This window comes from Aplidium turbinatum, chromosome 1, assembly GCF_918807975.1.
Source record: "Aplidium turbinatum chromosome 1, kaAplTurb1.1, whole genome shotgun sequence".
Taxonomy (NCBI): Eukaryota; Metazoa; Chordata; class Ascidiacea; order Aplousobranchia; family Polyclinidae; genus Aplidium; species Aplidium turbinatum.
The window spans coordinates 19,110,741-19,182,829 of NC_137472.1; the positions used below are offsets into that span (position 1 = coordinate 19,110,741).

Here is a 72,089-nt window from a genome sequence, read left to right on the forward strand (position 1 = left end):
ACCTGACCACTTCTTTAAAAAAGTGTTCTAAAAAGAAACAGAAATCCGTTGCTTACAGAAATCAATAGCCTACTGCCCTACTGGAACAAAACTGATTGTAGAAAAATGGACTTGAGAAGCGCACACATGATAGTATGCTTACGACGCATCCTGTTGTAATACGCTTCTCGTGATATTTTTGTTACCGGGTGGTAGAATCAGGTCATTAGACCAAGATAATTTGCACTTCTATTTGCCAAAAGGAAAATGGCCTGTAATTAATATTCGACTTATTTACTATTTTTTTTTATGAGACAGTGATCAACTGCCGATCTTTAAAAACCACCTGGATAGGTTATCTCAATGCAGTTGGATGAGGTGGTTGAAATAATTAACTTTTTTCACAAGGTTTGAATGGGACCTTTGAGAGTTCCTCGTTCTTCATCCGTTTACAAGTTTATTCCTAAACAATGCACCGTTGCAAGATTTGTGTTGCTGTTTTCGCAAATAAATATGGTGATAAACACTCAAACTTCCAATCGTACTGCAAAACATAAGTTTTTTACATTTGATTTTGTATGTTATTCGTTCTGAGGATGCGCATTGTCATGATGCGTAAAACGTCATTAAAACAATAAAACAACTTCTATAAAACAATAAAACTTTACGTTTTTGCTTTTACTTTCGCATTTATCATTATGAACGTTGCTAGAAACAATAACATTGCAGATAAACACCGAAATTTTTCAGTATCTATTTTATAACTTAAGTGGTCAAATCGTGAAAACGCCAATGTGCGTGCTTCAGTGCTTAGTGTAAAAATAGAAAATATTGCAAGAAACATTGACTTGACGTCGTTAAACGTGCGAGAAGTGAACAGACATGTTCATATAAATTCTAAAAGTACTATTTTGAACAGTGTTTTTCGGTGGAAAGACGTTTCATCATTGTTTCAATAGTCTGCTGCTGTAGCCTTTAGCCAGCGTTGCATCCGAGGTCACTTAAAATAGGTCATCCCTAACAAAACAACACTTTAAATTCAGACAAACTGAAAACAATGCTGTTACATCAATACAATCTTGAATGGCATCATAAAAACAGGAAAAGGACTTGTTATTTCTTCATATCTCATTGCTTGGTATAACTGTGATGTAATCGGACGTAGAAACATTGCAGAAATTGTAAAATTTACTTCTAATGTCTTTTTAAGTGGTATTGACATAACTGCAACTGTGCAAAGCTATCCTAAGTAACCGTTAAGAAATCTCACCAACCAGGAAACTCAGAAAAATGAGTGTTTGTTTTTAAACAAAACTTAGCCTAACGTTTGCCAATGCAAAATTGATACGATATTTGAGGAATTATTTTGTGCATGATACCGCTTCACAACGAGCAATTTCAAGCTTAGTGTAAGTAGCTGGTATTTGTTGCTTTCTTTGCATTGCTCAGTTGAACAAGTACAATCATGAGCTAGTATGGAGAGTTGAGATCAGAGGATTGAAATCAAAAATCAACTTTTAGAAGGTATTATGAATTCTCACTGATTTGTGTAGCTTAGAGTTTGCTGATTTGAAAGCTTCTGCTACAAGAAAAGAAGTTATCAAATGACTTTTACTACTCTTTTAGTAAATTTGGAAAATTTTAGTTAAATGTAAAGACACAGTACTACAGCATATACTCTAGGCTTAAATAAAAAAAAGAAACAATATTCCATGAACAGCCAGTTATATTTTAAGTGAAAAAGTGATTATTTAGAGCATGCAACGTTGCCATTATGTCTTTATATTGCTAGAGCCTACAAAGTAAATGAGGGGTGGATTTTAGAGGTTCCAACCTCCTTTGACACTTACGCACATTACGATAATTACAACTAGCCAACAAAACTGTCTGTATAATTTTTTGTCTCAGCATGTTTTGTATCAGTATAATGCAAGTATTTGTGAGCATTTCCTTCAACAATTTGAAGTGTATCATCACAGGTGTAGCAGACTTGGAGTTGCGGTGGCTTTTACATTGTGCAAGCATTTCTCGACGCAGAACGAGTTAAACATGGACGTTTAAACTTGAAATTTAAAGTTGTCAAGTATTGAGATAAAAAGTAGGCTTCTAGACTGAGTCCAAAAACTAACAACCGTGTCGAAAGGGAAGAATTACGACACCTAATCTATTGATCAACTGATTCGACAAACTTTCACAGCAATAACGCCTAACACAAAAACTCAACAGTCAGCAACCAAGACAGCAGCCTCAAGCAAAAAAACAAAACAAATAACGACACAAACAACGACACACTGACAGCAACACCACTCGTCATACATAACATAACTCGGAAACTGTGTTTCGAAAGGTATTGCAAACCGTTACGATCACAGCGAACTCGCAGCATCAGGTTAAAACAGGTCATTAGTATCTACATTGTGAAGAAAGTAAGATATCTTAATCTAGCCATATCCTGTGAGTTAGAAAAAACAAACAAAACGAATCATCGTATGAATTGGATAAAATATTTTACGTTTACTTTATTCCTTACCGTGCTGAGCAGCAGAACAATTACATCTTGACACTAAAGCTTGAAAAAAATGAAGAAAGGCTATTCAGTTTTATCAGTCGTGTTTTTTCAGCTCAGATGTTGATCAATTAAATAATAAATCTTCTTTATGGTGACAATTTTTAGTCTTTTTTTTATCTTGAGCTATTAACATGAAAATACAGAGAACTCAGACTTTGAAAAAATTGTTTGAAATTGCTAAGGGAGCTAAGCATTCAATAGGTCCAACTTTTTAGTTCCAACATCTGCAAATACTTTTGTCAGTAGTTGGAATTTTCCTTTGAGACATCAATGCAATACGTACTATCACAGGAATCGGTGAGATGATTGGAAATACAGTGTAAGATTTCTGTGATAAAAAGTAAGAAAACAGAGTTTTATAATTGAGAAACGAAACGATGGATGTGTAGAAGGAACCTATTTAACCACAGAAGTCTCTCATTGAAAGATTATTGCTACTCCAACTGACGTCACAACCATCAGCAACATGATAAAGCCAACCGCCAAATTTGAGGTATTTAGTTGCTTAATTATGCATTTAATTGGATTGATATTATAGCTACTTGACTGCTTTAAATCATACTCCTTCAAGGATGAAAAATAAGCATATAGAATTTCATTGAGCACATAGACCTATCTATTCGTATGGGTAATTCAACAAAACCTTTTAAATCTCTACATTGATAGGAACTTTATGTGTTGTTAAAATCCATACAGTACATTTACTATAAAAAATATATTCACAAAAAAGTAACCAATAAAATAGTTTTTCAAGTTTGGCATAAAAGTCAAGATGATGTTCCTACCTAATGGCCACATCAAGTGTGCTGCCAAACCGCTAGGTGGTGGTTCAGAGACAATTAACTTCGGTCTTTGTTTGTACCAAAAACTGCAAGAAGCTACTGAATTAATTTACGAGCCATACATAATTAATTTGTATCGACATGGAATGGATTTTTAGGATTCTTTCCAAATTTAACGCGTTTTCAGCCAATCTTGCTTTGACGGGGTCCCACATGCTTTTCATGAATTATCACTGTTAATTTTGTATAGTTCATGACATTGAATACTTTTTTTTTAATACACTGCTGTTTCCAAAATGAAATTCAGTAGGTAAAAGTTTGGTTTGACGGCTGCACGAGAATGAGATTATAAATGTTGTAGTGCAAAAATATCATTGAATCAGACTTAACGTTATTCAGGTAAATGAAGATAAATGCAATTATTATCTTCAAATTAGAAGAAAAATTTTTATTAACAATTTAAAATCGTATTTTGCGATTGTATGAATTTAATGACCATTTTTCCAATCTGATTTTGTTTTTACAAATATTAAAACATTTCAATTCATTCGTGACAATTAAGTTAAAGATACGATGCGGTAGATAATAATTTGTTTAATGGCTTTTCACTTTCGCAAGTTAACTTAGGAAACTGTTTCAACTGGAGTTGGCGACATTCAAGGGAGTGCAAGGTTATAGATAATTAAACTTCACGCGCAATTAACCATAGGCTACTCTGCAGAAACTTTAACGATTGGTTAAGTATTTTCCTTGACAATGGATCAATTTTCAAATAATTGCTCATTTTGTTGTAAATTAGATATCAAACATCGTATCCTCAAGCACATGACAAAAGCGATACTATAGATGGACCATTAACATTGTACATGGTAACATATCATCGATTTATTGATTGTCTCTGAAGGGTTGTTACAGAAAACGAAAAAAAAAAGATTTACAGTTTATAAAAGGACTTTATCACTGTAAAAAACGTGGTGTCAAGACATTTGGTAGCACTGGTAGCTCCTGTCTTATAGCCAAGTGCTAAAACAATTTGTGGATATCATCCATGTTTTCAGCGTGCAAGCTTTATTTATTTAATTCTCTTTAAAAAAAAAACTTATAATTGCAGAAAAAATATCTGCACAAGAACAATTTAACACTAGCCTACTACAGTATTTCTTTTTTTATGTCATTCTATAATGGCAGTTTTATGACAGTATTTTACAGTCTCGTAGACAAATGTACGAACGCCAAATATCATTTGCTATCTCAACCAAAATTGGATGTATGAGCACTCGAACAGCGATTTGCACCAGGGATTCATTTCACTTTACAAGTCACGGTCAAAACTAATCTTAATGAGAACAATTACTCTCATAATAATTAACAGTGTTAAGTCTATAAATAAACGGTAAGTCTACCAACACCTCAGATTTAAATTTACACACAAAGGCTGTATGCACCCCAAGAATTTTGTAGACTTAGTTTTGTGTTATCGAAATTTGGATTTTACTCCAACTGAGATTTTGACTGCACTGTAATCAGATGCTTAACAATAGGAAAAACATCAACCCAAAAAGCTGTATACTTTTCGTTTATTGAAACATTTTTTCATGTTATTTTAGAAAAAAGTACAGGCTACCATAGGCGTAGCCAGGGGGGGGGCGAAAGGGGCCATGGCCCCCCCCAAATTTTCCACCTTTGGATTCCGAAGTTGAGCTCTTTGTTGAAAATGTAATAAAATTTGTCGAAATTTATAACGTTTTCCAAGACATCTGGTTATTAACACCCCCCAGGACTTGTTTTAGACACACAGATAGACACCAATAAATTTTGCAAATCGTAAATTGCGCAAAATTTACGCGATTTACGTTTCTTTGAACTAATTTGTGAAAGCAATTTTAGAATGGTTTACTCTGTTGGGTTTTTATGTACTGTAGTTATTGTGTTTTTGTGTAGCTGAGTTTTTGGTGTTCTCTAATTTTAGCCGCAGTTTTTGCCCGTTCGTGTGTAAGAGCTACCTTTAATAAGTTAATAGCTGTTTATCTGCTAATAAACTTCATACAAATATTACCTTAAGTGTTTCCAGAAAGCGCTACAATCCATTATTTGAGTGTAAATTTTCAAAAATTTTCCGGGGGGGCATGCCCCCGGACCCCCCTAGAAAACGCGTGCTTTCGGCACGCTCTAACCCCCCACCACTTTCATTGTTTTCCTTGCTCAACCCACCAGGATACGCCACTGCACATCAACTGGCGATGGCTTAAATCAAACACTTTGTTACTCTCTTCAATTCATCAAATATTTGGCCCCCCCCAAATTTTTTTTCTGGCTACGCCACTGCAGGCTACATAGGTGAAGGTTGTGATTTCAAACTTTAGTTATCAGTTAACTTTTTCCTGTATTCGTACCAGACTTTGGTGTAACAGTTGTAGTTACATTGCTTAGTAAACTTATGAAAAATCGTTTTATCAAAGTTAATTGCAATCTTTCAATCTTTTCCATGTCATTGACATTACAAACGGACATGGGTTTAAAAAATTGTTTTTTTCTGATTATTTTGTTTGTTGTGCCTTGTGCAATAAATACAAATGAAAAATTATTCAACACTTTTTTGGAAATGCTTCGACTTAAAATGCCCCAAGTACCGTACTAAACTTTATGATGTGTTTTCGTGACAAATACATTATACTGCATGTTTAGATGAACTTAAATGTGACGATTTCACAGTTGTAGTTTTAGTGGTTGAAGAAAATAAAGGTCTAAGCTAAAAAACTAATAATTGTTTTTAAGTTTGATTGCACTGATCTACGATTTTTTTTGCATGAGATTTTTGATCTGATACACAATGTTGTAATGCTGATTTCGAATTTGCAATTTGTGTTTTCAAATTTGCTTTAGATTTATGCAACCGACACTTTGAATTTATGCTTGTGATTTTTGCATATTTATTATAGCCTATAAATTACATCAAACCTGTAGCCAATATTTTTCATACGTATCCAGGTAGTTATACGTTTTTTTATAAACCATATAATTAGTCTATTGTGACCCCACACTAGTTATAGCCGGCTGACTTGCATTGGTGGCAGTGGCGTAGCTAGGGGAGCAAGGGGAAACATATATTTCCGTGCGTGCTATTAAGGGTTGTCAAATTGACATTGCTCTAACATTATAAGAGCTCCGGCAAAGCTTCATGTTTATGACGTACATTTGTCATCAGAAAGTAACAAAAAGTGGCATTTCCCACTGGGACCGACAACCACAGCTTTGCAACTGCGTTGTGAAAAAGTACTTTGCTGGTCTATTGCGCAACAGTATGGTTTTTGGTTTTCAAAGTTGTGCGACTTGAGTCAGTGTGCTGTCGGTTATATGAAATCAGTATTTGTGGCGAAAGTTTTCTACTTGTTTTAAACTACTGTTTGAGGCATTTGAAGAAATTAGGCGATCTTATTAATGTGAAGTATTGCAGAGAAATGTGGTAAGACAAAATGCTCTGTTATACACTCGTCTGCACTTAGCAATGGATGTCCACCTAATGTGCTGGGTAGCTGTAAAGACAAGCTCCGAGACTACATCCAAGGAAAGCGGAAGAGTCTGCCTTTGGGCATTGAAATGTCGAGTGAATTTCAAAACTACACGACTGACTTGTTACCATTGCATGATAAATAGAAAAGGTGTTGGAAAGAAGGTTTGATAAACGCTTCTTATGCAAGTTCAGTAGGCTACTGTACTTTAGGTCATGAGTTGCTGTTCAACCTCTTCAGGGTTACCAATGAACTCATGATCAAGTCTTATTGTTTTGGCTTTCTAAGGAGAAAACTGATTATAAAATAAATAAAATTGTGGAAGGGTAAAGAACATAAAGCCAACAGAATCAGTGTTGAAGACCTTTCTTCTGAAATTAGAAAGGTTGTCCAGAAGATCAAGAACTTTTAATTTAGTCAGCCAACGTGATTTATAGCTTTGCTCGCTGATTTCACAAACAAGCTGTTGATTTCACAGACTTTAGGCTCATACAGTAGAAAAATAGTTGCTGGATCAGGATCATAGTTCATAGTTATTGAACGTTGGAGGATTATTGCTGGGGCATCAAACGTCATTGTCTTTGAAAAAAGTACAAACGTAAAAGTTGTAACTGAAAGTTTATCCGAGATGGTGAAGTAATTAGGTTTTTTTGCATCTTAATGTACAAATTTTACTTTCATATTACCAAAGGCGAAAATTTAATACAATAGATAGGCTACTAGACAGGTATCCATCATTCCATTGGACGAGATTTTGCACAAAAAGTTTTTTTACACCATTTTTACAAATAAAGGTATGTTTTGATGTATGGATTTAAAATGTGGTGCTACAAGCGTGGTTTACATTTTATGATCTTAACGCAATACGGTTGACATTGTTGGCCGTGCATACAGGGAACTGTGAACATCTCAAAGCGAAAAGGAGAAAACATTTCATGTGTCGTTAGATAAACCGCAACACTTTTTCTCTATTCAATGCATTAACGCTTAAGACAGCAGATAGAAAATTATTCGTAATATGAGTGAGCACGCCTTAGCGGCAAGCACATCTGCCAAATCTAGACAACTTAATTTTTGCCGGCAACGTTCAACTGAAGTTATGAAGACAACGCAAATGCAAGGAAACGTACTGGTAAGCGTGACTGAGAAAGCAATTATTATGGTATAGTTTATTTATTTACGACAAGCCAGTATGCAATCTTACTATGGCATGTTTCTGCAAATTGGATCAAGCCTACTTTTTGCTGGAGAAAACAAAGTAAAAGTGAATAGCTTACATCAGGGCTACTCAACTAATGTTAGCAAAGGTCCATGTTGACAAGTTGAATATTTTTGCGGTCCGGTGATTATTTCATATGCAACCACGAAAATTAAACAACCAGTAGCCTACGAGCACCGAAACACTTTTCAGGTAGTATGTAACACGACTTGGATTTTTGTCTGACACAAAGAAATAAAAAAGGAAAAAATGTATTGTGTTTCTTTGTAGTGAGGATCGCACATTAGAGAAGACGGCAAAGCGTTGGGGGGTCTGGGGGCGAAGCCCCAGCTCCTTGGATAGTCACAAAAAATTGCTTTTCCCTAATGGAAATTTGTTTGAAGAGGCCCTAAAATATGGCAATGAGGTTATTCTTCCAGAAGCCCGAGATCCACCTTCAACACCCAGAAGGTCCGGATTGAGACCGCGGTCCGCCAGTTGAGTAGCCCTGGCTTACATGATAAAATTCTTATAAAATTCTTTGTACGTGACCTGTTTTTTATCTTACTCGTTCAAGTAGGCTCCAAGTGTGATGCTGAAGCTTGTAAACTCGTAAAGAAACCATGACGAATAGTGGAGTAGATCAGTAGAAGCAATCTGTAATCAACATTTGTAATGTGTAGCCTACGCAGCTACAGTTTTTAAACTTACTGAACATCCAAATTCAATGCAAAATAATGCAAGTGAAGTTTATAGAACATTATGTCTCTTACACTGGCACAGCAGCATAAAAACTAGTTATTAAATTATTTTGAGTTGTATTGATGGTGTATCAAATCTAACATTAGTTGGGACCATATCAAACATTCATAAAATTTTACAAAAATCTTTATTTCATTTGAATATATTTCCATAGCCATATCTTTTGCAAATCAGTTGATGTATCACCAAGAACTTCGCGCTTCCAAACACAACTATTTTCTGAATTTGTATTATTTTGAGTTTATGTGAATACCTTAGACTTCTGGAAGTTCTGGGTAACACCCCCCGAACGATACCCACATTTCATGCAATACTTGGGTTTATGTGAATACCTTAGATTTCTGGGTAACTGCCCCCGAACGATGCCCACATTTCATGCAATGCTTGGGCTTATGTGAATACCTTAGATTTTTGGGTAACGGTCCCCGAACGATGCCCACATTTCATGCAATACTTAGGTTTATGTGAATACCTTAGATTTCTGGGTAATGACCCTCGAACGATGCCCACATTTCATGCAATACTTCAGTTTATGTGAATACCTTAGATTTCTGGGTAACTGCCCCCGAACGATTCCCACATTTCATGCAATACTTGGGCTTATGTGAATACCTTAGATTTCTGGGTAATGACCCCCGATCAGTGGCGCCGGCAGGAGGGGGGCAGGCGGGGCAGCTGCCCCCCCAATGTTTTGGGCATTATCTTTTTAATTTTTTTTTTTATTAGAACATATTTTTTTTAATATTTAGATCCCAACCTCAAGCAAGTCAACTCAAGTTGCAAGGGGGGGAGGGGGGTAAAAGTTCTCTCTTTAAAAAAGTATGGAAAACCTTGATGACTAAATTGTAGCCTACAGTAGATAAAAAGATTTTCTACAGAAGCAAAGATATAGACTTTTTAAAGTTTTAACTAACGTCACATTGATGTAGAAAAATAACAACCTGTTAAATTTTTGATATCTCACACTCCCATGACTTCTTCCGCGCGCATTTTGGCATTGGTTGCTTGTAGTGATTCTTTCACTTAAACAAAACGTTTTGTTTCAGCAGTTTTGAGTTGTTCGATTCTTAAGTTGTAAAGGAGACTCAATTTCTCCAATATTTATCATTTATATTTCTTCTTTAATCTCAGCAGAGTATAAAACTTGTAAAAGTTTTTCATCCATACGACGTCATGAATGAAATTATATCTCAAATCGGCGTAATGACGTGACATCATCTAAACATTTTACCGAATAATAAATTAACAAATTCGATCGTCAAAGGTGGTTTGGTGGTGGTAAATATTACGTAATGAAAAAAATGTGATAAGGTTGGAAGACATGACGTCATGTATTTTCCAATACAAATTGAAGTTTAAAATTTATTCTTTTGTTCATAGTCGTAACTCGTAATCCTCCTTCAAAGCGGTAGCCTACTACAAAGAACAATTTTCGATAAGGGAGGCATCAAGAATAAGTCGACATGACTTTTAACCCTTAGAAGGTTGGGCTCCTGGAGTCTTGCTCAGTTTGGGGGGGGGGGTGTCGATTCTTCTTATGCTTTAGGAGTGATAGCTCTGTTATTTTGGCACGGTTTCAAAATTTGGGATTCACTTTGTAAAAGTATTCACGCTGAGCATATCCGAAAATTAAAACTATGTGAATTTTAGTACTGCCCATATACGTTGAAATGTTGAGGTCACTTATGAGTGTAATTTGTAGCGTGAGTTTACACATTATTTTTTGGTAGAGTAATGAATAACGTGCATTGTAATGTTGTGATTAATTTTTTTTTACATTATTTTACATACAGCCAATACCCTTCACGCTGTGAAACAGTTAGGATTAACGAGACATGGGCCAAATTAATTACTTTCATCCAGCTGGTGGAAAAATGTTTCACAATAGAATATGAAATATTTCAGAGGATGTGCTGAGAAATGCCATATCTTTCAATTTATAACCTTTATTCGCTCAAAATTTCAGCTCAATAGAGGTGAATAAAAATTAAGAAAAGTCAAGAAATCTCGTAGTCGCAGCCTCAGTGGTTTTAGGGATACAACTGTTGATACAAAAAAGTTGAATTGACAGCCCCCCCCCCCCCCAACGTTCAAAGGGTTTGCATTGAGTCAACAGATCTATGCCTTAAGGTTTACGTCAGCTCCGGAGATCAGTAAAATATAAGGTTGTCATCTTCGGTGCAACAAGACCATTGATTGATTGATTGGTTTAGTGAGGATTCGTAGTCCCATTGCTTTCATTTTGAGTGATCATACTGATTTTCAATTAATTCCTACAAGACGTTACGTAATGAAAAAATGTATAGCTAAGGTTGGAAGACATTACGTCATATCTTTTCAATGCAAAATGAAGTTTAAAATTTATTCTTTTGTTCATAGTCGTAATCCTCCTTCAAAGCGGTATTCCAAAGAACAATTTTCGATAAGGGGGGCATCAAGAATATGTCGACATGATTTTTAAGGTTTACGTCAGCTCCTGAGATCAATAAAATATAAGGTTCTCATTATCGTGATTGTAAGCCGCGGGAAATTTTTTCTCTAAAAAACAGATTCCCGGGAAGCTAAACATTTTTTCCAGCCCTGGTAGAAAACAAGAGAAATTAAATAATATACCACTGTCTTGCACCAGTGGCGTAGCCAAGGGAAGGGGGATCGGGGGTTTCAACTTTCAAATTGAATTTACGAATGTTAATATACATTGTTTACAAGAAAAGCTTTAGCCTATGATGTAATTTCTCGTCAAACTGTGCAAGGATGCAAGCCATCTTCAACTGTTGAGATCGCTTGTTCGATCTAGATTAACATCTAAACAGCTATTCGTTATACAAAACTTGAATATATCAGAAATAGCCTAAAGTAACTTCATTGTCTCAAAGCTTTTTGTTTGACACTCATCAAGATGTATGACCTCTATGACGTTACATTTTCTAAACTTTGGGTTGACTTCAGAGCATAAAAGTTAGTGACTTACCCGAATAAGATTGCTTTTTCAATCAACCAAGGAGAAAATTGATAAATAATAAAACTGTAATAATCTCGCAAAAAAAAGCAATCAACCTATGTCTCTAAAACAAAGTTTGCCTAATTTTAAACGAAACTGCATTAAAAGAGCGAGTTTTGCCAATACCAAACATTCAAATATCTCAGTCTGGAATTAGCAACAAGAAAACATAGAGACTAAGCTTTATTTCCGAAAAATGCCGAAGAAAACATGATCTTATCCTTTTGCTATGCCACCGGACAGCACCATTTTACAGAAATATTCATACCCACAATTTTGTTGAAAATGCTCTCAGAATGCACCAAACTGAAAGTAATTTTTCAAAAATTTCTGGGGGAGGCCCCCCAGACCCCCCGCCGCTAAGTGTCGCCTTCGGCAAACACGCCATCGGGCTTCGCCCGCCGGCTGTCAACACCCCCCCTTTCAAAATTTTGACTACGCCACTGTCTTGCACTGTCAAATTTTGCCCCCCCATTGTTGAAGGTCTGGCGGCGCCACTGCCCCCGATCGATGCCAACATTTCATGCAATACTTAGGTTTATGTGAATACCTTAGATTTCTGGGTAATGACCCTCGAACGATGCCCACATTTCATGCAATACTTCAGTTTATGTGAATACCTTAGATTTCTGGGTAACGGCCTCCGAACGATGCCCACATTTCATGCAATACTTAGGTTTATGTGAATACCTTAGATTTCTGGGTACATGTCTAGAAGTACCAAAAGTCACCAAATAATTTTCATACCGCTACAATTCATTTAGCCTACTTTATAACTTACATAAACAAACTTATTTGAAACCCGATATTTTACCATAGGCTACTTCAAGAAAGAATTCCAATTGAAAAGTACTTTTAACAATGCTCCCAAACTTTTCAGTAAATGTGCTATATCGTATTAGTTTCATGAATCTTAAAAAAAAAATTAATTGCCATTGTTAGGCTGTAAGTTTATTTTTCCCACAGATAATCGCTTTGCTTCGTATACCGTGTTCTCGTTCTTGTAATCCCGGGAGATGGCAGGAGGACAAATTCAAGTTTTGAATAAATTAATTTATTTTCTTCTTCCCATGTCATATGAATATTTAATAGGTTTTTCATGTCAATGCTCGTAATTCCTCGTTGCAATGATGTTGCATCGATGATATCACTTGCATTTGAACGATAAGATTGGAACACAAAAACATCAATGAATTTGAGAAAGGAAAATGAAGCAACTGAAGACATAACTTCAAAGATGTTTTACAACGTTTTTAATAACTTATGTAAAGAATAAATCAAATGAAAACGTTCCACGCTGATTTTGATGCATCGACATTTTAAAATTAAGCCAAACGACGAGGTTGCTTCCAAGTTTTTGTTTTTCGAAGTAGTATAACTATAAGTGAGATGATGGCAGTGGTAACATGAGTTAACGCTTGGCCTTTTCTGCATTTGAAATTACGATTGCTCACGCTTTCAAAATACTTAACCGTAGTATAATTATGACTTCTTACTCTTAAATGGATGTAGCCTAAAGATGCGTTGACATTTTTCTGCAATTATTTCAATAATTATAATCATAATGCTTTCTTGTCTATTTGTTATCATCCTATTTTTTGCATCATTCGCACTAAGTGCGACGTAAATTACTCCATTTATAGCCTACGACGTTCTTCGAAAGTGCTGTAGATATTGATAATTTGCAAAACCTGCCAGTAACAGTATTTTTGTGGATCCAAAACCTTTAAGTTTGTGGTTACTGATTTTGTTGAACAATATAATTGCGTAAATTGAATGTTAATTTAAAAAAAATATATTAAAAAATAGCAAGCTATCTTCTTTAACAGATCAATCATGTTTGATTAGCAGCTGTGGCCTACCATATGAACTTCTTCCATTTTGCTCTGCTTTTTGTTTTTGCTAGTACTTCTGGCGTACTTTTTATTCCTATAACTTACTGGATAATGGATATTGTCAAAATATTTCATTTTTGTCGTCCTTTTGTTCGTTTGCCTTGTACGATCCGAGTCATCATTAAATTTTCCAACAATATGCTTTTTGTTATATGTCCGAAATGTCTTCGAGCTATCAACAAAAGCTTAAAAGTTTATTTTTTTATGCAAAAAATTGTGTCGTATAAGGATTTTAGATTTAAACCGCTTGCTTAGACTGCATATGGAATAAATTGTTTTCGATTGATATGAGTCTTGCCGCAAGAGAACCAAAGCTAGGGCTATCTGTTTGGTCGAGCAACATAGCCTAGACTAAAGGTATAAGATACATTGGAGATTGGAGAATGATGCTCATTTTCACTGCTACGCATGCATATTGCACAGTCTACAATATCATATGATCGAAGCTTACTTTTTCGACAAAAACTTGCATGAGCTTTGCCACTACTTACTCTGCTACATTTGAGAAAGTATCGTGGTTTGTGTCTTCCTCGATATGAAAAGTTATAGCAGAGATATCTTCACTGCCCAAACATGATCCTGAATGTGGCTAGGTTAGATTGGACGTTCTGCAGTTTTTTTAGGTTGCAAGAGCCCATGTTTCATTTGGGTGTTGATCAATGTTTGCAAACTGTTTTGTCTTTTCCAATCAAGCTCATATCTGCATCCATATGGTTCTACTGTACAGATCTTTTTCATTGTCTACAACTATTATTGACGCTCTTCATTGCTTGTCGGTCCTCGTCATCAAAGATCCCATCATCGGATGAGTCTTCTGATGAGGTTTGCAGTAACAACAAAATTGCAGAGTTGTAGAATCGTTTGCACAATAGATTGCTTATAAAAAAAACTACTAAAACTGAAAATTTCACCAACACATCCCAAGTAAGCGCTTGAAATATTCATAAAGTACACGTAAGCTATATGAATAGAAAGAGCATTAAATGCTATTAATACAATTAGAGTGCTCGATAGGCTACTAAGCAAAAAAGCCAAGCAGAGCGAATTACATCGATAAGTTTCTTCTGATGATTCTAACAAGATGAAATAGGCTGCAAAGGCTTTTAATGGATAGTAACTGAATTTAACGAATAGAAATCAATATTTTTATTATTCCTACTTTTTGTACTACTGATAGTTCAGCTTGGTGCTGATGGTGAGGCAAAACTTATTTTTATTACTTATAGCAATGTCACTGTGTTACAACACCAATAAATCAGGTTTCATCTTTTATTGTAACCTACGTTAGGGGTTCCCAAACTGTGGTCCTCAGACCACTGGCGGTCCGTGACAAATACACAGATGGTCCGTGAAGATGTGCAAGAAATTAATGAAACTCTAACATATGTACTGTAGCCTACAGCAGGCTACATGCCCGGTCAAGATATAATTTGCCAACATGAAAACAAAATACAGGCCTATAGTGGTTTGCATCGCAAGTTCACTAAAACATTAAAGTTACGCTTTGACAAACGTGACAGTTATTTTCAACTTTGTTTGAATTTGGGATAAAATTTTTATATGACCTTTACTGTAGGTTATCTGGCAGCAGCTTGCAATAACCTTACTCGTTACTCATTAGGGACGGGATAATTGAATGAGGTGGATTTTTAGATCACATTTTTAGACTGCATAATTATCTTAGCATATTTTTTACCATCTTAACTTACTTATATCATGTTAACGTCAACAGCGCATCAAGAATCATCACAGGTGTAGTTAATCTTTCATGCCAAACTGTGAGACCATTGACTTACTTTGACGGCTCACGGGAATTGTTAATAAATAATGCAAGATGATAAAAAAATTATATATATATAATGGAGGGATCAGTTTATATCAAGAGTTTTGAAAATTACACTACTCTTGGTGAAAGATTATTTCTGAATATTAAAGTCTTTGATAAGCAATACATTAAAAGGTATACAGTAGAAACTTTATCACTTCTTGCGATAATGGTGTAAGGAGATATACATGTAATATAGAAAAGGAGCGAAGTACTTTCCGATTCTTTTCGTTACGATTTAGGCTGCTTCCATTATAATCTGAATTAAACTCTTAACATTGACACTCCGATTAGGCGATATCAAAAGAGTTTAAAAGCGAAGGAAGGAAAATTTTACGATTGAAGTAGGTTATTGTTAGTTACATTACAGTAGACCACTAAATGTGTAAACAAAACAAAATTATAAACAAGCTATTATGATTTATAAAAAACAAATATGCACACTCAGTTGTTTCTTTTCCTGGAGTTTAAGTTCTGAGTGAAGTAACAGAAAGTTTACATGTTCCATTTAAAGATTTCGTTTAGTTTTTCAGTTTTGATTTTTTGCAGCTTTAAGTTTATTAATTTGAGAAAGATTTCAATTTCATTTTCAAAAAACTTGAACCTTTTTCGAATGAGGTTTGTAATGATTATGAATTTCAATCGTTTCATGATTTTCTCTCGGAATTTCTCTTGCACAATTTCTAAATCAATAAAATCAAATTTAGCGGATTTTTCCGGCACAAGTGGATTTAGTTCTTTTTCGAGTCCAACGTTAATAAAATAATAGCTCAGAGGTTTCTGCTTTTACGTTCATCAGATTATAGTTGCAACTAGGCTACTGCTAAAAAGGATAAGAATCTTAAGGAACACTCAAACTTTTAGATATCAAAATAGGTAAATTCATATCTCGATAGCGTTCAACTCAGCAACGCAACACAGGCTGCAGCATGTTGATAGCTAGTCGCCCTATTGTCAACACAGCTGCATTTACCCAAGTTCCACCTCGACGACCAAAGGGCAACATATCATCCAAGAACAAACCTGATGAGAAAACGGCTGTTTCTGAAATGAAATCTTGTAATGATGCTCAATCTTCAAAGGCTGTCACAAACGTACGTGACTTATCTTTTTGAATAAACTAAAGCAAATTTTTGGAAACAGACTTTTTATCTTTTATTAATCCTTAAACTGAGCTCTCAATCTAAACAACACCGGTAGGCCTACACCATGAAAGATAAAATTTACTAATAACCTACTAATTTTCAGAATACATAAAGAATACTATTTTTAAGTCTTTTAAACAAGTCTAGTAAAAGATAAAAGGAGATGAGTTGGCATTAGTTTGTGATCAGATTGTGACATGTTTTTAAAATATTTATTTATTTGAACGATGCGAAGCGCACATACTCGATAATGCTTGAGCTGAAAAAAAGAGTCCTCATTTTGTATTAAATGCGAAGAGGGTAGACTTGTGAGACAAATATAACGGTTTTTCACAACAGCCAACTTCTGAATAAATCTACTTAAATTTTAGCAGCAGTGTAGAAATAAACAAAAAGTTTCCATTTTTCACCGTGCAACTTAAAAAAAATACTAAACGACTTTGACCTATTATAAGCAAAAAGTGCACTGTTCTTAATGTGTCATGCTGTGGTGAAGTTATCGCATTTTTCAGATATTTATTTCTGTATTTTGTGTAGTCTCGTACAACATCTTTTTACTCGCTACTTTTTTTACCATACCAACACACTTTTGGTGTAGCCAATCGTATCTTGTGCAATAAACTATAAATGGATTAGGTAGTGCATTGTAACGAAGTGCAGTTGCGACTTGCAAATATATCTACACTAGAATATGCTACTGATTTAATGTATGTTTTGATAACTATCTTTGTAATGTGGAAAATGCATTGGTTAGCCTGACTGTCTTTTGTTCATTGAGTAGTATAAGTTTGAATTTCCACTGTGTGCTTATTTCTAGGAGCTTGTTGGAAACAACCCCGAGCAAAGAAACTGGAAGGGAATGTGCATCGCTGTATTGGTGATCATGATGGTGTGCGGATGTGTTGTCTTGGCCATCATCTTGCTTTCAAATGGTAGGTTTATCAGTAACTGAAATGAATATTCAGCCACTGTATACTTTAGATTATTTGTATCTAACTCAAATGGGTCACTAAGCCAAAATGTATGTTTGTATTTAGGAAAAGGTCACAACTATACCATGTTTAAGAAAATTATACTGTCACTAACTTCAAATGAAGCACGATGTAATTGAAAATTTTGAAGAGCAAAAATTATAATTCTCTGGCTTGGCATTCAACCACCTGCTCTAAGCTTTGAAAAATCTGACTTATACAAAAAAAATATATGTGACACTTCACTTTGAATGAACCAATTTTGTTATTCAAGCGCATTCAAGGTTATGCGTTGTGCAACGTAAGTCGTTTTTAGTATTTTTGTCGGTTAGTTTATTCTAGCTGTTTTGTTGCAGACAAATCACTGTGCCCCTCGATTTGCGACCGCAACCGTCTTTTCCGCTTTTCAAAGCAGATTATTTATATTTTATCTCCTGTGTCAAACGTTAGGAGCTCTACAAGCATCATGACGACAGTTCAAAGTTATCTTTAAACAAATGCAGCAATGTTTTTCGTTATTGTAACCCCCAACATATAGCGTCGCTCTCCATTTTTTTCTGTCCATGACACGTCTTTTCTTATAAAATATTATTCGCTACCTAGCGAAAACTATTCGACTTTGAAGCAAAAATTTTCGTTTTGGCGAAGAAATTAACTTTTAAATCATAAGTAGACATAACCAATAATATCACGGCATTTAGCATCATAGGCTACTCTACCATGACTAGTTCTTAAACATTTTTGTTGTGCAAATTAGTTTTCTCTTCATTTTGAAATACTTACTTCTATTCCCTACTATTTTGTGTTTGAGTAATGAAAGCTACAGCAGTTTTCTCTAATGTTTGAATTGAACCATTTTTCTGCGTTATATTGTGTCTTCTCTACCATTTCTTATTTGGGTAACGAGTAAATCTTTTTTTCAAAGACTTGACAAGAGTCAAGTGTCTAAAAAAGAACCTTCTCAGCCTCTCTATCAGAATTGGATTAATTTTTAGATTAAAAATTCGAATTTTGTAACGCTGACAACTGAAAAATATCCGCATTGACCAAAAGAGCAAGATATAGTTTACGACAGGGAAGTTAGTAAATAAAATACGAACGGCTTGGAAAATACTATAGTTGTACTAAGTTCTGGTAACACGGTATTTTGTGTAAAATGCAGTATTTAAGTGATACCGTACTTTAAGTGTTGGAATTGTACTAATTTCAACCATTTAATTAATACAAACAGTTAAGCTTTACCTCCAAAACAAGCTTTGCAAAATGTTTAGACCAGCCACATCAAAACGAAAGTTATTTTGTAAGGAAAAGCAAATAAAATGTTTCTTTGTCATAATCCACGCAAGCCTTGTAACATAGTTTCCACAAATGTAGGCCGAATACCCAGGGCCGTTGATAGGATAATTTAAACCCGGTACCAATGACATCATCGGGTCCTAAATCAAGGCCATTCCAAGAAAAATACACTAAATTCAAAAAATACCGCGCGTTTCTTTAAATTTCCAACCCCTTGGAAAAGTTATGGGCCCCTAAATCATGCTGAGCCCGGGTCCAAAAGTATCCCCTGGTCCTCCCTGTCAACGCTACTGTCAATATCATTTTTCGAAATAACGATGCCAATCCCACACTCCTTCAAGTTTCTGCCTGCTTCTTTACTCTGCTGCAGCCAGCTTATACCGTGCATAGTATGATACGACGAAAGTATCAGCCATTATCCGAAGCAGTGAAAGCGTTTTGTTTTGTCGCTGAGTAAAACCGTTTATTTTTTGTTACTTTTATGTGATATACAGTACCTTACCAAAAAGTTTTTTTCTTTTCTCGGAGTTAATTGCGCTTATAGAAGCGCAATTTACAAATTCGTAGGCTACTTAATTCTCCAATGTGTTTCGAACTCTCCAGACAAAGAAAAAAAAGCTTCGGTGGAAACGATTTCTCTGTCCGACATTCTTGACGGAACCTGGAAGAAAGGAATGGTCAGCAAAACGCAGTGGGTGGGAGGAAGTTTGATATGGCAGGATCACTTTGGGAATGTTTTGAAGATGATATCTCCTGGTATCGATGCTGTAACGTTAATTTCAAACGTAACATTGGTAAGCTGCCATATTGCATGTTAGTTTTTACTTCATTGCTCACATTTGACTGGTAAAAGGTAAAAGTGAGTCCCATACTTGAATCTCAAGTATTGGGGGATAAGAAAACAGGATTCTCATTATGTTAAACCTTTGGCACTAACGAAAGTAATTTATTACATTTTAGCCGGTCCAATTTATTACACTTAGGTGGTGGTGAGCAGTGTTTTACAACAACCAAAACTAGGATTGCATTATTGGAAAGTGAACGTTTTATACGCGGCGCCATCCCACTGCCCGCCATCCCATTTTGTATTTGACTGATGAGAAGTTAAAACCAGTAATCTTTAATATTTTAAATTTATATCTCAATAGCAAGTTTTAACTTTCGAATTTCGTCGCTTTTACTTTTATCTAGGGTCCCTGCTCTGTTATGGCAAGTAACTTATTACTTTTCGTCTTGCTGGTAGGAAATACAAAAATAAAACTGAAATTGAATTTAGCAGTAACTTTTGTGTTTTTTTAATGATTTTCAAATGAACCTTTTAGTAAAAGGAAGTAAAACTTTTACTTTCTTACGATATAAAGCAAATATCTGTCCTGCCCATCTTACTGATGAAGGGAATTTTCTCTCTAAAAATGCAATCTTTCCTGAAGCAATGAACACAACATAAGATGTTTACTTGACCAAAAGAAATCAAGCTAAAAACACAAATTCATTATTTTTGGTACTTTTAGAAAACTCTTGGAATCACAAAGTTTGTCATATCTAGTGATTTTCGCTATGCTTTGTTGGCGTACGATAAAAAGCCTGGGAAGAGTTTCTCGCACAGTGCATCCTACATTATCTACGATATACAAAAACAGTAAGCTTTTGTATCACTTTATAACATAGGCTACTGTAGTTTATTCATAAAGCAATTGTTTTGCTATTTTATGCTTAGTTGCAACGTTCATCAGATGAACGTTGCAACTAGTGCTAAAAACGATAGTGAAAATACTTATATTGAAAACAAATTGTTGAAAGACATCACATATAACATCACATGGAGTTTAACCCCAAATATCTGACGACATAATAATGACTAACTCTAAACTATTGCAACCTATATGAGCTCTATGATCTAAGCCCAGGGCGTTGAGAGAACAATCTGTGCCGGTGCGGATGTGTAGCCCGGCCCCCAAAAACAACAAATCTCTAAGGAAAATAATAGAACTCCAAAAATACACGTTATTTGCTTCGTTCTTATGCTCCCTGATAAAATCACGGGCCCCTAAAATGATGTTGGGTTTGGGTCCTAAATTACCCCTAGCACTCTTTTTAACGCTACTGCCTAAACCTATATGGCCTACAGTGCATAAAACGTCTTGTAGCCTAAGTGGCTTCTAAGCAAAAGAACTGTAGTTTAAGGATGCCCCGCTGGAAAGTTGTTTTCAAAACTTCCCATTTGTTTTGGTTGAGTATATTTTTAAAACTTGAACTTTAGGATAAGGCAACCTTTGCTGCACAAAAGCACAGAAGAGGTTTTCCAACATGCTTCCTTTGGACAACGTGGAAATCAGTTGGTGTACATTGTGAATGGAGATATTTATTACCAAGAAAGCGTCGTTTCTCCAGCAATAAATCTTACTGATGATGGTCACACTCACTTTGTTCTCAATGGTCTGTCCAATTGGCAATACGAAGGTACCTCACTTCCATGAATGGGGATCATGTTTTTGTGATATAATCAAAATATTTTGTTAAACATTTTCGATGTATCGAGTATGTTATGTGTAGTGCAGCAGCACACGTTGTTACAAGTAGGAATATTCAGTATTTTCTTAGCTTTTGCAGATTTATCATTTCAACAATAGTTTCATCTTTTCAAATTCTGTTTATGTGGAAGGTTGTTATAATTCTTTTATTCTGTTTTCTTCAGAGCTGATATTTAAAAGCTCCGTAGCTCACTGGTTTTCCCCCAATGGACGATACTTAGCCTATGTTCGCTTTGATGATCGCAATGTTGATGAGGCCTACGTCACTTCCTACTCTGAAACAAGAGGTTCTGAAGAGCTTCCATATGTTTATCCTCATTTGGAACAATATAGATATTCTAAGGTGAATTAATATTTGAACAGATATGCTCAATTTTTTTTCTGTGTTTTGTGTGAACAAAATGGCAGAAATTTATTGAACCCAATTACGTTGTAGTACCAAACTTGTTTTCATATAGAGTTTTAATTTGGCCTACCAAAAATATTTCTAAATGGTAAGCTGTGATTGAAAATATTTAAAGTAATATCAATTTACATTTTATCGTGTTTCAGCCCAATCTTTGTCATTCCAATACCATATTCAAAATTGATGGCTGCTTTCTTTTGCGCTGTAATTGTAGCTGTGCAGTCAAAATAACAACAGCTAGAAAACATTTAGTTCTTTTCAATCTTTTATCACGCTTCAGAAATCTTGACGGTTGTGGTAGATGCTATGTTTAATCTTTCACAGTACTTTTTTGTGTAAGTCTGTTATAGCCTAACCTTGCTCGACATGTTCTATTTATAAGAACACGCAGCCTACCGCAAGATATTAAATATAGAAACTGAAATCAATAGCATACTGTATTATCATTTTATCTCTTTCTCTGCCCTAGAGCTTGAAGGGCTTTTGAAGACAAATAAGCTTGCGCTTTCCGTTCTTCTGGTGACTATTTACTAGGTTACCTCGTGATGTTAAAGATGATAACTAGCTTTTGTATTTCCGACGTTTTGTCAGTCAGCACGAGCGCTCTTTGCAAACATTCTATAAATTCAGACCATAAAATTACTTGGACCAACGCCACCATTCTTAAAACTGAAAAGGATTATACAAAAAGATTGTTCACAGAAAAATGGTACATAAACCAGAAGGCACAACATGCTCTTAACCAAAACGATGGTCAGAATTTCCCCTCTGTGTACAAAAAATTACTTTAACTTTAGCTTCACCTTTTCCATTCTCAGTGCGTCTTCTCTATCATTGTTATTGCTAATCCCATTGTTTTCTGTCTTGTCTGATGTCTTTTCAACGTTTCTTGACAGTGACCCAATAGATAGATAAATTTACGCTGTTGGAAAGTAGCCTACTGGTTTTAGGCATTCACTGCATTTAGTTTAACCTCTAGGTATCTTGTTGCGTGTTTTAATTATGATTCTTGCTGCTTTACTCTATTCATTTTATCAGTATGTTTTTGTGTTGTGCCATCGTTGCTGAACAGGTTGTGTTAACCTGTTTTAGCCACCTTGATAAAGTCAGTCGTGCTGACTGACGAAACGTCGGAAATACAAAAGCTAGTTATTATCTTTAACATCACGAGGTAACCTAGTAAATAGTCACCAGAAGAACGCAAATTAATTTTATTACCAAATGCCTGGTGAACAGTCTCTCTCTGTTTTTACTTGCGCTTTCCATTGGATAGGATATCAGCAGTTTGCCTCAGTGTTTTTCGGGATACCCATAGTGCCAACGTTATTTTAAAAATGTTGTGGATAATTATGATTCAAATCGAATTAACTAAATGTAAACTAATAAATTCTGGATTTTAATCAAAGATTGCGGTATGCTTTCGAGATAAAATTAACGATTCTCAAAAAATGAAATACTGTTGCGCATCGTACTGTACTGCAATGTATCTATTTTTACACGAAGGCAGGTCATCCCATCACGATTATAGACGTTTATGTGGTAGATTTGCTGTCCATAAGAAAAGTGAGGCTGACGAAGCCTTTACCACGCAGGTTAGTTGAAAACTGTCCAGTTGGCGACAATATATTTGAAGATTTTAAAAAGAAAAATGTAAACCTGTTTAGATTTAGTGAAAAATTGAGACCTGAATGCTCAAGCACTAATTGTTTCAAACAACATAAGTCTATAAGAAGAATCGTGCGCTTGATCAAGGTCTCGTAAAGAAATGTTTCGTAGGCCTACTGTAGCTTTAAACTTTTTCAGTCTGTTTCTACTGTTATTGTGCTTAGGCCTACTTCATGATGCTATTTCCTAATTCCTCACTGATTTTCCAAATGCATTTATTGCTCATGTATGACAATTCCTTTTTCTTGCCAGCCTGGAAAAGAGTGCCACCGTTTTCTTTTCATTTTACTTTTTGCATCTTTGATATTCAGAAAATGCTTCGAGATTCTTCACTCTCTCAGTTGGTCACGTGACAGCAAATCTCTACTTATCACGTGGTCTAACCGTTCACAAACAGAAAGTGTGACTCAGCAATGCGCACCAGACAAATCGTCTTGCAGAGATGACATTCTTAATCTCAAATCCGATGCTTTCACCAACAATGGTTGGATTCCATACTTGGTAAAAATTATGTTCAAGTGTACCTACAATGTCAGTAAAACTGTAAATAAACTTAAAGTTGTTAGCTGATTTTCTGGGTGCCTCCGCAAGGGGTTAATTCTGTCGTTGAAGGTTAAATCAAAAGATTGGTGTTTCTTCTCTCCCACAAACCTCATAAAAATATAACGCAATTAATGAAATACAAAATTTAAAAATGATCTAATATAAAGAATTAAAAAAACTGTAGTGTAGACTGTAGTGTAGAGCAGTGGTTTTCAACCAGGGATCCGCGGAACCCTAAGGTTTCTCCAGTAAGTCTAGGGGTTCCGCAAGTTTACATTCAAATCCGAGAGTCTATTTTATTATTGTATGCATATGTTTAAATATAATCAAATATTGATTAGGTTTGCCACTATTAATAAAACACACGACCCAATATTAAAGACTTGTGCAAGAAACACCAGGCTCAAGTTTCTTATTGAACTTTTTATGAGAATAAATATAATTTTGTACAGTTTGTATTTTTATTGTACATAAATAAATCTGAACATGAGTATTTTAATTTAATTTTATTAATCAAACGATGTTTTTTGCATAAGGCAATTAAATTATTGATCAAGGCAGGGGTTCCTCGAGCTTTTGGAATGTTTCATTGGGTTCCGTTTCACCAGGAAGGTTGAAAACCACTGGTGTAGAGCATCACAAATTGTCACATTTCACAATCAGAGATATTGCGTATGATGCAGTGACGTGGTAGGCTACACTCCCAAAGAGGTAGTTTGTAGAACAGTTACAGCACATGCACGGATCAAATTAAATGTTTTTGTTTCAAAAACAGTGTTTATAGGCAAGTATACTCCAATTAAAAAAGAAAATAGCCGACAGCTTTTAAAATCTAAATCCTATTGCTGAACTTAGGCTAAGATTTTTAATGTCAAAGTTCACCTATCTTGCATATACTGTACAGTAGGCTATAGCTTGGATTTGGGTTTTATTAAAAATGGATTACATTTGGCGATTTACATGCAGAATCAACGTCATCTTTTTTCAAACGACAAAGAAGTTTTCTTCTACATCACATTACGATCTCAAGGGAATAAAGGCTCTTTCATGCACATAGCTATGGTTAATTATACTGTGGTAAGGCCAAGAGTATATTCACTTGTTTTCAATGATTTAATCTTGCACAGATCGTATTTCTTTTCATACAGATTTCTTGGGTCTATATTTTGTCATGAATAGTTTAAAGACATAATAAAACCAGAGAATTAAGGTTTTTCATTACTTTCTGAACAATTAATCTGACCAACAAAGAATGAGTGAATGGTATAAAATCTTGTAGCCAACGACGCGCTCACCAGCGATGTTCAATGTTCATGACACTCCACGCTAGATTACAATAACAAGCTTTTTTAAGTAATTTTGTTGCATGTGAAGTTTATCCAACGTGTTTTTTTTTCTTTTATTTTTTAAAAATATTTTCTGAAGATATTCCACTGTAGTGTATTAAGTTCTTTTTAATTGATCTTTATAGTTCTGTATTTGAGGACGTTTTGACATTTGGTCGGATCTATTTTGTTAAGAACACTGCTATGATAAGATAAGCATTAGCCTATCACTTCGATGGCTAACCTATTAATGCAAAAAAAAACTCAAGAAAAATATTTGGTTTCGAGTCCCACCATGTTTGTATGGGCTTTCAAGATGGTTATGAACAAAATATTTAAAGACTTTTTCCATATGAATAAATGTGATTTTTATGCTGCCAATAACTAAAGGTAGCGTGGCAACTATTCGTCTAAATTCATTGCTATTAAAACATAATGTTTTTTTCACCAGGCTACCCCATTAAATCACTATTTATCACCTGCTATGTCTTGGTATTATTATGGCAGGTAGGCTATACATTAAAAACTATCTACATTTTTTAATTAGATTGAACAGGCGTTTCAACCATTTTGGAACCATTTTTCACATCGACATAGGAATATCTTCATTGAGAGGTTTCAATTTTTTGATAAGTTCAAGTTTTTCAGTAGCATAGTAAAGATGTATTCGAAGGGATGTAAATATTTCTAACAATATTTGCTTGAACAGCATCCACCAACTGTGAAATTCCTGACTGATGGTTTATGGGAAGCGACAAAACTATTGTACTATTCTCCAAGCAGCAGAAGCGTTTACTTCCTGAGCAACGAACAACATCCGAACACTCGGCACCTGTATGAAGTGAACGTTGAAAACCAGCACCGCGTTTGCTTGAGTTGCAGCGAGTACAGTCACATAAAGAAGATGCTCTCGCAAACACCAACTACCAGACAAGAAGAAGATGCTAAACCATGCTTGTATTTCGACTTGGAATTTGGAATCAGCCCAAATTGGTTTCTTTTGCATTGCTTAGGTCTGTGGTTTATACAAGTGTAAATAGTTGCAGATTGTCAAATATCATTCCTGATGGCTAAAAAAACGCCATAATTTAATAAAGCACTATGCACTTGAAAATTTTTTACCTCTTGCGTATGATCTGCTGAGATAATTCCATAAAATCAAGCAACATAACCAGATTTAACATGTAGGCCTATATATGAATTTACTAAAACAAAATTTAATCGAACGTATTCAACATCACAACGTGTCTTTGTCGAAACAATAATGCAGTAACTTACCCCGAGATAGGTTTATCCTTCTGGGTACCAAACTTTGTGTTAACCAGTGTCACTTACAGTAACGGTACTATTTAAAATCTACAAAGTTATTTCAACAATGTTTGATCGTTTTGAAGAAAATGAAGTGCATTAAACTTACTCATGATCACCTCTCCAGAGCCAAGGATTGACTGAGGTTGAATAACTTCGACTTTTGATTGATAAATAATTTATTCAGAACTTTGAGCTGCACGTAATCTACTGTACAAGACAATAAAACATATATTTTGTAATACAAGGTCCTGGCATTCCGTATAGCGCCGCTGCATCAATGCACTTTAATCGGTATAATCACACAACGAATTCAAAGTCCTTTCCGTTCTCATCAATAAATGCGAAAGCAACGCTAACAACATCCCGGCTCTATAATCATCCTCAGTCACCTTCGGATTATCTCAACTCGGTAGTTTATCGCTATGGAACGGTTTTAGCACAAGATCGAGGTAAGTGTGCAATTGACAACTTTGAATATGTTCAGTGTGATGACAGCGGTCAAGGTAAACGTTTTCATGTAAAACATTTATCCTTGACATGGCATCGTTCAGGTATCTTTTTTTTATGTTAAGGATGGTTTGATTTCTCAATCGTATGTTAAAGCATCTTAAAACAAGTTTATTTGCTACAGTTTTTTTGTTTTGGAAAATGTCTTTCTTGGAAAATGTGTTTCAATGGTTGATAGCTTAACCCTTGTCCAAAATTAAATGCTCATAAAACGACAAAGATGTTCAATAATTAGACTTCCAGGAGCGTTGACAGGGATTATCCAGTAGGGTGGATCGAAAAATCCAAAAGTTTTATTTTTCTAAGCTAGTATGTCCAAAAAGGTGCGAAATACCCATAATAACATACATGCAAAATTTTTTTGGGTTTTGACAATTTTTTGATCGCCCCCCGCAAGGTTTTAATTTTCCTAATATCGGGTTCGAGAAAGTCTCCCACAAAATTGGTCAAAAGCATAATTACTGTGTGACTCACTTATGCGCTTTGTGATGTCATCATAAGCGACTTGTGTTTAAACAGATAGGCTACAATTGACCATTTTATCACCATGGCTAAAATACTTGGTTGTGTATCTCAACAATTAGCTGTGATGTAGCATTTGATTCTTCCAAAGAATTCTAGATGTAAAAGAAGCTTTATAGTACAATTATTGGAATTTGCTTGCACTGCAGGTTCCACAAAGTTTAATAAAAGTTATCAGCGCTTCTTACAGATTAAAAGGCAGTTCACTTAGACTAGTACCGGTAACCCTACTGGGCGATGTCCTAGTTTTATTATTACTTGGTGCTTCCCTTCATCAATCTTCACCATTCAGCGTACCAGTTTGACTGCACTGGTGAATGTAGCATTGATCAGGCGATGCGAAACCCAGGATGCTTGAATCACTCAGACATTCACGATGGCTGACTACAGCTAATTAATAGAACCCTTAGATTATATTTCAGCGATAACAATCCGTATGAGAAACTGCAAGCATTGGTTATGTTCATTATCCGTATTTATGCTCCAATGTGGTTCACAATAAAATCACACTCATCTTGCAAAAATGGAACTAGACACATTCACCAACTGATAACCCCATCACGATATCTTAGTCAGAAGCACAAGAAAACTATCGACCCAGTTATACACCACAACTTATACTTTGCTCATCCGGAAAATATAATTTTGGCTATGATGACTTACCATCGACCACATATTCGAGAACTAGGCCTGCGTAGAGTGATGAAAGCTAGAGCTGTAAAACCCAGCGGAAAAATAAGAAAATTTAAAGTTCCCGCTAAGCTTAATTTTGATGCGGTGAAATACTTCGAATTGATTAACTGGACAGATCTTCCTATCACGGAGACTCCTGTAATTAAAACAATGACGGATGCTGAGCTCCTGCAATTCATCATGATAGATGTGACTCCCACTGTATTTTTTCCCAAATTTCCATGTCACACGCAGGCTGTTGAAAGGCTCGTGAAGCTAGTTAACGACGCATTTAAAGCAGTTTGTGGACCGAAATATCGAGACGGCTTCATTTGTGCCCAAATTGCTTCTTGTCGGTTAATGCAAATATTTGAGTCTAAACGTGACTTTGCTCACTTCAATTTGTAACTGTTTATTATATTGCTTGCAGTTTGTTTGTTTGTTTGTTTATCTTTATCCTGCATTGCGGGAAAGCGGACTTGAGCGCTATGCATCGGTGTACGCCTTCCGACGTACACCTGACCCACGCTGCAGCCGACGGCAATGTCTGTTTTCGGTTGTCTACTTTACTTATGACTTAAATTTGGTACTACCCATTACTCGAAATCGATCACTGGGTAGAGGCAATTATCGTAAAGTTTCTTGCCCAGAGAAACAACAGCAAGTGCGAGTGGCTGGAGTCGAACATGCAGGCTTTCGACTGTGAGCCCAACGCGCTAACCACTCGCCATTGCTGCCGAGTATGCATGAGCGCATAAATTAATAGGAAGTGACTTTGCCAATGGCCACCTGTCAACCCAATCATATAAAGTTTAAGCTTATGAGTCTATACTCGGCCATCTGATGGTGAATGTTAATAGGCGTTTACCTGTAGGAACCGCGGGTGGTCCATCCGCCAAGTCACTTTAAAATTAATATGCTGAAAGAGGGTGAAGTCAAAACTCTTAAGTACACACATTTTCATTGTATTTGGCGTTATATTAAAACCTTTTGCCATGTCTGCATAGCGAGTTAAAATCGAAAAGAAATTTGCCATGCAGTTCTTGTAGCCTAGGGGAGGCTTGGGAGAGTTGGGTCATTTTTTGCATTTGAACATGTAACAAAATCTATGTTCACAAGAGAGAAATTTTTCCTAGCTTGTAATATACACAGACCTATAGCGCTTATATAGCAGGGATATTGTTACAAGACAATGTAAATTAAAACAATAAGAATACATTTTCTAAAGGCAATGATTTGACCCAACTCTCCCACGTAGTGGGGAGAGTTGAGCCATGCTATTGGGTGAGTTGGGACATGTAGGGGAGACTTGGGACAGTGAAATTTTCTATAGATGAAACACATACATGTTCACGAAAAACGTTATATTTTGCGCCAATCTGTATCTCAGCAAAATACGCAAACTCGAAATACGAAAGAATGAAGAGAACTGATTCGCTGAAACATGAAAAAAAATGTTAATATCAAAGCTATTGGCCTACAGAGGCTACAGATCATACACGAAGATGACTAAAAACTACTGGGCTTCTTACTGCCATACCCATATCATTCAGGAGAAAATCACACTAGGAAGTCGAAATGTGGCGTGGTCGTTAGCACTTTGGACTGGCAAACTCAAATTTGTAAGTTCGATGCGAGGGCTGCAAAGAGCCAAAAAAATTGTCATTGTCATCAAAAAGTTTCAAATCCGGATGCTTAATAAAATGATGAGAAAAAATTCCATCTTGAAAAGTCACATGAAAATGTAAATTTTTCTGCCCTTCGAGCTGTACCACCGACTTGACAAGGAGCAGGAAGCTTTATAACAATGTCTTGTTTAGAAAATGACGCTTTGTCATTTTCATTGATAACAAAAAGGGATGCGCTTTGAACAAGACTGCTTTCACGTTTGAGAAACACACCTTCATACTCGTTCTCATCAACCACATCAATTCGTGCTATGTAATGGGCTATCCTCGATTTGGCTGACACCAGTTTCACAACAACGAAATCACCTTCTATAAATTCTTTTTCTTCGTTGACATCACTGTCACCACTTTCTGCAAATACCATAGCAATATCACTTTCCTCTGATGAACTAGGCGTTTTTTCTTTTCTTGCTCGAGCTTGAAATAACGCTTGTTTGGCTTTGCGTTTCACTTTTTTGTCGTTAGGCCTACTTTTTTTGGCAGCAAATTTTTCCGCAATAGTATTTCGAATCGGAGTATTTGTCAGAATTCTTGTATCACCTCTCTCCCGTCCTCTCTTGGAAACCTTTCTTTGACCAGCTTTTGGTAATGGAATGATATCTGCAGGGGATGTATAAACTCCACTTATATCAATTTCTGAAGCAGCGTTTACATGGGAAGTTGATGCTTCCTGCATAACGTTAGAAGATCCACTGAGGTCAGCAACAGGAGCAACAGCGCCAGCGAAAGTTGATGGATTCGGTGGTTCTTGCATGTCGGAAGAAATTTTCTTTGGTTCACCATCTGTAGCAGCAGTTTCGGTTGAAGTTGATACTTGAAGAACTCGATCTGTTACTGCTGCAGGAGCAAATTCTGTTTCACAGAACACATCCTGGTTAAAGGGATAAATTCCCGTTCGTTGAAACCCAGACGCAATGTTCTGAGCAGTAAGACCAAGTAACTGAGCATGAGAGACAAATTCTGGAATGTCATATATTGTGACAAACTTTCCAGGGTGGGATCGCATCCAGTTATCAATCGCTCGGCTATACGCTGTCTTGAATGGCTTGTAGCAGCTTACATCCAGCGGTTGCAGTTTGTGACTTGTATGAGGTGGTATTGTTAAAAGTATAACACCGTTTTCCTTGGCTAAATCGATCGCTGCAAGAGACATATGCGTTTCATGGTTGTCAAATATTAACAGCACTTTCTTCTCTTTGCTGCACCTGGTGTAGGTTATAAAATGTTGCAAATAAGTCACAAACAGATCTTCGCTAATCCATCCACTAGGATTGGCTCCTCCAATACAACCTGGCGGTCCTCCTTTGATAAAAAAATCTTTATGGTTTTTTCTTGGAAATATTAGCAGTGGCGGAACAACACTTCCTGCTGCATTAACTGCGTACACAACAGTGACAAGCTTACCTCTCTCCCCAGATGTTATTGATCCGACTTGTTTCACTCCCTGTGCGGCAACGATGTTTTCAGGTTGTTGCACAGTGGTGCAACCCGTTTCATCTGCATTATATATGTCTTGGCATTCAAACTTATGCAGGTCCATAACACTACTTAAGTTGTTGAAAAACTTGCCAGCAGTATAGCGATTAAAAGCACTTGCTCTTGCAAGTGATGTAGCTTCTGGTGTTCGAATTGATAGGCGATTTCTTTCTTTAAAAGATATCCAAAAATGTTCACCAGTCATTCTATTTTGTTGCCAAGAATCAGGAACAGTCACATGGTTTCTTGATGCATATTCCACTATCAACTCACGGCATTTATTTCGCGTGAGTCCGTGAAACTGCTCTGCTAATATTTTTATGTGGGTCGAAAGTTCTGTCTCCATCTCCAACGAAAATATCATATTTTTTGTCATACAATTTTTGTACCCAAAGGTTTTGTTTTGCTGATCGTTTAGTTCACTACGTTTCTCTATATATCTTTTTAATGTCATTCGAGCTATGTTAAATTCATCAGCAGCACTGCGGATACTAATTCCTTCTCTGACGCGATCTCTAGCTCTGCTTAAATCTTCCTCTGTAGCTCCACGATTAGTCTTTCGGACGTATTTCCGGGGCATCTGTAAAACATCCAATGAATGTGCAATATTTATTCAGCACAAAGGCAGGTTGATGTAAAATTTAACCTTTTTATGTCTGGCCTGATGTAATTAGCCTAAAAAACATTTAATATAAACTTAAAAGCAAAGAACTTATAAAAACCTGTACTAAAAGTGTTTTAGTTAGTTAGCCTACAACTTACAATAGTCAGTAGGCCTCCAATTAATAAGTCAAAACTAGGCTATTTTTGCCATCGTTTTAATAGAGGGAGAGTTGGGACACGGCTCAACTCTCCCAACCATTGGTGTCCCAAGTCTCCCCATATCCAGCCATCTTAACTTTTTGCAACTTTGTTGTTGTAAAACTAGCCGCATGGTTTTCCTTAGCAACCATAATGAAAGAGTAGCGCACTGGCTACATGACAAAATGTATTGAAATCAAACTGGCAAACATACTTCAATAATATAAAAACTCTTACCTTCAAGTCCAACTTTTACTTTTTTGATGTAAAAATGCTTTTTCGTAAAAACAGTTATACAACGAGTCTAAACCTGCTAAACATTTTAGGTCAGAAGAAACTTAACTACAAGTTCTTCCAATAGGTGGCGGTAATTCATTTCTATAACAAGTATATTTTGAAAAAGTCGGGGTGGCTCAACTCTCCCTGTGGCTCAACTCTCCCAAGTTTCCCCTATGTATGAGTGCCTAAATTTGTATGTCGCGGGGGGCGATCAAAAACTTGTTCAAACCTCTTCATTTTTTTACATTGTGTTTTGGTGATATATTGGCAACTTTTGCCATATCTAGCTAATTAAAATTAAGGAAAAAATTTTTTTTTACTATTTTTGATCCACCCTATTATCCAGTGTATACATTTGCATTCGAAATGATTTTTTTTTATGCAAATTTTTTTGGGTGGAAGGAAGGGGGTTGTATACAGAACGAAACTGCAAGTCGCCAAATTTTTTTGTAATTACCTTGTCTAAGTAGGTAGTTTTGCATTGAATCCAGCGTCTTATTTGTTTTTTAAGACAGACACTGCGTCATTTTGTTTTCTTAGTTTTTAGTTTTTGTATTATAAGAGGGATGCAATTGCATGTTTTAAAAGCGGCCCTTTTCATTGCCAAACATCCTTTAAAAACGGCCCTGTAAAATCTTTTATTTATTTTAGTTAAACTGCAAGCCCTTTGTATTGTATTGTAGTCAAAGATGGAGTCCCAACAACTTGTGGAGTCAGTCTGATGTTTTTGATCCAAATTCTCAACCAATGGTTTGAAAAAGATTTTAGGCCCTTTTTACTGAAAAGTAAAGGCCCACAAGTAAATTTCGGAAGGAGAAGAGGAGGGAGACGGTGCTTACATGGCCCTGTAGAGTTGGCCTTCTTTTTCGTTATATATCTTCAGAGTGCGATAGTCTTTTATTTAAAGTGCATTAATAAATTGCAGTCGATATTTAAGCTGTCACGAAGAGATTCGAGTTATGCTTTAACTTAAGGCGAACCGAACCAAACTAACTATGTCGTCTACGTAAAATATTGCAAGCGACGTCAAGAGCGTTATATCACACTTTCTTGTTTTCAATACAAAATAGATCTAAATGAGTAAACTAGTTGCTACAAACTAAAAAAATTATCGTCAATGCAAGCTGAGTACGGCAAGCTAATCTTACTTGCTAAGATTTACTAGTTAATTATAAGCAAATGGCGTTTTTTCAATTCGTTTCCATTCGAAAAAAAAATCGAATTGCCCACCACTTGAGAAAATCTTGCGTACGCCAGTGGCAGTTACTCCTCAAAATTACTTCTCAAAATAGCTATCAAGACACGATTTGAATGCTTGTGTTTCTTTGTTTTAAAATTCTTTGCCGAAGTCGATTTTAAAATATCTAAACTCTATTCGACAGTTGTGACAAAAAGCCTAAATTGTGTTGTGGTTAGGTGTTTCCACTCAAGAGTTCGGCTACTGCACCACCTATCGCACAGAACATAGGACCACTTGCGTATGCTTAACTGGACTAACTTACTTTTTGCCAAACCTAATTTTTAGTGTTGGTTACAGTTTCCACCTTGAATTCGACCGCTCGCTTTACTGTTAGTCATACCTAACTGCCTCATTTCAGACAGAATTTCTTTTTCTTGCAGTTGCTTGTAAGGCGAAATATTTTTAAAACATTTTGTTTCATTTCGATGACAGAATTGTGAGTCTTTTAATTTCTTGGTTTATATGGCATAGTCCACAAATACTCTAAATTGGTCTACGGTTTTCTTCAATTTGCTTTCTGGCAATCTTCCATAGTGACCAGATTTGTTTCCAACTCCTGTGGGTCTAAGGCTACAACTTTTGCGAAAGTGTTTCTAGTCAACTATACAAGGCGAGTGGTCTGAGCGTCTACGGATGCTCCAATGGACTTCAACTCGACATCAGTCGACCTGACACTTGACAATGTGCTTAGAAATGAACACAATGTTTGTCCTGTAGCTTTCCACCTCCTACATCCCAATATTCAACGAACAAGCCGGAATACGAAGTACGAAGTCGTACAAAGCCGGATCTGTACAAAGGAATTTTTGGTTGAACGAAATGTCAAAAGTGAAATATTTAAAAAATATTTATTTCAGCTAGTTAATCAGTTCATCGTGTGAGATCTCACAAAAATTGGCAGTCTATAAAGAAAGACAGAAATACAATGCAACGTATTAGAAGATTCAGGTGACAAAGATTGATCATTTATAAGAGAGTATTATTTGAATTTGTGATACTTAATTACAACATTGGATTATTTTATTTCAGTTATCAGCTTCAAAATGTTGCAACCTGTTGGAGATCACATGACCAATATACCTCTTGTGTTCCAAATGTAAGTTATTTTTATGACATACCTGTAAACCCTTATCTTGTGTTTGTGTTACGTTTTCAGAGATCAACTTATAACAACCTCAGGAGTTTGACTGCCCCAAGGCTTAAGATACTTTTGTAAAGCATAGATTGGGATAGGTCTAAAATTAAGATGTCTGGTGCTTCTTTTTAATATATGAACAGCTTGTGGTTTTGAATATGAAAGTAAAGATGTTTGGATCAGACAGTTATCAAAGTTTTGTAATTATTTTTAACAAGATAACACGGTAAGTATCAAAACGACGACATTATAGTGCATTGTAAGAAATTTGCACATTTAAAAAAATAAGCTCTAATCAAAGAATTATGTTTTTTGTCTGTGCGTATATAAAATGTTATAGAAAATGCCAAATCACCAAAAATAAAGTGATATTAACTCGAAATATAATATTTTGTTTAAGAAGCGACGTTGGATCTCAAGGTACCGATTTTCGTTTTCAATTGGATTTTGCCGAGTACTTTGTGTCACGCAACAATATCGCGTTAGTCTCCGTGGATGGAGCTGGTTCTGGGAATCGTGGAAGCAACATTCTTCACTCAGTTTTTGGGCAACCTGGTGTTCTTGACCTTAAAGATATCAATACCGTAGTGGAGTAAGTAGTAGAGCAAAGATGAATATTAATATCTACGACTGTAAAATGCAATGAAGCATGGCCACCTGGAGATGAGGCCTGATTTGTCACATTTTGCAGATTTTGATTACAGCTACTGCTAGTGTTTGACTGACATTTTCTGAGATTGTTTTACTTTTTGCTGTCTCTTAACTCTTCATGATATAAAAGCTTTTTGTTGCCTTGGGAAAGCAGTAGCAAATGAGAAAAAGTAAGTTGAAAAACGCTCAATCAGACTGTTATTGAAAAATTAACAGTCTGACTAAAATTGTCGAAATCAAATTTTCTTTATTTTTCAACATCTGAAGATGTTAAAACCTATTGTGTCATCTGGGGAAAACGGTAAAGAAAGCGTAAAAATATGATTTTTAGAAAAATTTATTTAAACATTTGCGCAAAGTAGCAAAATCTGGAATTTTAAGCAAAATGTGACAAATCAGGCCGTATCTTTAGGTAGCCATGAATGAAGTATTTTTGTTCATCTTCTCACTTGATACAAGCCAAAATAAGAGATGGAGTTCAAGTCTTTAAAAATGTGTAGCTTATTATCGTTAGGGCTAAAAAAGAGACCGAAACGCAGCAAAATTTATAAACCTCCTTTGGAGTATATGCATCCAGTTTCCTCCCATTTTAACTTTCGGCATTTTACGTCAGCTTTTGCATGATTTTTGTATCTTGTTTCTGATAGGCTAGGCTACTTATTGAAAAACAAGTTCGATCATCCTAACGACTTTCTGAATGTTACTAAGGCAACTGTAGCCACAGGTTGCTTAGATGCTTACTTGACTCAAATTTTATGCAAAATATCACACTTTCCTCTTGAAATTTTGCAACATAACTTTTATGTTTTGAAAACATTATTTTCATCTAAGGCATTAGTTTGAAATTTGTTTGAAGCTTTGATGCAAACACTTTAGAGTTGCGTTATATTCTAAAAGATTACATATAGATATTAAATAGGCTACCACGCAGTGCATTTAATTTAGGCTAGCAATCATCGTTTTTGTCTGAACCAACATCGCGTAATTAATTGTTATTTTGCTATAGGTCTAGAAAATAACCTTTTAAAAATGTGAAGTCAATAGGCTATAGGCTACTGCGTTCAAAACTGGTTATCCCGCAAACACAATTTGTTTCAGATACATGAGCAAGAGTTGGAACATAAAATCATCTAAAGTTGGGATTATTGGCAAAGGGTATGGTGGTTATGTGTCGGTGCTTGCTTTAACTGAAGCTCAAAATAATATTCAATGTGGAATTGCAATATCTCCAATTGTCGACTGGGCATTGCATGGTGAGTCACTGAAGCTTTGTTTTGTTGTTTCTTCAACATTGTGTTTTTTAGCAAACAGTGTTACAATAAATTTTAAAAATTAAATTTGTATTTCCTTAATTCAAATTTAAATTAAATATTGTAAAATGAAACCAGTTTGGTAAATAATACAAATGGCTAAGTGATAGAAAACACAAGTCTGATATGTCATGGCTACACCTTTGCTCGGAATGAAAGCCAAAAGTAGGCTATTAAAGATTTTTAATCAAAAAATACTGGCAATGGCCATAAACATTGGAGTCATTCCAGTGGCGTAGCTAAGGGGGGGGGGGGGACCGCCCCGGGCGGTACGTCTGGGGGCGGTGCTTTCAGACTACGATTTTTGATTTTGATTATAATCTGATAAAAAAACGCGTTTCATTTTCAAATGCTTTTTCTTAAAAGGGGCGGCAAAATCTGAATCCTCCCCGGGCGGCACATTCCGGCACATTTCCTAGCTACGCCACTGGGTCATTCCACCCAGAACTTATATCACACACTAGAAGCTAACATGTAAATTCGGCATTCTCGTTAAATTAACTTAATTTTTTTTTAAATTGCACAAGAATTGGCAAATTAGGAAATTTAATTTGGGTAGCTACATATGAAGGCCATTTATCCTTAAAATTACAGTTATTCAAAAATATACTAATACCCTATCATTTTTAAATACGTAGGCGTAACACAGAAAAACGCTTTAGGAGTGCAACAAAAATTGGCTTTAACAAAAAGAGCATTTGAACACTTTTACTAAGTGATTATTATGTTCACCCCAACCACACCCCCAACATTACCGATTGAAAAGAATCCTAACCATTTACGAAAAAAACATTGACCGAACCACACTCCTATCAGAATGAAAGTTTAAAACAGTACGGTAAACATGTTGTTATTGAAACATAAAAGTCTGTTATTTGTGGGCTCCCTGGGATAGTGGGCTTGGAAGCCGGGCCTTCTTTGCCCCCTCCTTCCTTGACACAGCACTGAGTCAGCTGCTGCAATTATTTTTTACATGCCTTCAAGTGTCTTGCCGGAGTGTCGAAACGACGTCCTTTCTACCATTGCGCAGACGTTCTTGCCACTCGTCACGTAGCAAGGGAAACAGGATTTTCTCTATTCTACATTTAAATGTGCAAATTTGGAAGTTACAGTAATTGTTATGTAGCCATATGTAGGCGAAGCAGAACTTTTTTGCCAAACGGGTAGCCTATTCACTCTTATTTTACACCAGAAGGGCGTATAGCCTACTGCATTTGTAAATGCGTAGTATAGTGTCAGTAAATAATTGTAACTGTTTTTTGTTTCTTTTAGCTTCATTCGAAAGTGAAAAATTAATTGGGCATCCATTGTCCGATGCTCTCAACTACGAAAAGTCAAATTTATTAAAGAGGGTGGACATGTTAAAGAAAAGCCATCTGCTGGTATTTCAAGGCATGCTCGACAGTGAGTTAAAGAATTGTTGACGGTATAGGAAGAGATGATTAAAAAAGGTGGTGCAACCTTTTGCCTTTGAGCCAAGTAGCCTATTAATCTCGACTGGCTATATCACTAGACCTAATTGAGGTGTTTGGGGATTAAACACCAGACTAGAGATGGAAAAAAAATGTTTGGTAGTGTTAAGGATACTATATGCAGGAAAGGAAGACGGGCAATATTCTCTCTCCTATCCTCCGACCAAGGATTCCATAACCTCAGAGGCAATCTGAAAGAGGCAACAGCCTAACTAGACTAGTGGTTCTCAACCTTTTTGTCTTGGCGGATTTCTTTTGGTGCTTTTGAAGCGGTCGAAGACTCCTAACAAAAATTTTAAACGAAATTTTAGTATATTGCGTTTCTAACAGAAACAAATGTGTCGTAAGTTTTGAAGCGACACACTTAGAAGAATTTGCTGAACTCGCGACGCACTTATGACGATTGATAACATTGACGACCAGTGTTGAGCGCGATAACTTATTTTTCAGTTAAGCGATAACGATAATCGATAAACGAAAAATGCCTAAAGCGATAACGATAAACGATAAATCAAAAAAAAGTCAAGCGATAACGATAAACGATAAAATGATCGCCGATAATGTCCGATAACAATAAAAAAAAATTATCTTGATTAGCGCTGCGCTAGCCCATCCCATGCAGCACGAACTGTTTTCATCAACATGACGAAAAATTGAACATAATATACTGTAAATGGACAAAACTTTTTGTAAGTTATGCATGAATAGAATCGCAACAGCGGCAGTGGGTATCGAACTTTCAACCTCTTGATCCAAAACCAAACCACTGAGGTAACCGCCGTGCTTATAATTATACTTTCAGATACCAGTTGGATGCTTTTATCAATTGAGTTACACTGCCGCTTACGTGCAGTAGGCAAAATAATTGAATCAAATGAAAATACCATAAAAAATTCCAAACTTTGTATTTTGATTTTCTGCTTTGCTTAAAGGGCTGTTTACAGCAAAGTCGCCTGTGCGCTTACATTTTAATTGTAAAATTCACTCGCGATTGCCAATTGCAGCAAAACAACAAGATAATTGTTGCATGCATTTCATTGCATTGCAATTTGCAACTCTAAAAATTATTGTGTTGTCAGGACCGTCGCTGCAGGGTAGGGTGGTCCCGAAATGTATGGGAAAAAATTTTTTTATTCGAAACATTCTGACCACCCTACAATTTTTTTACATAGGCTAAAAGAAGGTAACAAGCTAAATTTCAGAAAAATTGGTTAATATTTAGAGGTGCCACACGAGGTTGCAAATCGGGTTAAGGGTGCTTATTTCAGTATTTCGATTTGATATGATTCCCTAATGACTCAAAATTTTTTTTTGGTACTGCCGATTCGAAATAAAAATTCCCCAGTGCAGAATTTTTCTCTTCAAGCAAATTCTTTTTACACCCAAATCAATGAGTATTGCGTAATTTCTTCGATGGCTAGAATTTGAAAGCGAAGCCAAGAACTTGCAAGATAGCAAGCATAGCGAACAAGTTGCAGTTCTAAATTGAATTTGCTACTTCTATGAAAAAGAAGAGGCAGGAGGAGTTTATAGACTGACAGAAGGTTAACTTTCATGCACTAAGGGGTCCTTAAACGATGAGCACTGATCGTAGTGTACTGATGAAGTTGTGAACGTTTTTCTTTCTATGTTTTTCAGATGGCTAGCAACAGTAATAATAGTAGTAGGCCTATCGGTGGTGCAAAGCCCAAAACCAGAAAGGACAATTATGTTTGGTTGATTGGTCCCACTTCCAAGGAACTGTCTGGGAGAAAGCTTCCTTCTGCTAGGGAAGTCAATGTTCTTCCATCTCCACAAGATTGAGAAGGTAACCATCAAAGAAAGTTGCAAAGAAGTTATCAAATTGTGTATTCCATTCTGGGAGAGAGCCAAGATTATAACATGCACAGAAATACATGCAAGAGAAAGACTGGAAAATTTATTTCTGCAATGGAAAGGACTCCAGAAGGCGGCTTTAAGGAGAACAGATACACAGATGAAGAAAGAAGAAAAGTTCAGTGCCGATCTTGACAAACTGTTTGACATAGCACACGCGAAAGCACTGGATCTGACTACTATGAAGAAGATCGTGCTTTTCTGATGGCACATAGAGATGGACGAAGAGGTTTCCTAGGTTCAGTTGATCACGAACTTGCTGCGAAAGAAGCACGAACTGTCAAGCGGAAACAAGAGGAGCAAGCTCGAGCTGAAAAGGCAAAAGTATCATCTTCTGCAGTGCAAGCATGTTATCGAGAAGATATCTCAACATCGTCATCAGAGTCTGAAAATACTGAACAGTGTGAACAGTTCAGTTCTTCAGAAGTGCAGACACCAAAAAAACGGAAATGTACAATTACAGCTAGAGCAAAGAATGTGATCTCTCCAGGACTAGCACAAGCTCTGGACCGAACCAAAGTCAGTGACAGAGCAGCTGTTCATATCATTGCTGCAACAGCTCAAAGTTTAGGCCACAATGTGGATAAATTGGCCATTAATCGAAAAACTATCCGTCAGTCAAGAAGGTCACTAAGACAAGAAGCTGCTATTTCCAGTAAGGAAAATTTCAGTCTTGGCATTCTTGACCCGGGAGTTAAGGTTGTTGTGCATTGGGATGGAAAGCTAATCCCAGACACAGCAGGGTGTCAGGACAAATACGATAGGTTACCAGTGATTGTATCGTATGATGGTTCAGAAAAGTTGCTTGCTGTACCAAAGTTGACAAGTGGATCTGGACAATTGATGGCTTTGGCAGTCAAAAGAGTCCTGAATGATTGGGTACTAGAAGACAATGTTGTAGCAATGAGTTTTGATACAACTAGCAGCAACACAGGAAAAAGGAATGGAGCATGTCATCATCTTGAGGTCCAGCTAGAGAAGGAACTTCTATGGTTGCCGTGTCGGCACCATAAATTTGAACTAGTGATAGGTGCAGTATTCAACAATGCAATGGGACCGTCATCAGGGCCTGACATCGAGATTTTCAAGCAGTTTCAAGCGCGCTGGCTACATCTCAAGCAAGATTATTATGAAACCGCAGCAAGTGAACCTTCAGTGGAGATTTATATCGCACCAGAACGTGATTCCTTGTTAATATCTGCAAAGAAATATCTATGCAAACAACAACCAAGAGAAGATTACAGAGAATTTCTGGAACTGATCATCCTCTTCCTTGGTGAATTGCCAGATCAGGGTGTTTTGGTTATCAGAAAGCCCGGAGCTTTCCACAGAGCACGGTGGATGAGCAAGGTTCTTTATTCTCTCAAGATTTGGATGTTCCGGGCACAAGTAAAGCTGACAGCAAAGCAAAAGAAAGAGCTTGCAGAAGTTGTTCTGTTCGCAGTGTTGGTGTATTTCAGAGCCTGGTTTGATGCACCGGTAGCAGTTTCAGCACCAGCCAATGACCTGGCCTTCTTGAAGAATTTGAAAGCTTATGCCTCCATCAACAGCAGTGTCTCCAAAGTGACATGCAGAAAATTCCTCAACCATCTTTGGTACCTGAGTGAAGAAGTTGTGGCATTTGCATTCTTCGATGATGGTGTTGCTGAAGAGAGGAAGCAAAGAATGGTTAAGAACCTTAAAAAGCTTGGAAAGAGTAGTCGTGCCGTGAAAGCCAGCTTGAAGATGGAAGAAATTGAAGCAAGTGAGATAGAAGACTTTGTTTCAGTAAAATCTATGCAGTTCTTCAAAGCTCTGAATTTGTCGACAGATTTCCTGTCGTTGCCACCGTCACTGTGGCTGTCAAATGATGGTTACATTGCAGGAAAAAAGAAAGCAGCACAGTTTCGAGTGCTTAACGACACAGCTGAGAGAGGAGTGGCTTTAATTCAGAAGTATATCCATGTTCTGACAAAGGATGAGAAACAAAGACAATGCTTCCTTCAAATGGTGGCAGATTACCGCAAGAACTTTCCAGATGCAACAAAAAGAATTGTTGTTGCTGGGCTAAAAAACTTGGTTAAAGCTGGCCCAATGCCCATGGAATAAACATTTGTTAAGGTCGTGATGACATTACAGTATAACATAGTACAGAAGTGTTTAGAAACAGTTAATAAGCCACACTAGTTTATATTGTGTCTTGAGAGAAAAATTAAATGGCTTTGTGGCACCTCTAAACATTGTTCAATTTTAACCAAATTTTGCACATTAACTTCTTTTAGGCAATGTAAAAAAAAGGTGAGGTGGTTGTAACAAAATTCTAAAAAAAATTTTTCGGGACCACCCTACTGCAGGGGGGCGTGCCCCCTTCCATGACAACGACCTGTGCACATACACTTCAGGCACTGAAGAAGAACTGGTTTCAATTTTATTTTCATTAACTAGGTGGCTAGTAAAAATATTACTTTTCATGTTCTTTCCGCTTGTGTGTTGATCCGATATAAAATTTATCGGCGATAATCAAATATTGCCTTAGGCAATAACGATAAACGATAATTGAAAAAATAATTGAGCGATAACGATAGGCGATAAAAATTTATCTCCGATAATTATCGCCGGTAAATTATCGGCGATAATGCCCATCACTGTTGACGACGTTACGTTATGAGCAAAATGTTGGCACACAGAATCAAAAATCGGTAATCTCTAGGCTAATAATATGCTGATTTAATGTTTTTCTATAAGTTTTATCGAAAAATGAATACAATTTTTGTGACCTTTAGAAAAAATTTCTCACTTTTTTCGTTTGCAATCAACATTTTGTATTCACAGTCTTGGCAAAACTGTGTGTGCTAATGGAATGCTAAATTAAATGTGCCTGAATCTCTGAATTAAGCATTGATCAAAAATCTGCTGTCTCAAAAGAATCTAGTTGAACACACATAGCCTTACAAAATATTTGACACTTTTGCATAAAATTTTTTATTCGAGAAACCAAACTTTTGTGTGACGCCGATGTCGCAAATTCAGAAACTTTTAAGGACTCCCTGAAAACGCTTCGCAGACCCCTTAAAGTTCGCGGACCTCCGGTTGATAACCCCTGAACTAGGCACTCGAAAGGTCGAAAATGAACAATGCGCTCAGTAGCTAGAAAATACTTCGAGGCGATGACGGCGCTTTCCTATAGCGACAACGTAACCGTGGACGTCGAAGTCCACGGCATAGCGTAGCTGTCAAGGAGTTATTTATTTCTACGAAAAGGACACTAAGCACAAAAGAAAGCTTTTCTGAGCTGAGTGACTTCCATGTGTGAGCTATTTTTGGTGGGTCTCTTTTTATGTTATTATCGTTGCATTTTTTTTTATTTTTTATTTTTTCATAAATTTGAAAGTTTTACAATTTATTGCGAATTGTAGACCTGTGTAGACTGGTCTGTTATGTGGTGGGCTTCACAAAATGATTGGAAAATTTGAATTCAACTTCTATTTTTATACCAGAAACTGTGAATCAGCAACAAGCTATCCTTCTGCAGCAGTTTGCCGTGGAGAAAAACTTACCCTTGGAGACATTGCAGACTGTTTTCTATCCTAATCAAAACCATATGCTAGCCAACAAAAAAGCCAAAGAAGCAATGTACAAGACATCAATCGTTTTTCTACAGAATTGTCTGAGTGATAACTTCATTCTTGAATCAAGAGAAAAATGAAGCTCGGAGATTTCAAGAACAAAAATAACCTCCATGGAACTGCAGAATTGGAGAAAGATTTAAAAAATAATAGACAAATCAAACTATTTCTTTGTCTAAACGTCGGAGATAGGCTGCAATAAATTGCATTAGGCTATCCCACAAACGCCCACTCGGAATGAAACTCAAATGACTTCTTTTAGCAAACCGACTGAGCATTTGGATCTGGGCCTAAGCCCTAGGGTATAGGCTGACAGTACGCTTTATCACATTTTCTGCATTAAACACCGGAGCGTCGTGGTGAGAACTTCTGTTGTGTGAGCGTCGTGGTGTGAGCCGAGAGTCTATTTTTTTAGCACCCCAGATTCACGATGTTTCCTCGTTATAAGCTCGAAGGCTATTAGAGAGCAGCCAGTATTTTGTTTCATTATTCAAGACACGCAAACCTTCCACTCCAGTAGGTGGCTTGAAGATGGTGCAATCGTTGATGATGTGGTCTGCAGTCTGTTTCTCAGCACCACATTTACAAGTAGAGAAAAATTACCGAGTGTTTCTCAAACAATTAATTCCAAATCGATTTGTTGTTTGAGAAAAAGGAAGATAACTCTACTGTTTGACCTTCCGGTACAATTTGAAAAAGAACAAAGTGAAAAATCATTGTTAAACCAACTTCATTCATTTTTATAATAAATTGTGGATTATAGGCCTACTACCGGTACCTGAATTGAAATTTTTTGTAATGTTTGTGTTAAAAGTGTTCCATCACATTTATCTGTGTCACCTCTAATTTACGTGCTCAAAAAACAAAAAATAGGTAAAAACGCAGGCTACTCTAAACTAGTTGGTTGACAGTTTAGCGTTGATTAATTTGCCATGCGAATTCACGCGGACAGGAGTTTCCACCTTGACATCACTGCTCACATTGCAGTGAAAGTAAGTTAAGTAATTTTACTTGTAGAGCCTACATTGATTAAAATACAGTTTAAGTAACTTCTATCATGTATACACTACAGTAGTTTGTTCAAGCTTACAGCTTCCATGAAAAAATTATAATGTTTAACGCAGGAAAGCAATGTGCTGCGGTAGATTTCGAAATGCCTTGGTGTGCTGTAAATTGCAAAAGTTTAAAAACCGTCGAAATAGACGATATTTTTGGGAGGGGCAATTATGCTGGTGTCGTAGATTATTGGCAAATGTAACGGCTGCTTATAACATATTAGGGCACCAAGGCCTAGTGCTTAACCTCTTAAAAAGCTAAAATATGATTCGAAGCTGGTTTATTTAGTTTTCCAACTCAAATAATAAAAAAAAAATACAGTAGGCTACGCTTGCTACGGTCATCGGTTTCATCATGCACCCACTTTGCATGTTTCGACTAGTTCAGTTTGAGCTACAAGTATGCGAAACCGCTAGGATAGCTCTCATAGAAGCTTTCCACGTCCGATGATAAAGATTCAATCAAGTCAAGTTAGTGTAGCTTCGTCCAGGGCTACTACAGCCTACCATGCATTTCATTCGGTGCCTTGTAAATAGGACATTTAAGAACATGGTCAGCAGTTAGCTTCTCCGCGCCGCATTTATTTTGCATAGATTTAACGCATACAGACGTTGATTCAATGTAAAATCAGCCAACTTTGGTAGACGGGTAAGGATTGGTGGAGTAAGCATTTGGCTAATACGCCAAGTTAATGTGAACTGTAAGACAGGACCTAAAGTTGAAATTCTCGTGTACAGACAGCCGCCTTCGAGCTCACAGCCAGATGGCCTAAAATCCAGACAATAAACAAGAATCTGGCTTAAATTCATACGCTGTGGGTGTTCGACGGCTACAAATCATTCGCATAGTTATTTCTGTCAATGTTTAAGTTTCTGTGACGCCAGTGAAGTGCTACCCAACAAATAAAACAGTTTATTGATATAGTTCAGTAACGTTAGCTATTGCCTTAGTGCGAGTGCATTGCACCTGGTCACTTAGCCTACACTTGATTACATCGTGCCTCCCTGTGAGTAGTTCGCAATTATTGCAACATGACTTGGTACCCACTGCACAGTGGATTTGTCACTTGCACACATACCAGCTCAGTTGCCGAGTGGTTTCGCCTTCGGCTCTGGTAGATCTGAGATCGATTCCAGGTCGGGTCAAACCGAAGACTTTAAAAACGGTACCGATTGTGTTCTATCCTGCATATCGCAGTGAGAATGAGTCGGGTAATAATGTGATAACATCGTAAACCTGATATAAATTAAAAATGAGCCCTGTCGCTAAAAGACCTTAGCTGTTGTAGAGCGACAATAAATAAAACCATAACATTATTATTACTTGCACACATACTCCTACTCGTGTTAAGACCTCTTTTCAATTCCTTTACGTTTGTGGGTTTTTGTAGCTGTTCTGCAGTACCCACAAGCGTAACAATTATTAACCGTCCTGGAATGTCCGAATTTCAGACTAGTAACTATTGTCCGAAATCTTCTAGGATTACCTGGCAACCCTGCCCATAGCCAGAAGCTAATTTCTTTTCCACCACATTGAATTAATGTTGAATTTATTTTTCTGAATACTTAACAAGTTACGTCAAAACGACGTACAGCATCGTGATTTTTACATAATGTAGTTATATAAGTTCCCTTCACTAGATCAAGATATAAGTTTTATACATACTTAACAAAAACTCTTAATTCAGCGACACAACAACATTCCTTTTGTAACTGAATAGCATACAATAAAGTGCACAGGGTCATGTCAGCTGGATATCATTAATTAGAAAATTCACAATCGGGCCGAGCCCCAGGTGCAGGAATTTTAAAAACACGAGATGCAAAACTACCTGCTAAAACAAAAGTGTTGCCAAATGTTCTTTCACTCCAATCACTATTTGTAGCTCGCTCGCAAATCGAACATTGCTTTTTAAAACTAAAGTCTTAAAACTAGCCATACCATAATTCCTATACTGCCTTCATAACAACTTATTGTACCAGGCATCCCAGATACAAAACATCAACTAATCAATGAAAGAACATTTTGAAATTGTGGCTACTCAGATGACTTACAACGTGGAAAAAATAGGGCATTCTCATGTAGAAGTTCTTCCTTTTTACGTTGATGCAACGTCTACAGATGTTGATTCGGTGTAAAAAGAACGGATTCTTCCAGAGACAAATTCACAAAACATTGCATTTAGTGCTTGATACATTGGAATGCATTTATGACTTTACATCAAGATCAAGGCATCAGGGGAAGACGATACTTAGCAATTTTTTTACCTCAAGTTGTAACTTATGCAAGTAATCCAAATTGCAAACACAATCGCATTTACCAGATGACACTTAGGATTTTTTGAATTATTTCAATGGCTGTAGCAGGAAAGCATTCGTTTTTTTCATTTGACTCTCAACAACATGTTTTGCATCCAGTGCTTCTACGATCCCTGGCCCTACAATTCTCTTTTTCCAAAGACAAAAAATGAACAGAACAAGATAGAATGATAAATGTTGTGACCCGAAAATAGCTCATGCCTCATCTTGCAAAGCTGGTCATTTCTACACTGGTCTAACGTCAAAGTGCAATAACGACCAATTTTGGTAGGTGAGTAAGGATTACCATAATAAGCCAAGTTAATGTAAATACAGTAGCAAGGTAGATGTGGGACAGGGTCTAAAGTTGAGATTCTCGTGTACAGACAACCGCCCTCATCACTGCATGGTGCCAAATACAGGATTGTATCGGCAGATGCTTGGTCCACGTTCGTCATAATCCGCTTTCGTGTGACAAACTTTGTAGAACTCGGCCTGAAACAAGTTGATTTCAATTGACAATTTGAAGTTCCATACTGCAACTGGATGATAGCCGTGGATTTGCACGGTCATTGGCAGAAATCAACTAAACACCGAGAAGTATGATTTTGCACAGAAGATTATTTGTTAGGTCACAATGTTTCAGATTTTCAATGAAGTTCAATAGAAGGTTTGAACTTTTGATTATTTTTTGTGGAAATAAATAATCATAACAATAAAAGTAAAACATGGCAAAATAATTTCATTTTATGTGTTTGCGGTGCACTAAGAAACTAGCCTTCGTATAAAACTTCCATCTTTACGTAGTTTTAAACAGTAAACAATTTAATTTACAAAATCTTGAACATGAAACAAAATAAACTATTTTGTAAACAATCCGATCAAGTTTTGAGTTACATAAAAATGCATCAAAATTAGCTACGGAAAATAACATCCGATACAGTATATTGGCAAGAATGCTTCTTGCAAGCGCTCTGAAAACGTGGGCCTTGTTTAAGAACTAAATTTCCACATAACTTACAGTGGACGCGAGCATCGATCCGCCAAACCAAACAGCATATCGTTGCATACTGTGAGATACCACCTGAACTTCCATCGGCTTGGGCTGCAACAAGTAACAACAATGATCACTCGCATTTTTGAACAAAAGAAACTGATTTGCTTAGTACTGACATCAGGTTGTTTGAAATGATTGAAAAAAATCGTCGTGATAGCAATTGTAGGCTATTGCAAGGTTCAGGGAAAAACTGGTCGCATGGAGAAGAAAGGAACTTGAAGCAATAAGTCGTAATTTAAAAAGACTAATACCGTTCAATGCTTAAAAAAAACTCTTTGAACATCAAAGTACAACAAATCGGAACTTTCCAGCAGCCTCAAAGACACAATGAGCAACTTGCCTTGATCCGACCTTGGCTGAGTTCCTCTGATATTCTTAATCTTGCGTCAACAATTCTCTTCAAGTCTCTCTGAACACGTCGTCCGAAGTCTTTGAACATCGTAGATCCACCAGACAAAACCACGTTCTATGAGGAATGATTTCAAAGTAAAGGTTAACATCTCAAGCAAAGCTACAATTGAAAGTGATAGGGTTGAATATTGCAGCAGCTATATCTCGTACAAGTTAAGCCTTGTGCAGTCTTCAACTTCGTCCGACGTCGAGCTAGCATTGAATGAATAATAATTATTGGACTTTATTCACTGTTTCAAGCTCACTTACCAAGCAGCAAGCGGACACATACAGTACCTTATACAAGGGTCTTCTCACATCAATGGGACAGTTTTGTATAACTTCGTCAACAACGGTTGATATCGGAGTCGTGAAGTCAGGGTTTGAAAACTGGAAAGAAAATTGCAGCTGTCAATTCCTTGTATTCTGCTGACGTGAAACAAATAATATAATGTTGGTTCATAAGTCACACCAATAATGCACCGCTGGTAAAGATTCTTCTCATGCCCGTGTCCTTGAAAAATGGCCAGTGCACACTTGTATAACTCATGTTATTAGATTGGTAAGTCCATCCGACATTTGGCCATGAAGGTCACAAAACACTTACAATTAGCTATCAAAACAAAGCCGTTCCGTTGAAAACCATATACTTGAATGTTCAGCCAACCTTAAACAATAAACTATCTTTAGAGCCTAAGTTTCTTAATTCCTTTCGATGGAAACTACAACGGTAGGTCTGCTATTCTCGTACCCTCACAATATGCAACGCCCTTGCGCCAGCACTTCTTAAACTGGGAGACTCAGGGAGAGCCTCATCAAGGGGGCCTCAATGACTTCCGTGTGGTGTACGAACAACACATTGAGTAAAATATTTATTTGATTGATTGATGATTTGATTCTTTTTTCCATTTAAAATGCTCATACCTTAGTTATATTACTCAGAAAGCAAAACTTTCGATTAAGTTCAAAACAATTATCGGTATCCTGTTTAGAGATGACGGTCTTCGTATAAAAGCTAACGGTAAGAGCGCTAATGGCTAATAGTTGCAATTCTAGCTTTAAAAGTTCTGTTAAATTTGAAATCACTTGGGAGAGCAGAGTGTGGGTATAGTTGGCACTCCTTTGCTTGTTTTTGCTCCTCCAGGTTTCGGGATCTGGTCTTTTCAAAAGTGGCACGATATTCTCCAAAGGCAGTTCTCGAAAGCGGCCTATGCTTTGCGGCTTCCTCTCGAGTTTGTGTGATCGATATTACGGTTGTTGAGGTTGCTCTAGCCTCTAGTCTACATGCCTACGCCCTACATGTTCAAAATATGCTCTACCTTGCGTAGCTTTTTCAAACCAGAAATATTTTCATTGAAACAATATCACTCACCTCTGGGTGGAAGAAGATCTCCGGGCCGAGAAATCGTTCGTGCCCAACATCGACGTTGAATTTCTCTCGAGTTACAGAGTTGAGGTTTTCGTAAAGCTTCACCCATTTGCCGGGGTCCGTTTCGTATTTAGCGAACTCTTTGGCAATGTCAGGGCAAATATAACAAAAGCGCTCCTAAAAGATGCAAAGCTGGTAATTTTTCTGTTTTGACTAAACAGAAATAACTTCGAAAATTAAGAATAATACAGTTTTGCGTTAAAAGCTCAGTTGCATCAAAATGTGTTTACGCGGAAACAACTTAACAAGCTCAAAAAAAGCTCAGAACTTAACGGGTTTAGTAAGCAGTATAGAATTATTGATGTATTATTTTATTAAGTTGAGCGTAACTAAAACATATCCTGTTTTTACGGGAGACCTTGACGACGTGTACTTTGGTACAGGCTGGTGAGGTTTTGCTCCCACAGCTCCATGGAAATGCAACGTAAAGGACATAGCCTACTATATGCCATGCCATCATTGAGCATCCCATCGTTAAGATGGCAAACGGGATGCATAAGATTGCAGCATTGGTCCAAGCTACCCTAATCTGGTTTGCTATCGCATTCATGATGCTTTAAACTTTTGAAATTGTTTTTTTAACGTTTAAAATATTCCATTAACTTGCAAAATAGAAGTTTCTAGTGAATGGAACAAAAGTCAATCACGATTTTTGAAGAATTATTGGCTTGTTAAAATGATCTCAAAAACTGTATAATACAAACTTAGGATAACCAAATCAATGACTTTTTTGATCTGCCGGGAATGAAAAAGCAAACAAACTAAAACACATTTTTTAACTGTTAACTGATCCCAACCCACAGATAAATTCAACATCAACCAAGCGAAAAAATTTCACATTTACAACAAATCTTACTTTGATAGCCTTGGCGACTTCCATGGACTGCTCCGGAGGGATCCCTGTTTCTCTTTCTCTCAGAAGTTGCTGGATGAAGTAAGTGATGTCCCGTCCTGCTATCGGGATGTGCTTGATGCAACTTCCTATGACGTAGCCTTCCGCCTTAAAAATATCACCGCTGTTTTCACATGATAAAAGTAGAGTGTTTGGTAATATTCTGGCTTTTGCCTCGTGGTCAAATGTACAGAAAAGTAAGGCAGTCGTAATCGTGTCCAAATGTAAGACGTCCATTAACTGACCAGCCAATCTATTTCTCCGTTTTGCTTTAAAAAAAAAACATGGTCTTCATCCCGAAACACTTGTCAATGCTAACACAAAGCAATGTAATCTCGTGGGATGTCAAACTGATGTCTTTTATCTGTGGGTTCGATACCCCATGCTCATGCTGTTATGGCCCTGATCGGTGTTTTAAGAAGAGTTTCAAGTTTAGTTCGAAAATCCGCCAAAGGCTTAATGCGATTGCACATGTTTTTATCTCCATATAAACACATGGCGTCTTTTTCGACAGATTGATCATGTTCGATCAGCTGTAATCTCCCTTCTCCCATATGAACTGTCTCCATTTTGTTTGTTTAACCCGTTAAGTGCGTAATTAATTTTTCGAAACTCTCCTTACTGTGCGTATTTAATTTGATCACTCGCAGTATTTTTCGTCGCATTATTGCTTGCTAGAATGTTGGGGAACCCCCATGACGCAGCACAATACGCATTTGTTCAATTTCCTTTTGTGTCTATTGCTTTACATTTTCATCGACTATTGCGGAGAAGTCTCCGGCTGGACTATTGTTTTCTGGTGTAATCGCATTACTTTCAAGTGATTATATCTTTCACCATTGTGAAATTATTCAACTAGTTGTTTATTATGAAGAAAAAAATACATTAGTTCACAGAACAGAATAATTTCTAAGCATTTATAGGACACTAAACAAAGTACACGTAAGTTTAGTTTGGAAATATTCAATCTGTATCATTTTCTGACGCTTGTTCTAACATTAACAGCAACACAAAACCCTGTTGTTTAGTTGACTATATGTTACAAAATATGTTTTCGAACACAACAAAATATTTCCGAAACTGCTTGCAACATAACATCAAAATGACTTCACACTGACTGAACGCGCATGATGCGGTACGAATTTTATGCACCGGCAGAAAGTCATTTCAGAAAAAAACAAACATTTTGGATGAAATCTTTTTATTCTTGCAATTGTGGTTATATTGTAGGTGAGTGCAGAAGCTACCTATAGAGTGATTTAGGGATTAATGATTTCCGTCAGGCTGCAATCGTTATAGTAGTGTAAACAATGCATCTATGTTTCTTCACACGTCATAATTGCGCCTTCCAGACAAAGCGAATAGAGGAAAGCAAAATTAAAAGCGCCATGAATAGCTGCGATCACGAAAACGACAATTGTCGTCTTACGCACAGCAAGAGCGACTGTCTCGGACGACAATTGTCGTCATACGCACTTAACAGGTTAAAGACGATTTATGATAAAAAAAAAGTCAGAAACTTGCATTTTAAACAATAATAGAATGGACATGAAGTTTCGGGTTTTGAAATTTATTATTATTATGACTAAAACTAATGTGTAGAACTGTAGATATGGATAACAATAGCTACATTTGCGGAACAAAAGCGTTGGCAGTGGCAAGAGAAGACGCAATGCAGAGATGCAAATGGAGACACACATCTTCAGGGCAGACATCAACAAAGTGAGAAATAAAACTATTAAAATAAAAATACACGATGGCGACGAAAAAATAGTGAAAACAAGTTGATAAGGCGTGGAAAAGAGAAAAAGAACCAAGCACATAGAAAGACTTGACATCCATGGAATTGAGGGACGGCAAGTCTTGGACAGAGTGGAGTAAAACATGCCATCAGCATCAATCAATCAACATGTTTAATGTGGGAGTAAGGTAGAATAAAAATCGTTGGTTTATTATCTGTATATACTGATGAATGAATTTAACGCCAGGTGCTCGTAGGCTGCAAATCAAATAATAAGTTAAAAACTTTTTAGCACTACAAAAGCTGATGAATGGATTATCACGGTTGGCTGCTACAAACAACAAAATATAACTTGCAATTTTACAACAAACCTACCACAGGTATCACATGAGTAACACCGTCCCCACTATCAATCACAGTCCCAGTCAAAACTCTCTCACCCACAGCTCGCGACGTCCACGAAGCAGCCAGCGCTAGCACAGCCTGAGAATGAAAATTAAGTTATGGAAACCAAACTTAAAAAATGAAACAATTATATACAGATTAGTCAACTAAAACCAGGGGTCACATACTCCTATATATGTTTTTCGTAGGAATAGGCATACGAACACCAAAGCTCGTGATTCAGCAGTTTGGTATACTATGGTCTTCGTAACAAACAAAACTTACAAATATTCTTTCGAAGATATTTTTCTTCATACGAATATATTGTTTTGTCCATGAAAAATCGTTTTGTTTGTACGAGGACATTTGTGTTCGTAGAAAGACTGTTGTCATGTACGTCATAATTAAAAAAAATCTTTGCATAAAGAGCACTTTTTTCGTGTATTTTCACGAATGGTCAAGACCCTTCGTAACCTTCATAATGTTTTGTTTACGTGTGAAGTTAAGCTAGACCCAAGCATGCCTGCTTAACTTCATCGCAGTTTTTTAGGGTAGCCTATCCAGTATCCAAGCAGGAAATATTTACCGGTATTAACATACTTGTAATGGCATTTTATATCCTGTTTTTTTTTTATGGAAGATATTACGATGTAGAAATAAGCAGAAGTTAGACTCATCATTTTAACCAACAAGACTAACCAGTACAGGCTAGCCTACAGTGTCTATTTCTTCGAAAAGCCGTCTTCGGGACATTTTTGCTGTTTATAAATCCTAGGCTACTAAACTATGACTTGTTTGATTACTGTACTAGGTTGAATTAAAACAACCGCAAATTTATTCAAGCAATACGTTTAAGTAAAATTTTAAACGGTATGATTGTGCTTGAGTGGGCTATTTATTACTAATACTAATTATTGTTTTAAATTCAATGTTATGTATAATTACTTGTCAGTAGATGAAGTTTTTTATTCGTAAGCAAACTTTTGCGCTCCAAATACACGAACAAAACTTACGAAAACGAAAATTTTTTTTATGTCAAAAAAAGTTCAATCATTCTTTTTTTATTCGTGCAATTATTTTAGAGAAATTGTGGCTGTTCGTAAAACATTTTGCAACATTAAAATCTTGAAGTTTCAAAATAGTGGCATAAAGCTTTCCGAACAAAATATTTAAACACGAACGGCTATATTCGTGTTCATACGAAGACTATAGTATGTGGCCCCGGGCTGTGGAGTCGATTTAAAAATATACGACTCCGACGCCGGACAAGTCCAAATTCCTCCTACTCCACAGCCCTGACTACAACCAACACTTTTTAAAGAGCTTAAATACCAGTTTTTAAACAGTTTTCTGCACTGAACGTGTCAGATTGTACAGATGGTGTAAGTTGATGCTTGCGGGATCAAAATTAACCTAAAATTTATACCAGCAATATTTAATAGTGCCCATTGTGTTCGTAACAACAGCTAACAACTGATATTGTGATAAAACAACCACATTATTTCAACTAACCTGGACAGCTATATACAACCCAGGCACGTTAAATGATTCAAACATGATTTCTGCTAAATACTCCCGGTTTTCAGGGGTGTTCAGTGGAGGCTCCGTCTGCAAGTAGAATTGGTAAGAACAACATAAATATACCCAGACAGCAAACTCCGCCATTTTTACGTTGATCAATGTAAATATGAATGATTTTGCTGCTTGGGTAGGTTATTAAATCAATAGAAAACAGCAATGATATATAACATGCGACAACCGATGTATAAAATATTCACTGCATGAACTAATTAGTTGTCTTTATAAACAACTTGCGATGGTTGATTCCGGGTATCTTTGTTCTAGGTCTCAAAAAACTTCTTTGAGAGCTTAATCCTAGCAGTTTCGCATACGTGTTTAGCGTACTGTGTAGACGTAGAGGCTTTGGAACAGTAATGCAGACCCGGTCACTCAGATTAAAAGAGTGAAATTCAGATAGCTGTGAATTATTTCATCCTTTAGTCCAGGGATGTCCAACCTGCGCCCCGCCTGAGATTTTTGTGCGGCCCGCTAGTCATTTTCACTCCAAGTATACATAGTATTTTGAACTTTGAATCTTATTCTTAGCCTAATTAAAATGTACCAGTCAGCTTTTAGGGGCGCAGTAATAGTAGCCTATAGTATGGGAGCAACAGGATTATATATAACTATAGGACTCGAAGAATTAAAGCTAGCGTTAAGTAAGCTACATGGGTAGCCTAGCGTTATTTGTTCCTATTTTCAAAGATGAAATTAATGGTTTTTAATTGTTTCCTTATGTACCCGTTTTTTATGAAATTTAGGTAGGTTCTGCGGCCCATTGAATTATTTCAAGTGATAATGCGGCCCACTATAATAAAAGGTTGGATATCCCTGCTCTAGTCTAAGTGTTTCTCAACGAAGAGGTGTCCTTAAAACGCGTTGCTGAAGCGCAGACCCCGAGAATCAAAGCAACGTTGCTTGACTTTTCCTCGTTCATATTCAAGCGCTTAACCAACTGAGCTATGGAAATGGACTGAATAAACAATTTATAATCGAACATTTTTCGTCACGAGAAATTGTTCGTTTTCTCCAGTGGAGTGGTTTCCATTATTACGTAGCAATGTATTAAAAATGGCAAAGTGTTATTTTAATCATTTATTCAAAAATACCGACACATATGATTAGCATCACTGTTTAATATGGAATCAGCATTGTCTGTCAAGAAAATATCCATTTGTAATTGTAACCAAACACACAAACCATAAGAAAATGATGATCTTCGGGCTCAGCTCGTAGGTATTTGAATATGATTTGCTCCATAAACTTTTCCATTAAATCCCAATCCTCAACAATTCCATGACGCACGGGCCACTAAGAATGAAACAATAAATGACGGGTAAGCAAACTAAGCGTTTGTAGGATTAGGATGCAATTTTTTGTGGGTTTGATAATACAGATGGTCTATGTGCTAATGACTGAAATCCACGTAAGCGTAAGGGTCTGCTACTATTCGGTGAGTCCGATTCGGTGAATCCGATTCGGTGAGTTCCTAACCTCTAACCCTAACCCTAAAACAGCAATGATAATTAGGCTACGATACCCAACAATTTAAAAAAAAATTGAAAAAATCACCGAATAGGGATCGGACTCACCGAAACGGGCCATTCCGGCACCAGACATGCTCTCACAGTGCAGTCAAGTCGATTAGGACTTGAAAAGTCTGTGGAATCATGAGCCTGTTGTCTGAATTTTAGAATAAGCTTTATTTAGAACCATTCTCGAAATGAAGTCCTAAATCAAATGTTACAAATAGATAATAAACTTTCCACACGAAACTAACAGCATGGTAAACAAAAACTGTTCCATTCTCCCTAAGCCAGGTGCTTGTGTAAATGCACTTGTAATTAATATTGCTATTTGTGTGGGACAGGTTTGATGTAATAATGTGTGCTTACAAATGCCTTGAAGTCACATGAAAACTACAAGCAACATTTTACTACATCAATACAGTCGGAGTTCGTTGACACAAACCTTGATAGCGTAATTAGGTTTGTCTTGAGCGTCGTCACCAATAAAGAAATCCAAATCATCCACTCCCTTTGCTAATTTATTTCCTACTTTAGCACTCTCTTTCACGGCAATACCTGAAATAAAATACCAAGAAATCTAAGCATGGTAACTGTAGTCATCAATACCATTGGACAAACATACAGTGCATAATTTTTCAAACTCTCGTCTGAAAGTATCAATCACCATTTAAAAGCAATTAATTTACAAAAAAGAGTAAAGAGATAATACCTGTAGTGTACAAGTTTAACTCTGTAACAGTGCAACAGCACTACCACACTCAGTAGGCGAGATTTACTTAATGCTAACATTAAATAAAACAGCAAAAATGTATGGTGCTGCTTCAATGTCACCAACAATGTCAATTTACGATGTTATTTCACTAAACACGTGATAAATGATATCGATAAAAGCTACAACCGATGCAGTGGCAGTAACACAGCAGTTTTTACGTATTTCTATTGCTAAGCAAGTGTGCACCGAGTTTATAGCTTATTTGAGGTAGGTGTTTAACTGTTTAGTGTTTATTTCTCACGCCTTCAAATTTGTTTAGAGTAGTTTTTGCAACCTGCGAATGCAATTCGTTGAGACTGTGTAACGCTGAAACAATCATTAGGAGCTTGAACAAATATACAAAACATTACCAATACCGTATTATACAGTTGTAGTGTTTGAAATACTGTAGTGTATAGGCCTAGTATTTCAAACACATTCAGTTGTTTTCACTTACATGATGGTTGAATGAACTGTGGCTCAGTATTTCCTGCAAAACCAAGCTTAGAATATCTGTAAAAAAATTCAGTTATTAGCAAGCGTTAAATCAATCTTTCATCGTTTTATGACAGCTCAAAAGTAAAAAGTGCTGCATACCCTATGTCTAGTCCTGAAACATGAATCTGGGCAAATAAATCATAAGTCAAATTTGTAACATACTTCAGTTGCCATTACATTTACTAAAATAACATGCAAATCAAACATCTAAAATTCTACAGCTGTACAAGTGTACATAACTGCAAAGAAGATAGGGTTTGCTTGTGTAAAAAGTAAAATAAAAAGTAAGTCGCTGTAATATCATCCTTGGTGACATCGCCACCAAAATAGATTGTGGCTTCAATAATGGCATCTATAAATGATATCTTCAACATTTATAAAGTGATTTATTCCATGGTAAGCTGCAAAGCATTTTAAGATTGCAGGCAAACAACAAATCAACCTAGATAAAACCAAGCAAGGACACAACAATTGTAATACAGTACAAAAATAAATAAAATTTTTAAATGTTTTCGGCTACCGTACCGATACCATATTTAAAAGGAAGTGGCTACAGTTACAGCGCCGTCAGTACAGCCGTTCTATGCCTCTTTTTTTAATCTTCAAGTCGCTTTTACTGTGCATGCAGCATGCGCGCTGGTGCGTATTTTTTCTTCTTTCTTGAAAGAACAAATGAAAAAAAAAAGCATATATAACTTCTAAATTCAACCGCTCTTCCAAGTGAATCTGTGGCGCGTGTGATCTTTGTCTGGCTCGTACTCCCAAAGATATGAGTTCGATACCACCAAGAGGTGTTTTTTCTTTTAAACAAAATTTCGAACCCGAAGTGACTCAATCGTTAGGCTACGCATTTTTGTGGCCGTTCAGTTTAGTTTGTTTTTAGTTCTGACCATCACAACCACCTATAAAGCAGCGGCTGAAATCAAGACGCCCCTTTGTGCCTGCCGCACAACAACTGCTTAAGAACGCAGAAGAACTTGGTTTAAGTGCGGCACACTGGACGAACCATATGTGGAACACGGAGTGGCAAAATCACACCTCTACGCTCCGTGACTTCATACCCGACGCCGATCCCCGTCCACCAGGGATGTCCTTCGCAAGGCTTGCGTGGGTCGGGCTTAACCGTCTGCGAACTGGCGTCGGCCGCTTCCGTTCGGACATGCACAAGTGGGGCCTGGCTCATTCATCAGAATGCGAGTGTGGTGCCACTGAACAGACCGCAGACCATGTCATCCACCACTGCCTAATCCACCGGCCTCCACACGGTACGCATGGTCTGAGGGTCCTGGACGACGAGACTGTTGAGTGGCTGAAGATTTCCTGCCCTTCAATCTAGCCTGGAAAGATCGCTCATACGCCATCATCACCATCACAACGAAAAAACAGCATATGACAAACGGCATGGAACGACTGTATTTACGGTGCCGTAAATGTAGCCACTTCCTATATAAAATACCGGAATGGCTCGTTTTGGTGAGTCCGATTCGGTGAGTCCGATTCGGTGAGTTCGATCCCTTAACGGGGGATTTTTTCAATTTTTTTTAAAATTATTGGGTACCGTAGCCTAATTATCATTGCCGTTTTAGGGTTAGGGGTTAGAGGATAGAAACTCACCGAATCGGACTCACCGAATAGTAGCAGACCCATAAAATACATAAGAGTGAATTAAACATGGCAAAGAAAATACATCAAATGGCAATTCAGTTACATAGGCTACATTGAGAAGATAAAAAGCACCTCCACAAACAACTGCTTGTTAATTGTTAAACCATGGATTGCAGGATTTGATAAGTATAGCATCCAGATTTTAGTGTTGAGTTTAATTGAATAGCCTATTTATGTATAATTTTAACAACAAATCTATATGAAACAGTGTATAATATATTGTATACTCATTACTCACCCTGTTCCAACATCTACAACACAAGCTGGAAGTGACCCCATTGCCATGTTGATTGCACTACACTACAACCACTTGTTCTTTTAATGATTTTTCAGTTAAAGGACAATCACTTCTAAAATGGTAGCTATGTAAAACAATTGGAGTAAGCTAAATTTCACAAATAAAATAAGTTAGTCACTCTCATTGAGTAGCCTACCGGTAGTAGCCTACACAATACACATGGTAGGGCATGACTCAAAAGTAAATTCTGTGACAGATTACATAAGATGCCATCTTTTAACCACTTTATACACAAAATTTTGTGTATAAAACTTTATACCACAGACTCCTTAAGTAAAGGACTGGAACCTCCCGTGCTCAGGGTTTGTAACTTGAGTCTGAATGATTAACTTGAGTCCTGGCTAAAATGACTTCTAGAGAAGCTCGAAACACAATCTTGGATTCCATATTAGGGTTTTTGAGAATGGCTAGTTCAATAGTGTTACTTTCAACACCATCTGAGGTCATTTTCAAGGTCAAATATTATATTTTAAAGTCAAATTACAGAATTTTGGTCATTTTTGCGTCTAAATCGTAAAGAAAACTGTTTGAAAGAAGTCTGTGACAAACTATGATATTGTGCACCTACTGCATCTATTGTGTAAGATATTTTTCTCTACACGGCGTAAGTTCTTTGAAGTTCTTTTTATTTATTTTGGGAAATATTTTGGTGATTTCATACGCCCTTGCAAAACATTGCAGTTCCAAGCTTTTGTGACGTAACAATTTACTGAAATCATAGCTGTAATTTGCACGACAAGACTGAAATGCATTGCCAGTTTCATTTTGCTGAGTTGTTATCATTTTTAGATGCACCTTTAGCTAGTAGCCTAATAATGTTGTTTGTACTGCTTTAGCTAACATTCTATTGAAAGCTTATGTCCTCAATGTAAGTGATAAAGAAAAGTCTTTGGGATGCCTCAGGAGGCAAGAAAAGCTTTCCAACTAGTGATAAACATTGTCTATTATGGTGTCACCTTGTTATGTATTGTCAATTTGTTTATTATATTGTAATCATAGACTCAGATAATAGCCATAGTGTTGAGAAATACATATGATGTTTATGTAATAGCGTATTTCGTCACAGATTTCTTTTAAACAGTTTTGCTTTACGATTTAAACGCAAAAATGACCAAAATTCTGTAATTTGACCATAAAATATAGAAAGTGGCTACATTTACGGTGCCGTAAATACAGCCGTTCCATGCCTTTTTTTTAATCTTAACGTCGCTTTTACTGCACAATGCGCGCTGGTGCGTATTTTTTTTTCTTTCTCGAAAGAACAAATGAAAAAAAACTGCATATAATATATATAACTTCTAAATTCAACTGCTTTGCCAAGTGAATCAGTGGCGCGTGCGATCTTTGTCTGGCTCCTACTTCCAAGGATATGAGTTCGATACCACCTGGAGGTGTTTTTTTTTTTTAAACTTAAATTCGAACTTGAAGTGACTCGATCGTTAGGCTACACATTTCTGTGGCCGTTCAGTTTAGTTTGTTTTTATTTCTGACCATCACAACAAAAAAACAGTATATGACAAACATAGCAGAGGTATATAAAAAGGTAGAAGCGACAAAACGCGGACGTTATAGCGTGCATGATAGCTGGACAATCAGTTTAAAATATGGCACGGTTGTAAAACCTAAAAATCTTATGAATTTAAAATTTTTTTTTACTCATATTAATTATTAAAGAAAAAAACTCACTAGCCTTTTTTTCTCTTTGTCCTCAATTTATAAAATTTTTATTAAAGGTGTTGCGACCGTGTCATATTTTGAACTGATTGTCCTGCTTTAGTATCATGCACGCTAGTTTATAACGTCCGCGTTTTGTCGCTTCTACCTTACTCTGCTATGTTTGTCATATATTGTTTTTTCTTTGTGATGGTCAGAACTAAAAACAAACTAAACTGAACGGCCACAAAAATGCGTAGCCTAACGATTGAGTCACTTCTGGTTCAAATTTAGTTAAAAAAAAACACCTCTTGGTGGCATCGAACTCATATCCTTGGGAGTAGGAGCCAGACAAAGATCGCACGCGCCACAGATTCACTTGGCATAAATAGTTGAATTTAGAAGTTATATACCGGTATGCACTTTTTTTCATTTGTTCTTTCAAGAAAAAAAAAAATACGCACCAGCGCGCATGCGCAGTAAAAGCGACATAAAGATTAAAAAAAGGCACGGAACGGCTGTATTTAGGGCGCCGTAAATGTAGCCACTTCCTAAAATATAATATTTTGACCTTAAAAATGATCACAGATGGTTTTGAAACTAACACTATTGAACTCGTCATTCTCAAAAACCATAATCGGGAATCCAAGTTTGTGTTTCTAGCTTCTATAAAAGTCATTTTAGCCAGGACTCAAGTTAATCCTTCAGACTCAAGTTACAAACCCCGAGATCGCAACATTCCAGTCCTTTACTTAAGGAGTCTATGCTTTATACACAAAATTAATTTCTTTCATAATTCGGGACGTCTTAATTCTAGTTCAGTTTGTTTTTATTTCTGACCATCACAACAAAAAAACAATATATATGCCAAACGTAGCAGAGGTCTAGTAAAAAGTAGAAGCGACAAAACAAGGATGTTATAATGTGCATGATATTAAAACAGGACAATCAGTTTAAAATATGGCACGGCCGCAACACCTTAATAGAATTTTTAAAAATTTAAAAAAAGAAAGTGGCTATGCTTACAGCGCCGTAGATATAGCCGTTCCATGCATTATTTTAATCTTTAAGTTGCTTTTACTGCGCATGCGTGCTGTTACTGCGTTCGCGCGCTGTTGCTGCGTTTGCTGTGCCGTTTTCTTCTTTCACCTTCTCTTTCAAAGCATAAGACGAAAGAACAAATGAAAAAAAAGTGCATATATACAGTAGCTTCTAAAATCAACTGTTTTTGCCAAGTGAATCAGTGGCGCGTGCGATCTTTGTCTGGCTCGTACTCCAAGTCCAAAGGATATGAGTTTGATACCGCCTGGAGGTGCCTATTTTTTAAACTAAAATTCTAACCCGAAGTGACTCAATCGTTAGGCTACGCACTTTTGTGGCTGTTCAGTTTACTTTGTTTTTATTTCTGACCATCACAACGAAAAAACAGTATATGACAAACATAGCAGAGGTCTAGAAAAAGGTAGAAGCGACAAAACGCGGACGTTATAGCATGCATGATACCAAAGCTGGACAACCAAAATTTTATATATTTAGAAAAAAGAGAAAAAAAAGGCTAGTGAGTTTTCTTTCTTTAACAATTAATGAGTAAAAAAAATTCTAAATTTATAAAAATTTTATTAAGGTGTTGTGACCGGGGTGCAACCTAGTTCGTACCCTGAACAGTTTGTACCCTCAGTTTGTACCCTGAAAAGATTGAGAAAAAATTAAAAAAAGCCGAAGTTGCTGATCGCAGTTTAATAGCACAAAGCCGAAGTCGCTGATCAGAGTTTCCGCAAACAACTCGAGGGTTGGGGTTAGCGGAAACTGCAGAAAAATATTTGCGTAAACTGCGAACAACGAGGGTTAGGGTTGAGAAAAACTCGGGTTTTTTAAAAAAAGCCTAACCCGCTCAGGTTTTTTTAAAAAAGATGCAAAAAAAGGTAGATTCATGCTTATTTCACCTCAAAACTACTTTTTACGAATGAAGTGCCTTTCACTCACAGTACATTCTTGCATAACTCAATAAAATAATGCACTAGGGCTGTTGTTGCTTGAATGTTGCATCATCCATGAATTTCAAGATCAAGTTGGATTGCATCATCCACTGATTTCTATACCAAGTTGATGCTACGGTGGTAGAAATCACATTATTGCATCATTTGCTTTAGATTTGAAGGTAAGGAGCATTTATGCCATCATGTTAAAATATTTTTTATCATTTATATATATATTATATAAAGTAATGGATGAGCGATTGCGTGGCCAATGACCATTTAGGCAAATGCTCTGAAACAGTCATGCGTTAGAATCCAGAATCTGTAATTGGTAAATAGCCTCCTAAATTGCACTTCACATTATATATACAGACTACAGTCAGTGGCGCCGGCAGGGGGGGGCAGGCGGGGCAGCTGCCCTCCCAATGTTTTGGGCATCATCTTTTTTTTATTAATACATATTGATATTTTTTTTTAATACTTGGATCCCAACCTCAAGTAAGTCAACTCAAGTTGCAAGGGGAGGGGGGGGGAGGTAAAAGCTCTCTCTTTAAAAAAGTATGGAAAACCTTGATGACTAAATTGTACAGTAGATAAAAATATTTTCTACAGAAGCAAAGATATAGACTTTTTAAAGTTTTAACTAACATCACATTGATGTAGAAAAATAACAACCTGTTAAATTTTTGATACCTCACACTCCCATGACTTCTTCCGCGCGCATTTTGGCATTGGTTGCTTGCAGTGATCCTTTCACTTAAACAAAACGTTTTGTTTCAGCAGTTTTGAGTTGTTCGATTCTTTAGTTGTAAAGGAGACTCAATTTCTCCAATATTTATCATTTATGTTTCTTCTTTAATCTCAGCAGAGTGTAAAACTTGTAAAAGTTTTTCATCCATACGACGTCATGAATGAAATTATATCTCAAATCGGCGTAATGACGTGACATCATCTAAACATTTTACCGAATAATAAATTAACAAATTTGATCGTCAAAAGTGGTTTGGTGGTGGTAAATATTACGTAATAAAAAAAATGTGATAAAGTTGGAAGACATTACGTCATGTATTTTCAATACAAATTGAAGTTTAAAATTTATTCTTTTGTTCATAGTCGTAATCCACCTTCAAAGCGGTACTACAAAGAACAATTTTCGATAAGGGAGGCATCAAGAATAAGTCGACATGACTTTTATGCCTTAGAAGGTTGGGCTCCTGGAGTCTTGCTCAGTTTGGGGGGGGGGGGGCTGTCAATTCTTCTTATACTTTAGGAGTGATATCTCTGTAATTTTGGCACGGTTTCAAAATTTGGGATTCACTTTGTAAAATTATTAACGCTGAGCATATCCGAAAATTAAAACTATGTGAATTTTAGAACTGCTCATATACGTTGAAATGTTGAGGTCACTTATGAGTGTAATTTGTAGCGTGAGTTTACACATTATTTTTTGGTAGAGTAATGAAGAACGTGCATTGTAATGTTGTGATTAATTTTTTTTACATTATTTTACATACAGCCAATGCCCTTTACGCTGTGAAACAGTTAGGATTAACGAGACATGGGCCAAATTAATTACTTTCATCCAGATGATGGGAAAATGTTTTACAATAGAATATGAAATATTTCAGAGGATGTGCTGAGAAATGCCTTATATCTTTCAATTTATAATCTTTATTTGCTCAAAATTTCAGCTCAATAGAGGTGAATAAAAGTTAGGAAAAGTCAAGAAATCTCGTAGTTGCAGCCTCAGTGGTTTTAGAGATACAACTGTTGATACAAAAAAGTTGAATTGGCAGCCCCCCCCCAACCTTCAAAGGATTTGCATTGAGTCAACAGATCTATACCTTAAGGTTTACGTCAGCTCCGGAGATCAGTAAAATATAAGGTTGTCATTTTCAGTGCAACAAGACCATTGATTGATTGGTTTAGTGAGGATTCGTAGTCCCATTGCTTTCATTTTGAGTGATCATACTGATTTTCAATTTATTCCTACAAGACATTACGTAATGAAAAAATATATAACTAAGGTTGTAAGACATTACGTCATGTCTTTTCAATTCAAAATGAAGTTTAAAATTTATTCTTTTGTTCATAGTCGTAATCCTCCTTCAAAGCGGTAATACAAAGCAGAATTTTCGATAAGGGGGCATCAAGAATATGTCGACATGACTTTTAAGGTTTACGTCAGCTCAGGAGATCAGTAAAATATAAGGTTCTCATTATCGTGATTGTAAGCCGCGGGAACTTTTTTCTCTAAAAAACAGATTCCCGGGAAGCTAAACATTTTTTCCAGCCCTGGTAGAAAACAAGAAAAATTAAATAATATACCCTGTCTTGCACCAGTGGCATAGCCAAGGGAGAGGGTTCGGGGATTTCAAATTGAATTTACGGATGTTAATACATTGTTTACAAGAAAAGTTTTAGCCTATGATGTAATTTCTCGTCAAACTGTGCAAGGATGCAAGCCATCTGCAACTGCTAGATCGCTTATTCGATCTAGATTAACATCTAAACAGCTATTCGTTATACAAAACTTGAATATATCAGAAATAGCCTAAAGTAACTTCATTGTCTCAAAGCTTTTTGTTTGACACTCATCAAGATGTATGACTTCTATGACGTTACATTTTCTAAACTTTGGGTTGACTTCAGAGCATAAAAGTTAGTGACTTAGCTGAATAAGATCTTTTTTGAATCAACCAAGGAGAAAACTGATAAATAATAAAACTGTAATAATCTCGCAAAAAAAGCAATCAACCTATGTCTCTAAAACAAAGTTTGCCTAATTTTAAACGAAACTGCATTAAAAGAGCGAGTTTTGCCAGTGCCAAACATTCAAATATCTCAGTCTGAAATTAGCAACAAGAAATCATAGAGACTTAGCTTTATTTCCGAAAAATGCCGAAGAAAACATGATCTTATCCTTTTGCTATGCCACCGGACAGCACCATTTTACAGAAATATTTATAATCACAATTTTGTTGAAAATGCTCTCAGAATGCACCAAACTGAAAGCAATTTTTCAAAATTTTCTGGGGGAGGCCCCCAGACCCCCCGCCACTAAGTGTGGCCTTCGGCGAACACGCCATCGGGCTTCGCCCGCCGGCTGTCAACACCCCCTCTTTCAAAATTTTTGACTATGCTACTGTCTTGCACTGTCAATATTTTGCCCCTCCAATGTTGAAGGTCTGGCGGCGCCACTGACTACAGTAGAGTAGTACTTTCACCAGTTTAATTATAAGGCCTTCTTGCATAAATGAGTTTTAGTGTAGTATACACAAAGTGGCATTACTTGATTTTTGTGTACTGTGTAATACAATATCCACTGTGTTTTCAGTTTATCCTTGGAAATTTACTTCACAATCACATCCTTAAGTCCTAATTTAAAGTTTGTTTTAAGTGCCTTGTTTGTGGTGTTTTTGTTCATTTTTTTAATTTTCTAATAAAAACTGGACAAATACTGGGTGTTTTTAAAATGCACTGGGTTTTTTTAAGTGTTTTTTTTTGGGTCGGGTAAAATACCGATAACCCTGGTTAGGGTTAGAGAGCATAGATTACTCGATGGTTAGAGTTAGGGTAAACAAAACTGCGAGATAATGTTTGCGGAAACTGCAATCAGCGAGGGTTAGAGCATAGATTACTCTAACCAGGCCTCGAAATATCCGGCGGTCATGGCGGACATGACCTCCGGTATGACCTCGAATGTCTGCCGAAGCCGACTCATTGGTCGGTCATAAATGACCGCCGCAAAATTCTTGACAAAAATAGAGCTAATGCAGCAAAAATATATTTTAAATTTGAATTGTTACAATTGTTTGTTTAATGCGAACAAATACGGAGCTGAAACAATAATAGTAGCCTACAGGCAATTGCTTTGAAGATCACATTATAGTGGCGTGGTTAACAAGCTGATGGCAAAAGTAGCCATTTTTACATCATTTCAACGCCTTGCAATGTTGTCTTGAAATAAAGCTGTCTGAACTTTTCCGCAGGATATGTATTCTAGTTTTAACAATGAGGATTATTGCGTTACATTGATCGTTTGTTAAAAAGAAACGTCACAGAGAAGCAAGTCTCAGCTGGGTTCCGCACGTGCTTAGGCGAATGTGGCGACCTTATTCATGCTGATACTGATAGATGATACATTGATACACGCTGATACATTACACGACTGTCATTAACGCACTGATTTATTTGCAAGCAATCTGCTCCAGTACACTTCAGGGTCGGTTAATTAAGCCATCAACCATTGCAGAGTAATTCTGTTGTAGAAAATCTTCTTCTACAAACACGACTACACAATACTGTAGTGTGATTTTGTGCAAAATCTACATGCAAAAAATATGTCCGGTTGAGATAATAAATGTCCGCTGAAAGGGCCAGTCCGGTAGGACATGCTTGACCGCCGGAAAAAAGTACAAATTTCGAGGCCTGCTAACCATAGAGTAATCTATGCTCTAACCTAACTCTAACCATTAGCTCTAACCATTACTCTGACCATTCGCGGAAACTGCGGAAAAATAATTGCGGAAACTGCAATCAGCGAGGGTTAGAGCATAGATTACTCTAAGGTTAGGGTTAGCGGAAACTAAGGAAAAATGTTTGCGGAAACTGCGATCAGCGAGGGTTAAAGTTAGCGGAAACTGCGATCAGCGAGTTCGGCTTTGTGCTATCTTTCACTTGATCTTTTCGGGGAAAAATTTTTAAAATGTTTGCAGAAACTGCGATCAGCGACTTCCGCTTTTTTTAATTTTTTCTCTCAATCTTTTCAGGATACGAACTGTTCAGGGTACGAACTGTTCAGGGTACGAACTAGGTTGCATCCTTGCGACCGTGCCATATTTTAAACTGATTGACCTGCTTTGGTATCATGCATGCTATAACGTCCGCGTTTTGCAGCTTCTACCCTTTTCTAGACCTCTGCTATGCTTGTTATATATAGTACTGTTTTTTCGTTGTGATGGTCAGAACTAACAACAAACCAAACTGAACGGCCACAAAAATGCGTGATTGAGTCACTTCGGTTTAGAATTTAATTTTAAAAAAAAGAACCTCCTGGCGATATCAAATTCACATCCTTGGGAGTATGAGGCAGACAAAGATCGCACGCGACGCTGATTCACTTGGCAAAAATAGTTGATTTTAGAAGTTATTATATGCATTTTTTTTCATTTGTTCTTTCGTCTGTTGCTTTGAAAGAGAAGGTTGATGAAGAAAAAGGCGCAGCAACAGCGAGCATACGCAGTAAAAGCGATGTAAAGATTAAAAAAAGGCATGGAACGGCTACTATATCTACGGCGCCGCCCGTAAGCATAGCCACTTCCTTAAATAAAAGGCTAGTGATTTTTTTTTAGGAAGTGGCTACATTTACGGCGTCGTAAATACAGCCGCTCCATGCCTCCTTTTTTAATCTTAACGTCGCTTTTACTGCGCATGCACGCTAGGGTGTTGCAGGCGCCCCGACCCTCTCGGATTTTGCTTACCTTTTTTGTGGTACTGTGTTTAGATCAGTAGACCACAAATATGAAGTTTCATAAATTTTCATCGACGTTTACCTCCACCGCCGAGGCCATTTTGAGGCCCACTTTTTGAATTTTTTCATGTTTTTTGCCACTAGAGGGCAGTGTATAAGTTTTGCAATATTATGGGTATTTTTAAAAAATGCTCTATAATGTTCTAAATAATGTTTAAAAAAAATTGGAGAAATGGGATAAGCATATCCAAAAATATTCAAGTTTTGTCACTAATCTTTTGCACAATACTGCCCCTAGTGGTGAAAAGAAAAATTAAAATATCTTAAAAACTGCTCATCATATTGTAATGGAACTTGCATGTACCCCCCCATTTTCGTGGGTAAGAAATTTGATTTTAGCAATATTTTTGCAAAATATTACCACTAGAGGGCGGTAATTCTAATTTTGAACTATTTTTTTGTAAAAAGGCGATATTGTTGCATTTCTTGAGCTATGCTATCTGAAGAATACAATTTCATGGCTTATGCACAACAAAATTTATTCAATTGTAAAGAAACTGCATGCATGTACTATATATATCAATACATCCAAACAGGCAATGTGAGTCTTAGTGAACACAAATTGTGCAAAGGCAGTTGTACATCTTCATTGTGTTGATAAATGACGTTTTCTAAGATTTGTTATCTTTCTTCGATCCTCCTCCACCACTTGAATATAGTTTTGCAGATTTTTTTCTTGCTTTGCTAGATGAAGAAAGTCGGATACTAGTTTTACCCCTCTCTCTGCTGAATCATTGCAGACTCTGAGTGCACTTATGATACCATTAGCAGAAGCATAGCCATCATCTATTTCCCACTCTTTCGGGTGTTTGGCAAGAAAAGTTGTTGAAATGTGCAAAAGTTCAAAAAACATTTTGCTGCTGGCATTTGCATAGGAGCACAATGAGTTATCATTAACAATATCTGGCAGCTCTGGCTTACCGTATCCATTACCAAACCTGTTTGTAACCTGGTCATAGAAACTTGCATTTAAACGCAGCAGAGTTCTAGCCAAAGCTTCATTTTCATCAATAGTGACTTTTTTGTCCCATAGAACTAAGAGGATCAGCTCCCCAGTTACATACCATGTGTGCCTACCTAAAGCTTTTAAAGCAGCAACACTGATAATTTTGTCTACTGCATCATAGCTTTTGATGGGCTCGGGTTCCAAATAGCGACTGTCAGAACAGCGACTGTCAATAGAGCGACCACACGACAGCGATTCATTTAAAACAGCGACTGTCAATAGAGCGACTACACGACAGCGATTCATCAAAAACAGCGACTGCCACAACAGCGACCTCACTTCTTTTATTAAATCCAAGGCTTACGCGCACACGCACTCTTTCACCCCCTCCACACATACCTTCCATCCCCCACACCTCTCTACACACGTATGCACGCACAAATAGGCAAACACTGCGTAGTGAAAGATTGAAACCAAAAGGGACTTTAAAACAACATTTTATTTGGACTATCCATAGAAGTCACATGATTTAAAAAGAAATAGGCTAGTCAAGCCAAACAACAGAAAGTCGTCAAGCCTTGCAATAAAATTCAGGGTCTAGAAAAAGATTGAAACCAAAAGGGACTTTAAAACAACCAAAAGTCTTGCAATAAAAATCAAGCCACGTTTATTTCTAAATTGTGAGCAAGGGCTCGAAGGAACTGCCGCAGATCATACTGGCCTCGATTTTGCTGTACAACAGTGATTCGTGTGTTCATTGTCACGTATCTTTTCATTCGCTGAGTCAGGTCTCTGCCTTGTAGTAGCTGGGTTCGGTTGGTTCGGTTTGGCCACATAGGTGCCAGATGGGGCATTTTTATGGCACTTAAAGTGTTAAGTCGCTATCATAACAGTCGCTGTTTTAATGCAGTCGGCATTTATACAATCGTTGTTTGGAATGTCGCTCACTTCATTACGTCGCTATTATGAAGTCGCCATTATGACAGTCGCTGTTTTGACAGTCGCTATCCGGCCTGGATGCCCTTTTGATGTCACTTACCAGTTGCAAATCTTCTTGGGGTGCTGATGCAGCAATTGGACAGTTAAACCACCATCCATTAAATTAATACAAAAGTGCAAAAGTCAACAAATCGCTCTATTTTTTGTATTTGTGACTTGGAAATGATCCCTTGTGGTAGAAAGTCTTGCAGCATTACTATCTTATAGCAATAGAGCTGCTTTCCCACTCACCCTGCTCGATGGACTGCACCACATTTTCCAATATGTTTTCTGCATAGGCAGAGAAGTGGTTTGTCTAGCTTTATTTGAAGAGAAGTGCTTGCAGCATAGTGATGGCCAGAAAAAAAAAATTTAAAACAACAATACCCAAAACATTTTTCAAGCCATCTCTCTGCTGCATGCATTTTTCTTCAAATAAAGCTAGACAAACCACTTCTCTGCCTAGCATGCAGAAAACGTACTGGAGAAGTTATACTTTCTTAATTCTCATGTGTGGGAAGCCCTGAAAGTCGAAACGTCAAGATCTCCAGGCATTGAACTATTCAAAAGATTCTGGAACAAAGGATTCGATGCAACCCCACATGCTGCAGCTGTACTGCATACCAAAGATCCTCAAGAGTTGGGAGAATTTGTATCAACCCAAAGCAGAAAAGTGGAAGCACTTATAAATTTTGAGAGATATGCAAAATTATCAGAGGGGTGACTACAAAGAACTTTTAGACCTGATGGCGGTGTGCATTGGAATCAACAGTGGACAGTACAACTTCATGAACTGCGGTGCAGTCCATCGAGCAAGGTGGATGGGAAAGCAGCTCTATTGCTATAAGATAGTAATGCTGCAAGACTTTCTACCACAAGGAATCATTTCCAAGTCACAAATACAAAAATTAGAGCGATTTGTTGACTTTTGTATTTAATGGATGGTGGTTCAACTGTCCAATTGCTGCATCAGCACCCCAAGAAGATTTGCAACTGGTAAGTGACATCTAAAGCTATGATGCAGTAGACAAAATTAAAAGCTTTAGGTAGGCACACATGGTATGTAACTGGGGAGCTGATCCGCTTAGCTCTATGGGACGAACAAGTCACTATTGATGAAAATGAAGCTTTGACTAGAACTCTGCTGCATTTAAATGCAAGTTTCTATGACCAGGTTACAAACAGGTTTGGTAATGGATACGTTAAGCCAGAGCTGCCAGACATTGTTAATGATAACTCATTGTCATTGTGCTCCTATGCAAATGCAAGCAGCAAAATGTTTTTTGAACTTTTGCAAACTTCAACAACTTTTCTTGCCAAACACCCGAAAGAGTAGGAAAAAGATGATGGCTATGCTTCTGCTAATGGTATCATAAGTGCACTCAGAGTCTGCAATGATTCAGCAGAGAGAGGGGTAAAACTAGTATCCGACTTTCTTCATCTAGCAAAGCAAGAAAACAATCTGCAAAACTATATTCAAGCGGTAGAGGAAGATCGAAAAAAAGATACC

The 72,089-nt window shown here is 36.8% G+C and overlaps 2 protein-coding genes across 3 annotated transcripts; one reads left to right on the forward strand and one right to left on the reverse strand.

Annotated features, from left to right (window-relative positions):
- Nucleotides 1-2,845: 2,845 nt before the first annotated feature.
- Nucleotides 2,846-45,291, forward strand: LOC145772251 (inactive dipeptidyl peptidase 10-like). Of its 2 annotated transcripts, none has more exons than XM_082584122.1 (16): nt 2,846-3,041; nt 17,483-17,597; nt 19,536-19,726; nt 20,444-20,571; nt 21,193-21,392; nt 21,628-21,806; nt 23,373-23,461; nt 23,846-24,035; nt 25,044-25,154; nt 26,112-26,415; nt 26,959-27,162; nt 34,928-34,994; nt 35,434-35,625; nt 36,783-36,937; nt 38,267-38,398; nt 43,818-45,291. In XM_082584122.1, the coding sequence occupies exons 1-16, from the start codon at nt 3,015-3,017 to the stop codon at nt 44,024-44,026; spliced, it is 2,493 nt and encodes an 830-aa protein (XP_082440248.1). In that variant the 5' UTR covers nt 2,846-3,014; the 3' UTR covers nt 44,027-45,291. The 2 variants fall into 2 exon arrangements, with proteins under 2 accessions (XP_082440248.1, XP_082440239.1); XM_082584113.1 differs by lacking the exon at nt 2,846-3,041 and adding an exon at nt 7,897-7,971.
- Nucleotides 45,292-46,535: 1,244 nt separating this feature from the next.
- Nucleotides 46,536-59,576, reverse strand: LOC145769031 (actin-related protein 3B-like). The gene is made up of 12 exons (XM_082580631.1): nt 59,434-59,576; nt 57,490-57,545; nt 56,724-56,836; nt 55,953-56,063; nt 54,705-54,800; nt 53,184-53,291; nt 51,032-51,175; nt 50,119-50,292; nt 49,044-49,136; nt 48,697-48,822; nt 48,321-48,404; nt 46,536-47,794 (listed from the first exon to the last, which is right to left on the reverse strand). Exons 1-12 carry the CDS (start codon nt 59,478-59,480, stop codon nt 47,699-47,701), a joined length of 1,248 nt encoding a protein of 415 aa, XP_082436757.1. The 5' UTR covers nt 59,481-59,576; the 3' UTR covers nt 46,536-47,698.
- Nucleotides 59,577-72,089: the final 12,513 nt, after the last annotated feature.

Coding starts and splice junctions, on each gene's coding strand:
- LOC145769031 (XM_082580631.1), bottom strand. CDS start 59,480: ATGGCAATGGGGTCACTTCCAGCTTGTGTTGTAGATGTTGGAACAGG. Junction 56,064..56,723: donor AACCTAATTACGCTATCAAG/GTTTGTGTCAAC, acceptor TTTCATTCTTAG/TGGCCCGTGCGTCATGGAAT. Junction 48,823..49,043: donor TGAGAAGACCCTTGTATAAG/GTACTGTATGTG, acceptor CATTCCTCATAG/AACGTGGTTTTGTCTGGTGG.
- LOC145772251 (XM_082584113.1), top strand. CDS start 7,939: ATGAAGACAACGCAAATGCAAGGAAACGTACTG. Junction 20,572..21,192: donor ATCTACGATATACAAAAACA/GTAAGCTTTTGT, acceptor CTTGAACTTTAG/GATAAGGCAACCTTTGCTGC. Junction 35,626..36,782: donor GATATCAATACCGTAGTGGA/GTAAGTAGTAGA, acceptor AATTTGTTTCAG/ATACATGAGCAAGAGTTGGA.